General features: G+C 45.8%; 2 protein-coding genes across 6 annotated transcripts in view; one reads left to right on the top strand and one right to left on the bottom strand.

Moving 5' to 3' along the window:
• Positions 1–13,060: 13,060 nt before the first annotated feature.
• Positions 13,061–44,583, bottom strand: Plekhb2 (pleckstrin homology domain containing B2). Its single transcript, XM_040729137.1, has 8 exons — positions 44,451–44,583; positions 32,670–32,714; positions 30,908–31,060; positions 30,264–30,366; positions 25,535–25,574; positions 24,159–24,248; positions 19,450–19,555; positions 13,061–15,784 (listed from the first exon to the last, which is right to left on the bottom strand). Exons 2-8 carry the CDS (start codon positions 32,704–32,706, stop codon positions 15,648–15,650), a joined length of 666 nt encoding a protein of 221 aa, XP_040585071.1. The 5' UTR covers positions 32,707–32,714; positions 44,451–44,583; the 3' UTR covers positions 13,061–15,647.
• Positions 44,584–50,391: 5,808 nt separating this feature from the next.
• Fam168b (family with sequence similarity 168 member B) overlaps positions 50,392–71,720 on the top strand; it is a 31,399-nt gene continuing 10,070 nt past the window's right edge. Inside the window, exons 1-4 of one of the 5 annotated variants that reach the window (XM_040729360.1) lie at positions 50,392–50,592; positions 56,007–56,087; positions 64,951–65,031; positions 70,731–70,766. In XM_040729360.1, the coding sequence (XP_040585294.1) occupies positions 56,018–56,087; positions 64,951–65,031; positions 70,731–70,766 (187 nt within the window). In that variant the 5' untranslated portion in view covers positions 50,392–50,592; positions 56,007–56,017. Of the gene's footprint in view, positions 50,593–50,765; positions 50,870–56,006; positions 56,088–64,950; positions 65,032–70,730; positions 70,767–71,720 lie in introns of those variants that run through there. The other 4 variants (XM_040729362.1, XM_040729361.1, XM_040729363.1 and 1 more) reach the window with 4 other exon arrangements.

The raw sequence follows: 71,720 nt of genomic DNA, 5'->3' as shown, positions 1-71,720 counted from the left end.
AGTGAGCCACAGTTCCTCCTCAGCCCAGCTATCACCCTAGGGGACAACCTGAAAATGACTGTAGGCTGTGTGGCTGAGCTGCAGTGCCCACTGGGTTCCTGAGATGAATTCCTGCTTTCAGTGAGTTCGCCAATAGGGGTGGAGCAGGTAATAGGATGGAACCCCATTGTAAATAGGATTGCACTGTATAGTTCATTACAGCTCAGTACAATACAATGCAGTAGAGGGTGGGGTGAAGTACTTACCTTGCAAGCAAGAGACCCTGAATTCAATCACAAAAATCTACACTTAGTCAAGCATGGATTGGGGAGATGGCTCCGTGGTTAAGAGCATCTACTGTTCTTCCAGGTCCTCTTCCTCTGGAAGAACAGTAGATGCTCCAGAGTGACCACATTGTATGTCTCACAACGGCCTATAGTTCAAGCTCTGGGGAAAGCCAATGCCTCTGGTTTCTACAAGCACCTTCACTCACTCCTATGTGCACGCACACACACACACACACACACACACACCTGCATGCATGGACACCTACATATATAATTATACATACACACAAAAGAAAACCACAATATAACATACAACCATACAATGCAATACAGAACAGCAAAACACAGTATGATACAGTCCCTCACCATGCAATAGGACTTAACACCACACAGCACCACACGGCTCAGCCCAGCATGATACAGTGTTTGTTAGTATTCAGGTGGACAGGCTATGATTCAAATTCTGACTGCGAGGAAGCCCCTTAATATCTCCAGTCCTCGGTTTATTCATGTGGAAGATGAGAACAGCAGGAGGGACCACTTCCAGAGTTTATAGCAAATAGTGGGTGGAAGCCAGCATGCAGAACACCAACCCCCGCCTTGTGTTAGCCTGCTTCAGCGCCTTCTGTGCTTCTGGGAATGGAGCCTGTCACAGGATGACATGGGCTCTGCATCCGAACTCCTACATGCCTCTCACACTAGGTCACCTGTCCAGAGCTCACTTTCTTCCTTCCCTGCTTCCTCTCCGTGCCGCTGTACCTTGGAGATGCCTAGCCATCAACAGATAACCTTGGCCCCTTCCCAGTCTCTGAAGCACGTCTTTGGTCTTTTCCTGTTTCATTACTAGCCAAGTTTCTCTGGAGAAGCTGAATCAACAAAAGAAGCATAGATTATAAAGGGGACTTATTACATAATGTGTCCTGGTTATTCCAGCAACAGCCTTTGCATGCTGCTGAGGGTGAGATCTTGGAAGCTGCCCAGTCCATAAGCTGGGCTTGCAGGGCTGGAGGATTGGAGGATTCCTGTAGAGCCTCTGGTCCCCAACTTGACATCGGAAAGTCAGGTAAGCTGAGTTCTAGCATCAGGGAGGGAGGGCAGCTGCAGTGTTGGCAGCAGTGTAGATGCACTTGGCAGCAGTGTAGATGCACTCATCAGCAAGCATGGGAGGGCAGGCAAGTGTAACACTGCTTTTCCCTGAGGCCTCTATGTCTGGGCTGTGCCACAGGAAGGTGCTGCCCAGTCAGGGGGAAGTCTTCCCCCTCAGCTAATCCTCCCATCAAATGGCCTCACAGACCCACAGCGGTGTCTCCTCGTTGATTCTAGATCCAGTCAAGATGACAACCAATGTCAATCTTCACGCCTGTCATGCCGAGAGCTGTACAGTCTGAACCTCTTCAACACCAGCTCCAGAAGCTTCCCTGTCCCATAGCTGAAGTGAATTCACTCCTCAAACTAAGCACCAAATCTCCCATGCCTGCACCAAGCTCCACTCATCACTCTGCACATGTTAGAATGGGACCATTTGCCCTAGCTGGAACGACTTTTCAGAGGGAGGCCTCCATCCTTCAACAGTATTTATGAGGTTGTCACCCAGTGATGCACAAATATTCACAAAGATAAAAGGGCCTGTCTCCTGACACCTCAGCTTTACAGTGAGCTACGGATGCAGACAGCTTGAGCTACACAGAGAAATCCTTCTGACGTGATGATCAAACCAAAACTTTTCCACACTTACCCACAGTGGCATCTGAAAAGCCATCCAGTAAGAGTTTCTTTACGACATCACCAGCTCCAGGAGAGACTCCCCTAGTCACTGGGCTTCCAGCACTGCACTGCAGGCCAAAATGATGAACCTGGGCACAGCGCCCCATGCCCAGGATCACAAACCTGCGGTCACGCCTGGTATGGAGGTTCCCAGAGTGCTCAGGACTGCGCAGACGTTTCCACCACACCTGGTCTTTGAACCAGAGTAGAGGACCAAGTCTCTGCCCTCTACTTCCATACCTGGATCACCAGCCCCTCCAACTCCTCCTGTCCCAGATGAGCTCATGTTAAAAACTGAGTTGCAGCCATTAGTAGGGTTGACAGTGTTCCTGTACCCTAAACATCAGCCCCCCAGTGGATTCCTATTTCAAGAGAAGTCTTCAAAGAAAGCTTACATACACAGGTAAGAGTGGTAGCTCAGAATGGGGACCCCTGGTGCTCTACAGTGAATACCCTCTTCCCACTTCCGCGTCCACGATGCTGTCAGCATATAGCTGCAGAGCTGGAGTGTGCTGTCTAGGGCACCATGAATATCACAGCGTGGTAATTCTCATCTGAGAACACAGGCAAGTCCCTTATAGGATGTGCTTGTGGAGACGCCCATGGAGCTTACAAGTGAATGGCTCAGATTCATTCTTTTAACTCTAGACAATATCCAGACTGTCCTTCCACAGACCTACATCTATGGCCAGAGTCCTGGCACAGCCTTCCCATCCTCCCGTCTTCAACAACCTCCACCAAGCAGTTCACAAGTCCACTAATCCTAGATGGATCTCTGAAGCTGACTAACTCCACTGAACGAACTAGGAATCCCCAACTTGCTCAAAGAGGTATTCTCTGAGTATGGATTACAGGGGCAGAGTGCAGCCACCAAGCTCAGCTCAACTTCTTTCTCTCTCCTTCTTATTATGACAACCTCACCTAGGACAAGCAGGGACAGGCAGCCCAGAACATGGAGACAGTGCTATCACAGAGCAGAGACATCTCAGCCCTGGGACTGCCGGTGACCCAGGCACCTCCCACCACAGGGATCATCCCCCCAGGCACCTCCCACCACAGGAATCATCATCCAATTTATGAGTTCCTTCTGCTCCCCATACCTGGGCTGGTCCACGTTATGACAGCAAGAGATCGGGGAGAAAGAGGACAGCGGGATAGCTTGGTGCTAAATCATCTGCCTTGCATGAATTCCTGAGTTCCATTCTCAGCACTGCTCCAAGAGAAGGAAGGAAGGCAGGAAGGGAGGAAGGAAGGAAAGAAGGAAGGAAGGGAGGAAGGAAGAAAAGGAAAGGTAGGTACTCTAGCACCAAGTCACTCTTGCTAGCCTCCTCTCTCCTCCATCTTTGCAAGTTTTTGTCTGCCATAACTGAAACTGGACCGACAGAGGAGGGTGGGGGTGGGGGCGATGGGGACCATATGTGAGGTGAAGACTCTGATGGTAGGAAAGCCTAGGTCACAAGAAAGGGAGGAAAAGTAGAGGGAAAGGGGAGGGGAGGGGGAGAGAGAGAAGGAGGGATGGAGTGAGATAGGGCAGAAGCAGGAGTCAGCATACACACCAGGCCAGGGAGCGCTAACCACTGCTGTCTAGATCCTGTAGAGATCCCTGCTGAGGGCATTGGACACAGCCACCCTATAGACAGCCTCCTTGGTCCCCAGTGATTCCCACAACCCGTTTTTTCATGTTTAAACTCTGCCTCAAGTCCTGGGCTTGTGCTTTGTGTGTGGATAACTTCCCCCACACCCCTGTACACACCTGTTCTTTTTTTTTTTTTTTTTGGTTTTACGAGACAGGGTTTCTCTGTATTGTTTTGGAGGCTGTCGGTCCAGCCTGGCCTCAAACTCACAGAGATCCGCCTGCCTCTGCCTCCCGAGTGCTGGGATTAAGGGCGTGCGCCACCACCGCCCGGCTACACCTGTTCTTGTTCTCGTTTTGACAATGTGTTTTGTCTGTATGAGACCGAGTGCCTCCCGCCTTTGTCTTCTGAGTGCTGGGAATCAAAGGTGCTCATCACCATACCTGGCTTATTTTATTCTTGATAATGTCAGAGTAACTGTTATTTTTCTCTACAAACATATTCAATATCATGATTTTACACCTACTCATTTCCTAATAATGTTATTTTTTTAAGTAAGGAAGAATGGAGTGAGGACATTGATTTTAATTTCCTATCCCCTTCAGTTTAGTGTGAATGGTCCCCTAATTAACTTGAATGTATTCTACCAGTACACTAGTGTGACAGTGCCTGTATGAATGAGTCTGTCTGTGTATGTGTGCATATCTCCGTATATAAGTATAACTGTGTGTCCATGTATGTCTGTGTGTATCTTTGTGTTGGTATATTTGTGTGTGTGTTCCTATCTGGGTATGCATGATTCTGTATATTATATATCTATGTGTGGATCTGCATGTCTCTCTGTGTGTGCGTAGCTCTGTTTGAGGGATGTATCTGCTTGTGTTTCTATAGTATGCATATCATCAAAACAGACTAAAGTGGAGGATAGCCCCCACCATGTCTTTTTCTTGCTATAATTCCCCTTACATAAGGAACTTCATTCTGGATGGACAGCTGTCTTCCCTTCAGTAAAGGTCACATTGCAGATGCCACTGTTTACAAACCTGTCCCTCATGTACTTTCAGCAACTGCAATACATTCTTTAGTCTTCAGCCATCTTTGAGATGTCTCCTACCCCTGAGGTAGATCCTGTTCACCAGGGAGACATTCCACCTCACAGCATACACAGGAAGACAACTGCCACCCCAGGTGTTTCCATTAGGGACACTCCCCTCTGAAATGTCTCTACCTTTGTTGTAGGTCTTATCAGCCACTGCAGAGGCCAAATCATGGCTACTATAGCAAGAGGCCATGGCTTTCCATATCACATGGAAAAAGATGGCGGTTATGCTTCAAATAGGAAATGTTCTCCATAGACTCCTGTGTTTCAGCACTTAGAACCTAGGGGGCGGTATTGTTTAGGAAGGCTGTGGTGCCTTCAGAGGGTAGAGGCTCACTGAAGGAAGTAGATCCCTGGGAGTAGGCTGTGTAACCCAGCTCTATGCTCACGCTCTGCTTCCTGGCTGTGGGTGCAATATGACCAGTGGCTCACATTCCTGCTGCCACGCCTTCCCCACAGTGATGGACTGTGCCCTGGAGCTGTGAGCTCCTTTCTTACATTCCTACTACAGTTTCCCTTCCCTCCTCTCCTCCCCCAATTCACTCCTCTGTTTCTGTTCAGAAAGAGAGAGGCCTCTGGTGGGTGTTAAAAAAGCATATCAAGTTGAAGTAGGGTTAATCACCTCTCTGTCGTGGCCTGTCTATATTAGGCCCTTGTTGCGGGGACCATATGCCAAAGACTGATGTTTCAGGGCTGCAGTTGGGACCAGCTGAACAGCCCTGGGATCCATTCCTGAGTCGGGGAGTGTGGATGAGGGAAGACTAGCTATAGACATTAAAGGGAAGATGGAGACATAGGATAATATCAAGAGGGCAGAATCAGTTAATACTGAATGTGCCCAGTTTATTCATGCATCAATCTTAAGTAACCAACCAAAGGTAGGGACAATGGCAGAAGACTTCTATTATCATGTATAAAGGGTAGATAGCAATTACTTCCCTTAATACTAAAGACACTCTGTAGCTGCACGTACAACTCAGCCATCAGGTGCTCCATAGCTGCGTGTATCATCTAGCCTTCAGGATGAGTGTAAACTTGCCTGGGCCCAAGTCTATTGCTATTTAGATAGGAGTCATTCACCACCCAGACCAGGACATCCTGAAGCTGCTAAGCTAATATCTTAAAGACAATAGGAGTGACTTGGGCTCTCTGAACTCAGTCCTTGGCAGGATGGAATAGATTTCCAATATACGGGTCTCAACACCTCCCCTTGTATTAAGGATGGGCAAGGCAGCCCAGTAGGAAGAGTAAGTTCCTGGAAGCCAGCCAAAGCACTGGGGACAGGTCCTGCTCCCACCGCGAGGAGTCCCACAAGTAGATCAAGCTACACAACTGTCACATGTATGTCCCTTCTACTATGTTTTGTTTACTCAGGTGCTATGATCTTCACGGTCTTTATTTCTACTAGTTCTAAAGTGGTTCTTGAAGCCATGACCAACTCCCTTCCCATTACTAGAGATCTTCCAACTGTTCCAATAGGAGTGATGAGTGTCTTTGTGTATGAGACTTTTCCTCTTTGGAATTAGTTTTCAAGATAGCTCCTAGAAACAGATGGTCAGAGATGGGGATGTAGCTTAGTTGGTAGGGCACTCATCTCGCAGGCACAAAGCCCTGTGTTCAATCCCTAGGAAGCCGGACACAGGGCTCACACCTGCAATCCTGGCACTTGGAAGGTAGAAGCAGGAGGATAGGAACTCATATGCTTCCTTAGCTACATGGCAGGTTTGAAGCTAGCCTGGGCTCTATAAGACCCTGTCTCAAGAAGAAGAAGAAAGAAGAAAAACGAAGAAGGTGGGGATAGGGAAGGGGAGCTAAGAAGTATGCAATTTAATGATTCCAATATTTGAGTTTCTCTCCATGTGCTATAGAGTCACTGAACCTCAAGCAAGGAATTAATTATCTCCATCATATTTCCCTGTGGACATGTCTCTGAGGTGTTTTCTTGATTAATGTTTGATGAGGAAAGGCTCAATCAGTTGTGGCAGTGCCACCCTTTGGTAGGTGATCTTGGGTCGTATAAGAAAGCAAGCTGATGGCTAATCCTGACTGTCAACTTGACTACATTTACAAGCAGCTTGGGAACTATATGGGATTTTTCTTGATCAGGGCACTTGAGATGGGAAGATATGCTCTGAATTTGGATCATTTAAGGTGGAAAGACCCACACTAGATCTGGGCCACACCTGGTGGCAGCCAATATAAAGGACATGGAAGAAGGAAGCGTTTGCTTTTACCTGCTTGCCCTCACTCTCTCTGGCAAGTTCATCCATCTTCCTGCTGAGGCGCTCCTTCACCTGCATTAGAACCTACTTCTTTGGGATCCCAACACAGACTGAAGACCAGATGAGACATCAGCCTTGTGAACTAAACAACTACGGGATTCTTGTATTTTTGAACTTCCCATCTTGAGACAGCCATTGTTGGACTAGCCAGACAACAGCCTGTAGGCCACTCTAATATATCCCATATGTAACCCATTATTAATATATTGCACCTGTTCTGTTTGTTCCTCCTAAGAAACCTAATACAATAGCTCTGTGCATTTCTACAAGCAGTGTGAGAGGATGCTTACTACCCCACAACCTCAAAATAACGTCCAATGGGATCTCTGTATCTGCGGGCCCTGAGCAGAGCAGGACTAGCCTGCCTGGTGCGAAGCTGTGGAAGGCCATTCAGGTGTGAACTCCAAGCTGTATTGATTGGAAGGAGCACTGGCAAGAGCCTGCCCCTGGGACCTCTGGTCCTGCAGTGGGCGCCAGGAAGCAGAGCCCCCTGAGCAAGCACAAGCAAGGACATGCTGTGGCTGGCCCGTTGGAGAGCAGACTTAACAGCAGAGAACGTGAATTAAGCATCAACGCTCATCTCTGCCTGCTTCCTGAGGGCAGACACAGCAGGAGCAGCTGCTTCAAGCTCCTGGCGCCATGCCTTCCTAGTTGTGAGGGGGGTACCCTTGAAGAGTGAGTCAAGCGTTAAGTCCTCCCTTGCTGAAGCTGCTCCTAGCAGGTACTTTGATCAGTGGTCTTACACTCTGGACTGTCAACTCCTCTGAGTGGCCGCCTGTGTGTTAGCCTCCACCTTGTTGTCCCCCGAGGCCAGATGCTGTGGTCATCCACTTCACAAAGGATGCTGCTGGGACTGGGAGAGGATGTGTGAGCGGGGAACAGAGTCAGCCAGGCCCTTGCTTCTCAAAAACTCTCATTTCTGCACCCCATTGAACAAGATGCTGCCTCCTTGGGCTAGTAACCATCATTTCTTACAGACCCTCTATTGTCCTACATGGCACATGGGCAGCAAAAAAACGACCATTCACATAGCTGACACAGGCTAAACCTCACACTGACAGTGGCATGATCATCAGACAGAGGTAGCCACCTGCCTGCACATAGGAGGAAACTCATTGCCCACCACCAGTGGCTACAGTATAAACATCTATCACTCGTTCAGACCAGGGTCTGCCACTGTGCAGAAACACCATTGTGGCAGAAAGAACAGGGAAGAGAAGTCCCGACTACTAGGGCTTAGCAAGCCCTTTCTTTTCTGAGCACCTTATCCATCAGCCATCCCTTTGCACCTACAATGCCAGCAACAGACAGGCTGCCTTCCCAGGACCGGGAGACATACACCGTTCAAGTCAGGAACAGGAGTGCAGAGGAGCACACTTCCTCTTCTTGAGTGCTAAGCCTCCAAGGAAATCCTAGGGATAGGTGTTGCTGTGACAGGAAAATACTTTTCCTGTGGCCACTCTGACACCCAGTGGCAGCTCCCAGGAGTGGCAGCTTCCTGGAGGAGGAACTGAGAGTGTGTGCAGGAAGGTCTACGCAGGGGAGAAGCCCACATTAACTGGTTTCTCCAACTTAACTTGCAGGGGAGCCATGCTGAGGGCTGGTTTGGATTCAGGTCTGATGGGTTCTCAGAGACTCTGGAGCTATGGGACTGGGATCCCTGGGAGCCACAGGCCAAGGAAAGCAATGGAGAGGCCCGAGAAGAGAATCCTTTTACCAACTGCTTGCCTGGGAGGTGGGACCATTACGCAGAGGGGGAGACTGATTTGAGAGGCCATGCTCATCCCAGTCTAGAAGGGCAATGGAGAACTGAGTTCAATACCCCCTAAAGTACACTTGCCCCGATGCAGTCTTTCCTGTAGATTCCACTCAGTAGATTTCATCCTCCACTAGGCAAATGGAGGCAGCTTCTGAAAAGGGACCGAGCAGCCCCCGAGGTAGCCTGATCTTCATATCTCCCCATGGGTATTCAAGGCTCAGCCACCCCCTGCCCTGGAAACATATAAGGTGTCCACGTAGTGTTCAGGGCTGCTTAAGAACACCCCTGTCTCGTGACCTACTAGTGATGCCTCTGCTGTGCTGGGCCTCACTAAGCTGCCTACTTTCTTGGGGGTCAAGGTGAGTGGCCTCAGTTTGATTCTCACTGGACAGGTGTCTTTTTCTAGGTGGCCAGAAAGATAGGGTGGAGAGTGGGGATTCAAGAAGCATCAAAATTAATGTATGAAAGAAATCAAGTGCAGGAGATAACCATAGCCACCCCACCTCTGCACACATACCAGAACCACCACCACCATCACCATCACCATTATTCCACGTGACGTGTAACAAAAAGCTGCATGCACAGAACGAGTGCATGATACGTGACAAAGTGCGTGCTTTACATGCACAAAACCCTCAGTTTAATCCCCTAGTAATGAAAAAACATGTATATGACCCATGAATGGTCACAGAACACACACACTCTCTGTCTCTGTCTCTGTCTCTGTCTCTCTCTCTCTGTCTCTCTCTCTCTCTCTGTCTCTCTCTGTCTCTCTCTGTCTCTCTCTCTCTTTCTCTCTCTCTCTCCCTCCCTCCCTCCCTCCCTCCCTCTTTGGAACCTGCATCTGGCACCAGCTCAGATCAATTCCAAGATCAATTCCAAGTTCAGAAATGTTTCTCCCTTTTAACAACTATTTCCTCTTCCGTTACTAAGCGTGCATCTCTGTTCAAATAATTGTTCAGAGACATGAGAACCTGCAAACTGAATTTGGATCTCCACCTGTAACAGCCAGAGCCATGGAAATCCAGTGCTTGGCGCCCACTTCTCTCGCACTGGTTGAGTCCCTAGGAGAGGACGGAAGCCGTGGTTGGCAGGCCTGGGCCACTGTACCCATCTAATGTCAGTCCTTCGCAGAGCTGAAGCAAGGTGAGAAAGAGCCGTGAAGACCATTGTCCTTTTAAAAAAGTATTCTGTGCATTCAGATGCATGTGTGTACTGGGTATACATGCACTCATGTATGTGTTTGGGTGGGAGTGTACAAGCCAGAAGGCAAGGTAACCTGTAACGTTGTCATCAGGAACACTGGCCATCCCCTTCAAGTCAAGGTCTCTCACTAGGCTGAACTGTTGGCCAGAGAGTCCTCGGGATCTGCCTGTCTCTTCCTCTTTGCTCTGGAATTATAGTACACACCAAACAGCCAGTTTGTTTGCTTGCGTGTTGTTATTTGTTGCCTTATATTTTATCACATTCTTTCCCTTTTCCTCCCAATTCATCTCACCTCCCTCCCTAACCTCCCCTCTCTCTCTCTCCTCTTCTCTTGTCTCTCTCTCTCCCTCTCTCGCTCTCCCTCTCTCTCCCCCCCTCTCTCTCTCGATCAAAATGTCAATAAATGAACAAATAAAAAATCCTAAAATATCTTTAAAATATCAAAATAAAACAAACAAAAACATTTGCATTGACCAAGTACTCATGGGTATGTGGCCTGCCCTGGAGTGGGATTGACAGACCCAATGTCACTCCGTTAGAGAAAAATGACTCTCCTTCTCCTAACAGAGAATAATCTCCAACTGCAAATAATTTCTTGGCTAGCAGTGGGGCTTTGTGCTTGATTTCCTTCTCCGCACTGGGGTTTGGTCTGACTTGAACTTGTGAGGCCCTGTGTGTGTTGTCACAGTCCGAGTTCACATGTGTGTCAGACCCATTATGTCAGGAAGAAACTGTTTCTTTGGAGTCATCCGTCACCTCTGACTCTTCCAATCTTTCTGTCTTCTTTTCCTCGTAGGTCCTGAACCTTGAACAGACGGCTTTGATAAGGACATCCCATTTTGGGCTGAGTGCTCCAAAGTCTTTCACTCTGCATTGTCCCGTTGTGAGTTTCTGTGTTAACACCTACTTCAGGAAGTGGCTTTTCTGAAGGACCAAACAATGCACTAATCTATACCCATCTTTTTTATATGGGTAGTAGGGATCAGACTCAGGTCATACAAGCCAGTCTCCCCAGGTCCTTGTTTTATTTTTTTAACAAATATTTGAAGAGTCCTCTAATTTCTAAATAGCCCATTTCCTGTTCATCTTTCATGCCGTCCAAAGTGACTGAGGGCTGGTTCCCATATGAAAACTAAGCACAGCCGCTTATACCTATGACCTCAAGGCTGAGGAGGTGGAGAGAGATCAACCCTAGAAACTCTATAGCCAGCCAGTCTAGCCCAATCAGAGAGCTCTAGGTTCAGTGAGACCCTGTCCCAAAACCTAAGGTGTAAAGTCATTTAGCAAGCCACCCAACACTGACCTCCGGCTCCCACATGCACACGCACACATGAGCAGACACAGGCACATATAAAGGAGAAAGAAAAAAATAACAAATTATTGTAAAGTTCATTCTACTGGTAAACTATCTTTGCTTACTACTGTTTGAGCCGAGAAGCTGGCTCTGAAAGTGGGACTGCACTATACTCCCTTTTCTTTCTTTTTCTTTTTTTTTTTTTTTTAACGAGACAGGGTTTCTCTGTATTGTTTTGGAGGCTATCGGTCCAGCCTGGCCTCGAACTCACAGAGATCCGCCTGCCTCTGCCTCCCGAGTGCTGGGATTAAAGGCATGCGCCACCACCGCCCGGCTATACTCCCTTTTCAGACCCTCATGTTTGTCTAAAGCATCCTTTGTGGCCGCATATCTATAACATAACAGCACATGCAACAGGCAAGAGTAAGATCAGTTAAAAATAAACACTTTGCAGCAGACGTGACCAGCATCCGGTCCATTTGAAGACAGAAAAGTGACTCTAGCAGCAAAGAGCCAGAAGAGATGCTCGGCTGTGGGACCAGTCAGAGAAAGCGCAATGGGGAACTCCAGCCGACTGCTTTAACTTCCAGCGTGTCTGAGGGTGCTGTGAACACCAGACTTAAAATGCCACCCCACCCCCTCCCAAGAGTAGCGAGCCTCTGAGTCTCGGCCTCAACATCTGTGACCTGAACGAAACTTCCCTTACAGATACTCTTAAGCATTAGTGAGTTGGCTGGATAGCGGTGGCGTACACCTGTAATCCCAACACTCGGGAGGCAGAGACAGGCAGAGCTCTTTGAGTTTGACGCCAGCCTGGTCTACAAACCAAGTTCTAGGACAGCTACACAGAGAAACCCTGTCTCAAAAAAAAAGAAAGAAAGAAAGAAAGAAAGAAAGAAAGAAAGAAAGAAAGAAAGAAAGAAAGAAAGAAAGAAAGAGCGAGTTAGGAGCTGGCGATGAAGAGATGGTTCAGAGGCTGAGAGCTTGTACGGCTCTTGCAAGAAGGACCTGAGGGTAACTCCTGGATGGGTATCAGGTGGCTCACAACTGCCTGTAACTCCAGCTCCAGGGGATCCATCCCTCTGTCACCTCTTATTCAAGCATACACAAGCACACGTAACTGAAACAATAATACTCCAGGCATGGTGGCACACATCTTTAATTGTAGCACTCAGGCAGGTGGATGTTTGTGAGTTCAAGACGAGCCTGACCTACCTAGCAAGTTCCAGGCCAGTCAGGGCTACGTAGTAAGACCTTATCTCAGAACTAAGATGAAATAAAAGTAAGTCTTAAAAGGAAAAGAATTGGTGAGTTTCTTCTTCTGAAGTGACAGTGTATCTCTAACACCTAAATTACCAAGTAAGTGGGATTCTTACTGCAGGTAACAGGAAAAGCTGACAATGTGTTACCATTTTTTTTCTTCCTATGTAGTCCCAAACTGGCTTCAAATTTATAATATTCTTGCTTCCACTTCCTTAGGGCTGGATTTAAAGGCATGTGCCACCATGACCAGTAATTTATGTGCATGTGTTTGTGTGAAGACCAGCAGTTCACGTCAGGTGTCGTCATCTATCATTCTCCATGTCATCTTCAGAGACAGGGTCTCTCAATAAATCCAGAGCTCACTGATTGGCTAGAAGGCTAGCCAGTAAACTCTGGGAGCTGTCCTTTCTCCAAGGTCCCAGTTCTATGAATACAAATGTCTATAGCCAGGCTCAGCTTTCCCATGGATGCCAAGGATCTGATCTCAGATTTCCATGCTTGCAGTCACCCTCAAATAATTTAAAAACACAACAGAAGTCACAACGAAACATAGTTTAAGGTTAATGATCATTTAATATTTTAACAAGTTCACTTATAAACATACATACCATTTGTGCACACAGGGAGAACATAGGCTCTGTAGACATAACAGAATAACAGAAGCACAAAAGCAATCACAAAGAAAATTGCCTGTGTCCTCTGCTTTCATCTACATGAACTAGAAGGCAAAATGAAAGGATACATAGGAGCAACAACACAGGTAGAAAAGAAGTCTGGATCATCCTGTCTCAACCACAGGAACTTCCCACACTTCAGAAGGCTCCTGTGGGAACTGAGGATCTAAAATACGCAAAGCTTGGGCCTCCTTGACAAGTGCTGATCTGAGATATGAACCTCAGGCTTCCCTCTTTCATACGGAAAGTTGTTAACTCAAAGAACTAAGAGAGCGATAAAATCAGCCACACAGTGTCAGCAGCCGATGTCTTCCAGCCTTGGGTCATTATTTAAAAGTATCCACGGAAGGGAAATGCTCCTCAGTCCTGAACAAGCAGTTCCCTCCAACTCATGAATCTCATGACTGACCTGAGGCACAAAATGACTCGGCTGAAGCAATAAAAGGACAGCATCTACAAGGACAGGGGCCAAGGAAATGAAATGCCTGAGTCCATCTTCACACCCAGAGTGCATTTCATTCCAGAATCAAGCAACTGGTGGCAAGATATGATCAGGCTCAACTATGGCTGCCTGTTAAAGCTAGTCCCACTGGGGTCAAGGTCTAGGCACGGCACACCCGTGGGATTACAGGAGATAATTCAGTAGCACTTCAGGGGCATGACTTAATACTTTCTGGTTCTAGGAATCCCAGTAATTAATATCCTTGTGCATCACTGAAAACTGATTTTAATGTTTTGTAAGTAAAGCATGGAGCTTTAAGAATGATAACATTGTAAAAAGTCATTTTTACAACACAGGACATAAAATCAACATTACCTTTATTAAGGTGACACTACAAACCATCAGAACCATGTTGTCACATAGCCATCTTACCAGAGATGACAAAGCAAATTTCAGCCAGAAATCAGCAGCGCTGTGTCAACAAGTCCCCAAGGAGTAGCTAGAAAAACACCTCGGGCACCATCACATCTACTTGGCAACCGTCTCACATGGAGATATGTTCAAGACTTGAACTGACGAAGAAAAAGCGGCCAAGCAGTGTAGCAAGGCAGCACGCACGCGCTGGGCTGGGCACATTCCCAGTGTGCTTACTGGGGGCGCTCTGGAGAAACGGGACTAAGAGCAGGGAGCAGCGCCTTCACCGCGCTGCCCACCGCTGTGAAAGGGCACTGTTTCAAACATGCCAGCCACAAAGCTGGCAACGGGAGCTTTAAACATGAATGAACAGAAGGTTGGCATACATGGAACATGTGCTTTCTAATGCTAGAAATACAGTTGGTTTTTTCTCAGAAAACAGGACTATGGGTTTCCCAGAGCATCACACATCTGGGGACCAGAAATAGTTTAGGCTTTTCTATCATGAGCGGGTCATGAATAAAAACGAGGCTGGATTCCCCACTAATACGAGGGATTAAAACAAACTCCCCAAGACTCTACCCTATCTCGCTTCTCACTCAGGACTTAAATCGTCTCCACCCAGCTCTGGTTTATCCCCACACTCTGGACAGCCACGGGGCCCGACCAGGGCTAAAGACAAGCCTCCCCAGGAGTTAAAGAGTGCCCTTGTACAGCTTGGGCCCCAGAAGGCCCGAGACAGGGACATTATGCTAAAGCTCTCCCCCATCCCCCTCACCGCACTTCCTTTACAAGTAGAAAAATAGGCTACAGACAGACTGAGCTGGCAACCGACAGACCCAAAGCCAGCTCGGAAACACATCCCTGGGCAGACTCCAGCCTGCCTCCACCCATTTGCCACTCACTAGTCTTCACTGGGCAAGGTTTAAAGGTGAAGCCTCAAGTTCTGAGGCTCAAATCAATCCCTAACTTGAGACTATTTCCACTTATTCCCGGGAAAAGCAAACAGAAGGATAACAAGAGACTAAAGCTGGGCGGATTCCTGCAGAATAATTTCTAAAGGGAAGGAGTGTCCGTTCTCATCCTGAGCAGTCAATCTTGTAGGTAGGTACCCGGGAGCTACTGAGGGCGGATACCAGGGTTCTCACACCACTGCCCTGCCTGCTGGAGCCACCAGCCACAGCTCTAGGTCTACAGTGAGATTTCACAGTTAAAGTAAAAGAAGTTGAATTCTTCTTACCACACTCAGTCACATCCTCCTCTATCAGATTAGTATTGGCATAGCAGGGAAAGTCATCCCTTAACTAAGTACTGTACCTAACTCAACAGGAAATGCCCTTTTAAACGGGAGTGTTTACACAAGGTGGTCCAAGAGCTCCCCAGGGAAGACCTGCTGCAAACCAGTACCCCAGGAGCTCGGCTCTCATTCACAGCATACCTCCAGGCCTTCTCTGTGGTGCCATGCAGGTCAGTCACAATCACCAGATTACCATCTTCAAAAGAACTATTTAAATTATTATGAAAGACACGTGTCACAAACAGAAATGTCCTGAAGATCGACTATTGCACACAGGACTAACAGAAGCGATGCACAGAACACCCTGAAGGCTCTAGAAGACCCAGAACAGAGACCCCAGAGCCATGCCTGTGGCTGCCCCAGCAAGCATGCCCAGGGCCAGGTCACTGTCATTGTCTCGGTACCGCTCACGGATGATGACTTGATTGGCAGGCTGCTGTCCATAAACTCCTATTAAAAAAAAGAAAAAAGAAAAAGAGATCTTTAAGATGTAAACTGGAAATCTGACAATCATTGAAAAGACAATGCTGTTTCAGGATATCTGATCACACTCTGTGAAGATGCATCTGTTCTTCCTCACCTGCCTATGGCACCTTCTGATTGGTTTAATAAAGAGGTGAATGGCCAACAGCTAGGCAGGAGAGGACAGGCGGGACTTACAGGGAAAGAGAGGAACTGGGGTGGGGGTCTGAGAGGCAGGGATTTGTGAGTGAGATGCAAAGTCTGATGTTCCGTACTGTACTAAGGATGGGCAACGAGCCACACCAGGATGTAGTTTAATACAAATGGGTTAATTCAAGTTTTAAGAGCTAGTTAGGAACAAGCCTAAGCTAAGGAACTTTCATAATTAATAATAAGTCTCCATGTCACTATCTGGGAGCTGGCGGTCCAATGAAAGTCTGGCTATGTGATGCCCTTCACACGAACACTGTACCCAGTCTCCATGTAACCTGCTTGTGCACTAGTTGGCCCTTGAGGACCTATGGAAAGGTGTTAACAGGTGGCTCCAATGAGTTCAACCCAAACCTTTCTAAGACCCATCACACGTATGCTGAGGAAGACACTGTTGCACTTCATACAATATGAGACGTGAGGGTCTGGAGACGTGGCTTGCTTAGTGATTAAGTCTTGCACTTACAGAGGACCTGGCATCCACATGGTACAGCTAAGCATCCACAACTGGCTTCAGGGGATCCAGTGCCCTCACCCTCTTCTGATTTCTGCAAGCATCAGGCATGTACTTGACACACACACACACACACACACACACACACACACACTAAATAAATAAATAAATAAATAAATAAATAAATAAATCTAAAAAATTTATTTTAAAAGATGATCCATGAGACCTGGATGGTGGTATACACCTTTAATCCCAGCACATGGAAGGCAGGGAGAGGAAGATATCTGTGAATGCGAAGTCAGCCTGGTCTACAAGGTAAGATTCAGGCCAGCTTGGTCTACACAGTGAGACCCTATCTAAAAGTCAGAAGGATGGTACATGCCTGTAGAGAGCAAGCTAAACATCCTTCAGGAGAATTTCATTAGATCAGTGTGGTGCTTGCAATGAGAATGGCTCCCATAGGTTCTCATGTTCAAATACTCCATCCCCCAGTTGGTTCCCCAGTTGAACTGTTTGGGAAGAATTAGAAGGTGTGACCTTGTTGGATGGAGTAGATGTGTCACCAGGGCAGGGATTTGAGATATCAAAAGTCCACACCATTCCCAATTAGCTCTGTCTCTCTGGCTCCTGCTTATGGATAAGAGTGTAAACTCTCAGCTTCTGCTCCGCGCCTGCCTCTATCCTTCCATGATAGTCATGGACTGACCTTCTGAAACCACAGGATCAATAAACTCTTCTATATAGGTTGCCTTGGTCATGGTGCTTCAACACAGCAACAGAAAAGTAACTAAGACAAATATAGCAACATGACCACTGGGGAGAATGCCTTCAGGGAGTTTCTTACTCATAGGTTTCCACGGGGCTGGGGGAATCCATACAATGTGACCGAGCCACGAAGGTGCTAATACCGAAGAGCAAAAACTGAAAGCTGCCTTGGATTTGGAGGGAGGCAAGCTTTCAGCTGCCAGCAGGAGGAAAGCACTCAACTGTCTGGAAGAATTACAAGGTCACAACTCAGGCTTCGTATCAATACTGCAGAGAGAGCTGCAGGGGTGTGGCCTCTGAGCAGACTGAGGCGGGCAGCTAGAGGACCTGAAACCTTATACACACCACTCTCTAAGAACTCACTGACAGATAGGGTCCTCTGCTTGCCAGGGCCAAATCCCTTAACAGTGCAAAGATCAGAGCACTGATAAACAGAGCCAAATCCTACATAATAAAGCTACGGAGGTCTGCCTCTGGTTTCCATGGCAGCCCTCCCCACCATGCCTGCTGGGATGACAGACAAATGGGAAGAACGTGGGAGAAACAGGGCAAAGCCTGAAGAGAGATGAATCAGCAGCCAAGCATGGTGGCTCGTACCTGTAACCCAGCCCTTGGTGGTTTACGACAGCTGCACCAGTTACGCACCATGTAATGTCAAGACAGGTCTCTCCTAGGGATTAATTTTTTTTTTTTGAAGAGTCGCTGCCCTGACTTTGCTACAGACTTTTGACTATAGTCATGCCTAACCTAAAATATTAAAAAAGAGGATTCTCATTCACAGTGTGAGGTACATACACCTTCCTTTCAATACCCCAAGCCCCAAAGCACAGCCACTTCTTCAACAGATATACACTAAAGGAGAAACCCACTGAGGAGATCTCAGAACTTCAAAGGTCCCAACATCAAAGATATCATCAAAGAGTGCAAAGAATGCAGTGTGTATACACTTGGTGCCAGAACTAAGTAGCCCAGAAGCACTGAAAGATACCATCTTCATGTCCTTAATCTACAATCAAGAATGTCATACTCTTATGATTTTGCATAATGAATTATGCAAGCTCCAAGAAGCCCAGAAGAGCATCTGGGGAAAATCGTCTCATCCAAATTGCTAAACTGCGTCACATGAAGCTGCAAATGTGCCTGCCTGTGCTGTGCCTGGAGAATTCTGAGCTATACTTCCTCCCACAGCACCGTGGCCATCCATGCATCCTGTGCCGCCTCCTCCACTCCCCTTCCCACTGCCTCCCCTCTGCCCCCTCACCCCATTTCCTTCTCTGCTTCTACTTCCTCCTCCACCTCCTCCTCCACCAGTCCTACCGGCCATACTGCTCCAACAATATAGTCCCATCAAAGCACAGCAGGCTGGACCATTCACAAAACACCAAATAGCAAATCCCAATCCCACAGTTCAGACTTAGATGGCTCTGCCCCTCCAGCTTTGCTGCCTGTAAGATCTCTCTCTCCTCTCTCTGTCTCTCTGTGTCTGTCTGTCTGTCTCTGTCTCTGTCTCTCCCCCCCCAGTCTGATTCCACTCTCTGTCTGTGTGCAGCTCTCCTCAGCAGATGTGTCGGCAGATGTCTTTGGCATCTCCAACATCCTAGGGTCTCCAACTTAGGCTTCACTTCCACAGCTTCTCACAATGGCCTCTCAGGGTCTCCAAGCAATGACTTCCTTCCCATATGCTTGGCTTTAGTGGCTCTCTGTAACCATGGGAGAAGATTCGATGGCCTCTTTACTCTAAAGCCAGCACCATGAGGATGCGTCTGCGTTGGGCTGTCAACTAGAGAAGGAATCTAGCCTCCTAGAGTGACATTTTCAGTAGCTTTTGTTTGCTCCTTACCAGCTGGTGGAGTCTTGCCCTAAGGCACCCTTCCCTTTATTCCAGTGTGGATCTGGCTGGCCACTCTAGTCTTCTTATCTCTTTCAGCACAAGCCTTGGTTGCAACATTAAGTTTCCTGGTGCTCCTTTTCTTTTGAAACTGTATTCTGTATTTCTTTCTGCTCTTCCTGCCCTTTTCCACTGTAGACCTGTGTAAGAGTGATCACTAACAACCGTGTGATGCAGTCCATATTGAGCTGTCTTGAAATCTTTTCTGACAAAATGATTTGGGGGGTCTCCAATAGAAAATGCAGCTCACTTAACTTCAAACTAAAAAACAAGGAGCCCTCCTTGCCCCCCCCCCACTGCAGGCAGAGAGCAGGAGCAGCAGCCAGCATGAGTTACCTGCATATGGGTACTGGTATGGCACTGCATAGGCCTGCCCATTGGCAGCATAGACAACTTGAGTTCCTGCTGGGTATGCGCCACTGTATGGACCATAGCCATAGACCTGAAAAACAGAGAAAGTCCTGTGAGAAATACAATTCTGAGGGGCTGGTGATACGGCTCCGTGGGTAAAGGCGCTTGCCACCAAGTCCAATGACATGTATTCCATCCTGAAACTCACTCTAGAAGGAACGAATAAGTCCTAAAACTCGTTCTCTGACCAGGAGCAGAGGTGTTTGGGGATGGAGTGGGGTGGCATACATGGGAGGTATTGGGGAGAGAAAGGGAGGGAGAAAAATGATGTGATTATATTTTAATTTACATACATTCACATACACACATATATACATACATACATACATACAAACATCGTGTCTGCTGACCTCTACAGACATGCTATAGCGTGTCCTAGATTGGATAATGGAGATGCTAGTAACTCATAAATCCCGATGAGTACAAATGAAAAAGAAAAAAAAAAAAAAAAAAAGAAAACCCCAGGATGGAGCTGAAGAGTAAGAGTATTGGCTGCTCTTCCAGAGGACCTGAGTTCAGTTCCCAACACCCACAAGGCAGCTCACAACTGGGGGATCTGATGCCAATGCACATAAAATAAAAATTAAATAATGTTTTTTTTAAAGGCCTCAGGAAAAGTCTGCTTTCTCTACCCAAAGAACCAAAGAAAGGACAGCCTAGCAAGAGGGAGTGTTTTCAGACAATAACTCCTCCATCCAAGCAGACACATAAGAACCACCTTTAAGAACAACCTATTCCTATCACCAAAGGCCAGAGCCTGCCCTGTTCCCTTAAAGTACAGCCAGAAAAGGATGGGCAAGGAGCAGGCGACTTCATCTCTGTCAGATGACAAGACACCTGCCTGCCAGGCAGCAGACCACGGAGTGAGCCACAAAGTCCTCCATGGCCGAGTAGAAGCAATCTGCCCCTCTCATCCCCCTGGAATCAACAAAAGTCTGGTGGGGAGTGAGTTCACTCACCGGAAGCCAGGCCTCTGTCTGTGGAGATGCCGGAGCAGTAACAGGGAGTCCTCTCCTTGAAGCAAGGTGCTCTATCTAAGAGAACCTAAACTCCTGAGCTGGAACCCAGACCTGGCTGTGGGCTGAGAAACTGGACTTCTACTCCCACCTGGCAGGAGATCCACCCAAACACATGATTAAAATAAAGCTCAGAGTCTCACAGTGTTTCAAATGTCAAGGTTCTGATCAAAACAAGTCATTCTTCACACAAATAGCCAAGATCTCCAACAGAGTGACGACAGAAAGCACCCATGCTGAGGTGGCAGAGATGTCCGTGTGAGGGCTGGGGTGCAGCTCAGTGGACAGAGTTTGCTAGGTGTGGGAGAAAAGCCAGATTCCATTCCAGCACCTCAGGGGAAAGATGCTAGAATTATCCAGAAAGGATTTGTATGTTGGGTTCTGGTATATGGATGTCTATGTACAATGTATGGGTGTCAATGCCAACATACATGTGTGGAAGGTATACGTGCCTGTGCATGCATTCAGAGGCAAGAAGAGGACGATGGAAGCTCTGCTCCATCTCTCCCCACACCTTATTCTCTTGAGACAGAGTCTCTCCTGAACAAGATCTTTTTGTTGTTGTTGTTTTGCAAGTCTACTTGTTGGCCTAGAAATCTTTATGCTGGCCTCAAACTCACAGAGATCCATGTGGTTCTGCCTTCTGAGTACTGAGAGTAAAGGTGTGTACTACCACACTCGGCTCTGGAGTTGTTGTTTTTTTTGTTTTTTTTTAAGTTTTATTTATTATGTATACATATACAGTGTTCTGCCTGCATGTATGCCTGCGGGCCAGAAGAGGGCACCAGATCTCATTATAGATGGCCGTGAACCACCATGCGATTGCTGGGAATAGAACTCAGGACCTCTGGAAGAGCAGCCAGTGCTCTTCACAACTGAGTCATCTCTCCAGCTCCATAGAAAGAGTTTTAAAGTAACTATTATAAAAATGTTTTAGTTAGTAATTATGAAATGAATATAGGTTATGCAAAAAATGCCACCCAAAATTAAAAATTATTAAAAAATCGGTATAAGATATATTCATATTTTTGTATATTAAAACATAAAGAATTCAAATTTTAGCCAAGTGGTGGTGGCATATGCCTTCAGCACTAGGGAGGAAGAGGCAGGTGGCTCTTTGTGAGTTTGAGGCCAGCCTGATCTACAAAGCTAGTTCCAGGACAGCCAGAGCTGTTACACAGAGAAACTCTGTCTGGAAATCCCACCCCATCCCATAAGAAAACATAAAGAATACAAATTTTAAAACAGGACATGATGCTACCTACACACCTGTAATCCCGGAACTTGGGAAGTTCAGGGAAAATGACCAAGAGTTTACAGAATATAACCACTTGAAAATAATGAAACACTTAGAAATCTAACAAACATGTATAAAACTACTATGCTGAAAACTGTAAACCACTGACAAAAAAAACCAAGAATAAAGGCAAAGAGGAGACAGACAGAGAGGCGCACAAAGCTCAGGGAAGGAAACTTTACTTCTCTCTGATCTCTCTGATCTCTCTGATCTCTCTGATCTCTCTGATCTCTCTGATCTCTCTGATCTCTCTGATCTCTCTGATCTCTCTGATCTCTCTGATCTCTCTGATCTCTCTGATCTCTCTGATCTCTCTGATCTCTCTGATCTCTCTGATCTCTCTGATCTCTCTGATCTCTGTGATCTCTCTGATCTCTGTGATCTCTCTGATCTCTCTGATCTCTCTGATCTCTCTGATCTCTCTGATCTCTCTGATCTCTCTGATCTCTCTGATCTCTCTGATCTCTCTGATCTCTCTGATCTCTCTGATCTCTCTGATCTCTCTGATCTCTCTGATCTCTCTGATCTCTCTGATCTCTCTGATCTCTCTGATCTCTCTGATCTCTGTGATCTCTCTGATCTCTGTGATCTCTCTGATCTCTGATCTCTCTGATCTCTCTGATCTCTGTGATCTCTGATCTCTGATCTCTGTGATCTCTCTGATCTCTCTGATCTCTCTGATCTCTCTGATCTCTCTGATCTCTCTGATCTCTGTGATCTCTCTGATCTCTCTGATCTCTCTGATCTCTGATCTCTCTGATCTCTCTGATCTCTCTGATCTCTCTGATCTCTGTGATCTCTCGATCTCTCTGATCTCTCTGATCTCTCTGATCTCTCTGATCTCTCTGATCTCTCTGATCTCTCTGATCTCTCTGATCTCTGATCTCTGATCTCTCTGATCTCTCTGATCTCTCTGATCTCTCTGATCTCTCTGATCTCTCTGATCTCTCTGATCTCTCTGATCTCTGATCTCTGATCTCTCTGATCTCTCTGATCTCTCTGATCTCTCTGATCTCTCTGATCTCTCTGATCTCTCTGATCTCTCTGATCTCTCTGATCTCTCTGATCTCTCTGATCTCTCTGATCTCTCTGATCTCTCTGATCTCTCTGATCTCTCTGATCTCTCTGATCTCTCTGATCTCTCTGATCTCTCTGATCTCTCTGATCTCTGTGATCTCTCTGATCTCTCTGATCTCTCTGATCTCTCTGATCTCTCTGATCTCTCTGATCTCTCTGATCTCTCTGATCTCTCTGATCTCTCTGATCTCTCTGATCTCTCTGATCTCTCTGATCTCTCTGATCTCTCTGATCTCTCTGATCTCTCTGATCTCTGATCTCTCTGATCTCTCTGATCTCTCTGATCTCTCTGATCTCTCTGATCTCTCTGATCTCTCTGATCTCTCTGATCTCTCTGATCTCTCTGATCTCTCTGATCTCTCTGATCTCTCTGATCTCTCTGATCTCTCTGATCTCTCTGATCTCTCTGATCTCTCTGATCTCTCTGATCTCTCTGATCTCTCTGATCTCTCTGATCCATTGGCTTACAGGAGCTTTTGTCAAAAACCTTGCAGGATTTTGCAGTAAACACAGATGAACGGCTTCAGGCCAGGCCAGATGCCTCAGCAGATAAAGGTGTTTGTCTCTAAGCCCAATGACCTGAGTCTAATCTGTAGGACTCACACAGTGGAAGGAGAGAACCAACTTCTACAGTTGTCCTCTGACCTCTGCGTGTGAACTGTGGCATGCAGGTACTACTCACACTCACACACCCTCTCACACATACTCACACACTAATATTCATATACACAAATAAGCGTGTTTATTAATAAATAAATCTATAAACAGTGGGTGGGATATCTCAGTGGAAAAGAACTTGCCTAGCAGGTGTGAAGCTTTGAGTCCGATCTCCATCACTTTACAGACAAAATATCTGAACATGAAAACACACACACACACACACACACACACACACACAGGGATTTTTGTTTACTGAGAAGCAGAGTTTCTAGCTTAAGCCGGCCTCCTATGTAGCCAACAACGATCTTGATCTCCTGACTGTCCTGTCTCCACCTCCTAAGCGCCGAGAGCCCAGGTACGTGTTGCTACCCCCAGCTTATGTAGTGCTGGGGACTGAACCAGGGTCTCCAGCTTTCGGCCATCTCTAATAGTTGCTTTATTTCATCTAACAAAGAACAATTTAGAGTGTAGTTCTAATTTCCCTGATACTGACTCAGGATTAAGAATGAAACCGCAACCCAAGACAAAAATGGCAAAGCAGCAGACCACCCGGCTTCCCCACGAGCACGTTCTCTGCTCCCTACCTCAGGGGTCGGTGCAGCGTAGGCAGCATAGGGGGGAGGCGAGGCAGCCACGGCAGTCTCTTCAGACAGTATCGCTGAGCCAACGTAAGCCTGTGTGAGAAGGAGGGTGAGGATCAACAGCACATTTACGCAGCACACCAAAGATCATCAGGCTTCATCTCTCTGAGAAGGAAGGGCCTCGCCTGCTGGTTTGGGGCAGCTTCCAGCCTCACAGAAACACCCTCAGAGTGCAGCAGCAAGGTGGCTAGTCCTGGCTTAGCCTCCCACCATGGCGGAGCAAGCGCCCCTGGCCTAGGACGATGCCAGGGGCTTCAGTGCTGTCCAATGCCATTTAGACCAAGAGTCCCCTCTCTTATCAGTCCATTGGGCCATAGTCAGAAGGGCACCATGAGCATGCTCTTCCTGAAGTTCAAAAGTTACACTCCAGTGAAAAGGAAAAAAATAATAGCTCTTTTTAAAAACTCCACACAAAGAACTGCACTGGGATTTTGCTGACTATATGGACCAGCAACATCGTTTCATGGGTGTGGGTGCGGGTGGCTGTTCACAACAGACAGACAACTGGAGTCTGCAGTGAGCTTACAGGAACGGATTCTCAGGCTGAAGGAGCAGAGGACTGAGGTTCGTGACTTCATTTGCATCTGCACCAATTGTTCTGTAAGCCTTATCTACTTTCTTTTCTTCCTTCAAAGATATTGCAAAAGAACAAAATAGAGAGCCCCATCTAAGAATGAAAATGTTGGCCACAAAGGTCTTGGGCACAAGGGGACTCTGCCAGGGTTACCACAGGGTTTATGGTTTCTGTATCTCCTGAGGTCAGAAATAGAATTAGGGACAAGGACAAGAAGGTTTGGGTTTCATAAGAGGCTGAGATCTTATGGATAAAGTGGGCACCAGGGTTCTCTTTGAACCTTTACTTCAAAATACAGCAAAATCCAAGGTGATGCAAAGACGGAAAAAGGTGACCAACAGCAGGAACTGCCACAGCAGGAGGGAGGTGTCTCGGCTACTTTCTCACTACTCTGATGAAATAACCAAATGAGAACAACTCAGAGGAGAAAGAATGTGTCCTGGCTTCCGGTTCTACAGGGAAACAGTCCATCACGGCGGAGGAAGGCGTGGGAGCCAGTGTAACAAGGAGGCAACGGACACATGGCATCCTGCATCAGGACTGAATAGGAAGTGAAGACAGACTCCCACCAAAATCTAGCATGATCACTGTCAGCGAGGGGCATCCTGCCCTGAGCAGTTCACGGAGTCGTGCACGGACAGGAGATCCCGCCCCTCCCAGTCCCTTCTTCCCACCTCCTGTTCTCCACTTTGCTACACAGACCCAGGATACACAAACAGGACTTGAAGCACCATGGGCAACTTACCGTGTTTGTTCTGGAATCCTGCAGTGTAAACTTCCATGCCCTAGAGAAAATAAAAACAGGGTACTCTGAGGTTATCCAACATTCTAACGAGTCTGAAATCCTGGCTGGCATCAGCATTCCTGACAAGGCTTGTTTATAGAGAGACATCTAGCCTGTCATCCCAGTACTCAGGAGACTTAACCAGGGGGACCACTACCATGAGCTGAGGCAAACATGTGTTGCAGACTAAGACCCTATCTCCTACCACCCCACCAACGCCACAATAAATAAAATGAAGCAAAACTTCAGGCCTTACCCCAAGACCCACAAATCAACTCCTGCTCAAGACACGAAGGAAGAAAACATGTATACTTAAAGAAAGGATACATAAAGCAAGCATCATGATTGCTGGGTGGTACTATGCCACTCTGCATCCCCACTGGCAGTGAACTGGGTGTCAGTGCCATCTCTTCACTGGCTTTTGTTGCCGTCCATGTCCTGGATTCTGACAGGCTTGCCTTGGCATTTTATTGTTTTCATCTGACATTCCCTAGTGATGCATGGAGCACCTTTTCCTATGATTATTTACCAGATATATGTCTTGAAATATCATCTTTTGGGTCTTTTTCTCATTTTAAAAGTTTGGGTTCTTAATTTTTCTTACCATCTAATTTTAATGTTGCTCATTTTTTATGACAATCCCTTATCAGATATGAATTTTGCAAACACTTTGGCCAGTCTGGATTTTAGCAGAAAATACATACTAATTATATTAAAGTAACATCTGAAGGCTGGATGCTATTCTGTAAAGACATCTAATAAATATTCCACTGAGTTAAAAGAAAGAAAGAATTTATATTCTATACCACTGAAAGCATAATGGACAGCTTTTAATATTTTCTTCTCATTAACACATGTGAAATATGCTGTAAGCTGTTTTATCAGCAGCCAGCACGGCTGGAAACCTACTGTGTAATCCATGCTGACCCCAAATTCAAGATCCTCCCATCTCAGCCTACAGAGTATGGGAATTCAGGTGTATGCCAACACACTTAGTCTCTATTTCATTTTTCATGGCTATTCTATGTTCTATGATTCGAAGAGATTTCAACTTTCTTAGTTAGGGTTACTATCGCTGTGATGAAACTCCATGACCAAAAGACACTTGGGGGAGGAAAGGGTTTATTTCCATATAACAGTTTAGCATCAAAAGCAGGTAGGACAAAACTCAAGCGGGGCAGGAACCTGGAGCAGGAGCTGATGCAGAGACCATGGAGGATGGTAGCTTTTCTCAAGTGAGGCTCCCTCCCACTCGGTGTCGAGCAATAAAACCAGCCAGCACACTGGTGGTGGAAGTCATGCTGTCACCCTTGGGAACAGCACATAGGTGTGTTGCAAATGGAGGGCAAGGTTCTTTGGAGAATCCCATCCATTTGGCTAGAACCTATGGATACAATACTGCAAACTCCTGCATTGACCTTAGGGAGCCCATGGGCTTCAGGCTTCTCTAGCTTTTTGCTATGCCTGAGCTTACTGGGAACAAAAGCCTCTACAGAAAAACTAAATTTCTCTGATCTGTTACAGAAACCAGTTTCTCCAGTCATCCCTGGCTGCCTTTGTAGTCATCCTGAGGAAGCAGGAAGAACTCACTAAGGTTAATGATTATTGCTTATTCAATTCCAAAAAGAGATAAATATATTCCAAAGAACTTAGGAACAAAGAAAACGGTTTCTTAAAAGATGACATTTAAAACCCTATAGGAACACAGAAGGAAAAAGAGATAGGACACAAAAGGTCAGTCATTTCTCTGGCACTAGGACATGAACATTCAATATTTTTCCAGTATCAAATTATCAATAAAGGAGTCTAAAACTCCTAGTTCCTCTTAAAGAAATACATTTAGAAATTGCCAGGAAGCATAAAGAAACTTAGTCTCAATAGTTAAACAGTTAGGTATTAATCATTAGTGTTTTGAGAACTTATAAAGAATAGGATTATAACTGCAATCCACAAAATAAAGGTGATATGCAGATTACTCAGAAACTGGTATACACCTGAAAATGATACTCTGGGCATCACAATATATTCACCTGATCCCGTGTTGTTCAGAATTAATCATGGGACTTAAATCTCTTACTTTGTAACTGCATGTTTGCTGCCGGCTAGGGCACGGTATGAGTAAGATGTACCTAGCTAGATATAAACATTTGGCTTGCTATATAATGATATGGAGTAAAGGTCAATGACGTCAAGGGAGTGGGAAAGAAGAGAAACTAAAATGAATAAGTGTTAATGGTTCCTGGAAAGTGATTAGAGAGAAATTATTTGAAACTGCTCATGCTTGAATGTATTGGAACTTGTATACATAAAGATGGCCTGAGCTAGCCAAGGCCATCAGTTTGAAAGACAACCAACCTTTTTCGCAGATTTCACACATAACTTCCTGTGGCATAAGAACCCCTCTTGGGCCGGGCGGTGGTGGCGCACGCCTTTAATCCCAGCACTCGGGAGGCAGAGGCAGGCGGATCTCTGTGAGTTCGAGGCCAGCCTGGTCTACAAAGTGAGTTCCAGGACAGCATCCAAAGCCACAGAGAAACCCTGCCTCGAAAAACCAAAAAAAAAAAAAAAAAAAAAAAAAGAACCCCTCTTGGAACTGGACTCCAGCACACTGGCAACATTTTTACCATCCGTAAGAATGCTCCCTGCTACCTCTGTGCCCCTTTTTTGTTTTTGAACTCCTGGGCCTCCCACTCCTACCTCCCAAGTGTTGAGATGACCCCAGCATAGCTTGCTTCCCTAGTAGCTTCTGTAAGTATTTCTAGAGGATGATTCCTAATGATGTGTTTAGCCATAGAATGCATCCACTGGATGGATGGATGGATGGATGGATGGATGGATGGATGGATGGATGGATGGATGGATGGATGGATGGATGGATGGACAGAGAGATAAATAGATGCTTGCACTTCACTTGAGAGTTGGAGAAGACAATCCGTATTTATTTCCCCATCTTTCCTCAGAAGTCTCTGTACTGGACTGAATTACGGGCCTTCAAAAGGTGTGCTTGAAGTTATGGTTCCCAGCACCGTTGAGTGTGATTCACCAGGACATAGGGTTTTTACACATGAAATCAAATGAAAATGGGGTCAAACTTTAAGGTCCTCAGTCCAACACGACTGATGTGGGCACAGATCCAACAGGAGAAGGCTATGTGACAACAGAGGCACACATACATACACATTTTAATTTTAATAAAACTTTAAAAATAAATCCTATGAAGGTTTATCCAGGCATTGTGACACATACCTTTAATACCAACAATAGGGAGGCAGAGGTAAATGGTTCTCAGTTGTGTTTGAGGTACACAGAGAATTGTAAGCCAGCCAGGGCTACATAGTATCTCTCTCTCTGTCTTTCTCTCTGTCTTTCTCTCTGTCTGTCTCTCTGTCTCTCTGTCTCTGTCTCTCTGTCTCTGTCTCTGTCTCTGTCTCTGTCTCTCTCTCTCTCTCTCTCTCTCTCTCTCTCTCTCTCTCTCTCTCTCTCTCTCTCTCCCTCACCCCTCTCTTGTACACATACATACACACATGCACAAGACCAGTAGGAGTCAATCAGTGAAAAGCACAAAGTGGCTGCTAATGGATTTTGCCATTCATTCTGGGATCCTGCCTGTCTTAGTCACTGTTCTACTGTTGTGAAAAGACACCATGACCGAGACAACTCTTAGTTTTAAAAAAAGTATGTAATTGGGGGCTTGCTTGTAGTTTAAGAGGTTTAGTCCATGATCATCATGGCAGGGAGCACGGCAGTGTGCAAACAGCGCTGGGGAGTAGCTGAGATCTCTATCCTGATCCATTGGCAGAGACAATCTGGGCCTGACATGGGCTTTTGAAACCTCAAAGCTCAAGCCGGGTGGTGGTGGTGGTGGCGGCGGCGCACGCCTTTAATCCCAGCACTCGGGAGGCAGAGGCAGGCCGATCTCTGTGAGTTCAAGGCCGGGCTGGACTGACAGCCTCCAAAACAATACAGAGAAACCCTGTCTCATAAAACCAAAAAACAAACAAAAGAAAGAAACCTCAAAGCTCACCCCCAGTGACACAGTTCCTCCAACAAGGCCACACCTAATCTTTTTCAAATAGTGTCACTCTCTAATGACTAAGCATTCAAATAGTACCACTCCCAGATGACTAAGCATTCAAACATATGAGCTTTGGAGAGCGGCATTCTTATTCAACACGACACTGCTTGAACAAGAGGGACAGAAACAGAATAAAGGGGGCTAGGGTGATGACTCAACAAGTAAAAGTATTGGCCATGAAGTTTGAATCCCCAGAGCTCATGTAAAAAATTCAGATGTGTAGCACTAAGATACATAATCCAGCACTCCTATGGAGAAATGAGAAATGGAGACAGGAGATCCTCTGGGAGCTCATGGGAAAATACAATGAAGAACAGACAAGACTCTGTCTCAAAACCAAGGTGAAAAGTGAGGACCAATACCAATGTCTTCTGACCTCCACCCTTGCCATGGCACACATGTATCTACACACACACACACACACACAGAGGTATTACACCCACAAGAAAGAAATTAGGTCCAAGAAAAGCCCCTGTTGTATTTCTGTCTTACAGTTCCAGCCTAGGGGGAAACTCTACTCCCATTCTTTTCCCTTCCTGACAAGTGGAAACTAAAGCAGAAAATACGTTGTCAACTAATGAATCAAGACGAAATCATAATGAAATCAAAACTCACAGACAATCGTCTGTGCTCTCTGCACAGAGACTGATGGTTTTCCCGTCTCGGCAGACGATCTGCAGCAGACAGTCTCTGGGCTTCCCATCTGGAGGCTGGATATCTAGGAGAAACAAGCAGAATGAAGAACCACGCAGTAGCTTGCCTTTTCGGTTTTGGTTTTTTTGTTTTGCGTTGTTTTGCTTGCCTACACATGTGTAGGAATAACGACCCACACAAGTGCAGAACAAGACAGAGCACACTACATGGGAAATAACCCGGGGCCTAACTAGATCATCAGGGAAACAACCAAGCTGGCTGGCAAGGAAGATGCCATATGTTCCCTGTAAAGTAAGCATGAAGAAAGGGTGACTGATTCCAGCATCCAACATACTTCATCATGGTTTCAAGAAACGGACCAGACGATCCCACATATCCCATGTCTAAATCAGAAAATGGGCATGGCCTAAGAGAGGTTCTGCCTTCCTTGGGGTTGCGAGCAGTCCAAAGACGAGGGGATGCAATGGGAAACAAGACACCCATCTATCGTGATGCTCATGGTGTGAGTGCCCGATCCCCACTATGGCTGCCTGGACAGAGCCCCGCTTGATACCGGAAGTGGACTCATTAACGGGGGAGGCATGGCAGTTCTGGGCGCCACTTACCCCGACACTCGTGCCCCACGCGGATATTGATGCAGTCCACTGGCATGTGGACCTTATCCTCTATACTCTGCCGGGTCTGATCATCATAGTAGATCAGGTGGCCATCGGACCACAGGTCAAACCAATTCTTCTTCCAGCGCTTCAAAATAGTACCTGCAGGGAAACAGGGAGAGCTGCCTTTGGTTTAAAACAATACAGGCTGTCCCCAGGGCACAGCAGGCACAGAGGAAACCAGCCACCCCCACAGGACTGGTGGAAACAGACATGGCCTGGCCACTCCCACTTTAACAGTACAAGCCCAGGAAGGCAGCCAAGCAAAGCACAAGTCGTGAAATAAACAAGAAAACGCAGACTGACAATTAAGACTGCACCCCTCCAAGGCAGCATCAAGGAAGAGGGGACGGGACATATGTAAAAGCCAAAGGACGGAGAAGGGTTCTGTGGAGCACTGCCATTTGGATACTGCCCAGAGGCCACTGAGACTATACAGCAGGTGACAACTAGTACTCGACAGGCTGACCCACCAGATAGAAAAGTCTAGCCTAAAGATAGAGAAGAAATATTTCCTAAGTTCCTCGCTGCTCTGAGAAGGCATTCTTCTCGCTACCCTGGGTGCAACCCTGGGAGCTGGCTTCCTGGGTTACAACAGGATACAACATGGCCACTGTACTCATGAACAAAGCAGCTATGAACACCTGCACAAGGCCCACCCAAGATCGGCCCTTTCAGCATTCCGACATGGATGGGAAAAACATACGCAAAAATGTTAATAACTTTGAGAAAATAAGGGCTCACCTTCCAAGAGCATGGCAATGCCTAAGGAGAAAACCAGAGGCCAGCCAAAGGACTAGCAAAGGACTTGTCTGAGCAAGGCCCTCCATGGGCCGTAGGAATTTGGGGGCACAAAGCTCAAGAAAAGGCAGCCCTTTGGGACTAAGGCTACCCTCTGAAATACCAGGTAAAGCCGGCATTGCTCACTCTGTCTAGGCTAAGGCTACCCACAGACCTGGGGAGCACAGCACAGCTCCAGGTTTGGAAAGGGGTAACTTGTAGGGAGAGATCCCATACCTGCAGTTGACCACGCCCCGAGTGGGCGTGGCCACGAGTAAGTGGGAGAATCAGGGATAAAAGAAGGAGCAGGTGGGCACTCTCGCTCTCCTGGATTCTGGCCTGGGTTCAGAGACCACAGAACGCTGACCCAGCTTTTCGTGTAAGTGATCGCTCTCTCTAAATAAATATCTAGACCCCTTTCCCCAATATTAGTCACGTGGATCAGTTCAATCTTCATTGGGGCGTGGTCAACTGCAGGAATGTGATCTCTCCTACAGTAACTGGCTCTCCCTGCTTTAGAGCACATCAGAGTGACAACCTAGGAGATGAACAGCTGGTATACGAAGGACACACCCACAGCTTCCAGGTCTAGAGCCTGGACCTCAAGCCCAAAGAACTGAGGTTCCTCTGGAAACCAAAGGCCAGTGTGCCCATCAAGGCAAGTCCCTGCTGATCCTTCTCAGACCCTACACAGGGCAGGTATTTCCCACACACAGAGGCCAGGCGTGGTCAGGCTCAGCAGCCTCAAGTCAATCCTGAATAATAGGACACACCGCTGAGGAACGGGAAGGAACAGGGACCTCCATGCTTCCTGGTTCCTGATAGGTGTTTTCACAGACAGTTCACACAGCTCTAAAACTTCCCAGAGGAAATGCAAGGTGACTGTTTGCAAATGGGATCTGTTTTAGCAGACTCAAGTGTCTCTACTCACTCTGCCGGAGCAACCATCCACTCTTGACAAATGCCATCTCTTCAGCTGCAAGAGAAAGAGCAGACAGGTTCAGAGCTAAAGAGTCAGGAAAAGGACAGCTCATCTGGCTCAAGTTTCCTCCCCCTCTCCTCTAGAGTGAGCCGAGGAACAGCTCATAGACATATGACCTCACACAACTCAACATTTATCAAGTGCCTCGTCCACAGGGCCACACCACCCACGTTTCCTCCCACCTCGCTGAGTCCCAACAGGCAGCCCCAGGAACACTGACACTCAGCTCTGAAAAGGACTTGAAACTTCTCACAATACACCCAGTGTCCTGGAGACGGAGTCCGGCTGCCTCCACAGGCTAACATGTCTGGTCATGCCTCACTGGTGTTAGCTGACTGAGTGAGTGGCTAGATCAAGGCAGAAAACCTTGGGTCTTCAAGAAAAAGACATATATTTAATGTCATAAAACTAAGGATCCTGGGGACTAGAGAGATGGCTCAGCAATTGTTGTCCTCCCAGAGGACTGAAGTTTCATTTCCAGAGCCCACCTGGCAGCTCACGATCACATGTAACTCCAGTTCCAGAGGATCTGAATGTGATCCCAGCCTCATCCTAGACACTGAAGACTAAGCTCAATGTGTTTGTTTCACTTCCTTTCTAGGCATGTGCTCATGCTACAGAACCACTCGTCAAGTTAAAAAAAAAAACTATTCTAAGCAAGAAGAGAAACCAGAGATCTGGGAAACTGATTCCAGGCCAGCAGAATCCAGATTCAAAAGGAGCAAGACAGGCATTCACACATTTAAAGACACATGCTTCAAAAGCGTCCCTGGCTAGAGAGAGGATTTGCCATGCAAGCATGAAGATCAGGGTTTGGATTCCTAGCAACCATATAAATGCCATTTGGGCATGGTGGCCCACCGTAATCCCAATACAGAGGTGGAAATGGGATCCCTAGAGTAAGCTGACTAGACACACCAGACAAACTGGCAAGCTCTGGTTCAATAAGGGACCCTGCCTTGCTGTCTCTGACTCTTTTACTGGCTTTTGGGACCCTACTCCTCATACTGGGTCGCGCTGCTCAGCCTTACTTAATAAAGGGGGAGGTGCCTAGTCTTACTGCGACTTGATATGATATATTTTGTTGATATCCATGGGAGACCTGCCCTTCCCTACACAGAAATGGAGGAGTGGAATGGGGGGTGGGAACAGAAGGGGAGAGGGGAAGGGCCTGGGAGGAGAGGAGGGAGGCGAAACTGCGATAGGGATGTAAAATAAATAAATAAATTTATTAAGAAAATAAATATGAGACCCTGCTTCAATGTATAAGGCAAAGAAACATCAATAAGATACCCCATCTCCCACACATGCATCTGCAGAAACTTGTGCCCTCACACATATATACATACACATACAATTATACCACACACACACACACACACACACACACACACACACGTAAAACTCAAAAATAGATAGGAAAAAAAAGGCATTAGCTGTAGAACCTTCCTAAACAGTAGCTTCTGATCGAGGGACACCCTGTCAACCTTCAACTGAATGCAGAAAATTCTCACTTATTCCCAGTGCCCAGGTGTATGTTTAATGCCAGTGTCCTCTAAAAGGACCCAATGTTTCTTGTGAGTGAGTTCGTTATAGTTCAGGGCAGGACACGTAAGAAGCTTACTGTTAAAATGCAGAGATGGTGCCAGCCAGATGGCTTAGTGGTTAAAGACACTAGCCATCAAGCCTGCTGACCTGAGTGCGCCCAGCACCTACAGGATGGAAGAGGAGCACCGACTCTCACAAACTGTCCATACACACGCTGTGGCAACACGGGTGTGCACACACATGCCCTCACTGGAATGGGCTGGAGAGATGGCTCAGCAGTTAAGAGTACGGGCTGCTCTTGGCAGAACACCAGAGTAGTAGCACAGAATTATAACCCCCGTAGAGGCTGAAGCAGGAGGACTGAAAGTCAACCTAGTCAAGGCTAAATGATGATCAAGTGAAATACTTTAAAGTGGGTCTCTGCTAGAAAACACTTGTCTTGGTTTGCCTTCTAGTGCTGTGATGCAGCACTAACCAAAAGCAACTTGGTGAGGAAACGTTTTATTCGCCTTACATACTCATGGTCATAGTCCATTGAGGGAAGCCAGAGCGGGGACCTGGAAGCTAGGACTGAAGCAGAAGCCGTGTGGGAACCGCCTACTGGCTCCCTTCACATGCTTACGTGGCCTGCTTTCTTACATAACCAAGGCCCCACACAGAGAGCAGGGCCATCCCACACTAACCATTACCCAAGACAACTCCTCACAGACGTGCCTATGGGCCACTCTGAGGGAGGCAGTTCCTCCAGTGAGATTCCCTCTTCCCTTACAGGTCTAGGTTCGTGTCTGGCTGACAAAAATCAACCAACACAATGTATTACAGGGGGAAAAAAACCACACATTTCACTATGAGCTTGATTCCATAAAACTGGGGGGATAGGAAATGGAATAAAAGAAAACAAAACAAAACAAAACAACAACAAAAACTATCTAGCTCTATCTTTAATTCTATATCATACCATCCTTCCACTAGGTAATGAAAGCTATGTGTTGAGAGGGATGATGTGTCGCATTTACTATCGAAGATGTTAAGACAGGCATGTTAAGACCACACCACACACTGGGTGGAGGGCTTGGGTCTACTGAAACTGGTAACCAAGGAAAGCTAGGAGCAGGCCTGAAGGCAACCTGAATTTGGCTGCTAAGAAAATGGCCCTGGAGAAAACAGCCCTTGGGTTCACAAGCTGAGGAATGTACTGAGGCTTGTTAGACAGGCTCTTACACAGAAGAAGCCATGTCAATGGGAGCACCCTGTGGCACAGGTGGCTCTTCACCCAGGTCAGAGAGGGCGTATTCTGGAGACACTGAAGCTGGGGGGCGATGCCATGTGATTCAGCACAGAATAAGGAAGCACGGGCCGTTCTGTCTTCTGGTCTCCTGGGCAGTACTCCTGGTACCACTACCTGTAAGCACTATTTACCAGCATCTACTATCAGCAGCAGCCTATCCTGGCTGGCCTCTGGCTGCAGGCCAAAAGCAACATGTGGCGCCTGCCAGGCCTTCCTCACCAGTGAAAGTAAGTTAAGATACACAGAGAGCAGTCCTTAGTAAACATTGCAGAAGGCCACTATATCCTGACCTCGACCCCTGGCCACGAAGTTTTAAAAACAATGGTCTCTGGAGAACTGGAATTTTCTCAGGCATCTCATGCTGGAAGGGAAAGGCCAATTCCACTAGAGGGGAGGCGAGTCTCCCCGAAACAGAATCCTCTCAGTTCTGACTTGTCAGACCACCTTGCAGCAGTCCAGTGCTCAACCAATGAGTCGATGATGCAGAACTTGACCAGAACTGCTTAGCTATGCATACTTCCTAACCTATTTCAACCTAACCTGGGGGGGGGGGGCACAGATGGCTCAGTAGTTAAGAGCAGGGCCTAGGTTCAATTCTCAGCACCCACACGGGGGCTCACAACACTTCCAGTCATATGGCATCCAACACCTTCTGGCTTCTGAAGGTACTATATGCATGTAGTATACCAATGCACACAAACACCCTTATATGCAAAACAAAGGTAAATAAATATAAAAATGAATAAATATAAACCTCATACCAGGCCCTAAAGGCAGATATGGTGGAAGGGGGTGTGTGGCTTTTTTACTACCATCTGTTTGTCTAACTGGAGTATTGAGGAACAGTGTCTGTTTGGCTTGTTAGTGCTGCCAAGGCCCAGGCTCCTGCCATAAAAACACCAGCATCATCACTGTCAAAGAAATAACACATACTGTATCCCAAAAAATCAAAACCAGAATGTTCTAAAATTAAGACCATTCAGAGCTCTGGGTTTAAATAACCACAATCAAACATGCAATAGGCCTGGGATGTATCTCAGTCAGTTACATAGTACTTGCCTGGAACCTGTGCACCCTGGGTTCCACTCCCCAGCACCAGGAAAAAGGGGACAGAGGGAAGGAGGACCAAATAGGGTGGGAGGAAGAGAGAGAGGGAAGGAGGGAGAAAGAGGAAGAGGAGGCGGCGGTACTGACAGTATCTTTTTCTCAGAAAAAGGAAGGGCTCCAGAGATGGTTAAGCAACAATGCAGTCAAGCTTGATGACCCGAGTTCAGTCCCCATTCCCAGACTCTAAAATGGTGAATGGAGAGAATTAACTCCCTCCAGTTGTAATCTGATTTATATATGTAACATGTATGTGCCTGTGGAGTGTTGGGAATAATGGTGTGTACCACCACTGCCCAGCTTAAATAAAAAAAAAAATTTTTTTTTTTGGTTTTTACGAGACAGGGTTTCTCTGTATTGTTTCGGAGGCTATCGGTCCAGCCCGGCCTCGAACTCACAGAGATCTGCCTGCCTCTGCCTCCCGAGTGCTGGGATTAAAGGCGTGCGCCACCACCGCCCGGCCTTAAATAAAAATTTTAAAGGGAAAAAAAAATCTGCTAGGAACTAAAGCTATAGCCCAGTCATAGCATAGCATGGCATAGAGAAGAGCTCTGGACTCAACCTTCAGCATCAATAAATAATAAATGACTAAAAATAGCCTGTGTATATGATTTCAGAAACAAACCACAGAGAAGGAGCAAAGAAATAGTATGAGATAGGTGTTTTCCAGAACAACACAGCGCTAGGTTCCTCAGAACTTTTAAAAGGTCCTTGGAGCTCTGGAGGGAGGCACAGCAGACAAGAGCATACACGGGTCTTGCAGAGTTCGGTTCCCAGCAGTCATGACAGCCAGTTCACAACCATGTACAACTTCAGTTCCAGGGGATCTTATGCCCTCTCCTGGATCCATGAACACCGTGTGCGCGCACATATGCGCACACACACACACACACACACTCACACACACACACGCACACACACGCACACATACACACACACTCACACACACACTCACACACACGCACGCACACACACACTCACACACACTCACACACACACTCACACACACAAACGCACACACACTCACACACACACGCACGCACGCACACACACACGCACACACACACAAACACACACACGCGCACACACACACAAACACACACACGCACACACACATACACACACGCACACACACACATACACACACGCACACACACATACACACACGCACACACACGCACACACACATGCACACGCGCACACACACGCACGCACACACACACGCACGCACACACTCACACACACGCACACACACGCACACGCACGCACACGCACACACACACATACACACACGCACACGCACACACACGCACGCACACACACACACCACACACGCACGCACACACACACGCACGCACACACGCACGCACACTCACGCACACGCACACACACATGCACACACACACACACGCACACACACACACACGCACACGAGCATGCTTTGTTGTTGCCTAAGCTCCTGAAACTAGTTGAGCATGTGCCTTTAATCCTAGGGTTCTACTGCCTAGAGACAAGTGGACCTCTGCAAATTTGAGGACTTCTTTATGTTCATGGTGAATTCCAGACCAGGCAGAGCTAAGGAGTGAGACATTGTCACAAAAATAAGTAAGTAAATAAACAAATCCTTAGTAAAATAGGCGAATGAAACTTTGGAATACTGGGGAAAAGAAACAGAAAGTCCCACCAAGGAGTAGCAATCTGCAAAACACAGTACATCTTCATCAACAATGCTAGAAACCGGGGCTGAAGAGACGGCTGAGAAGCTAAGAACACTGGCTGCTCTTCCAGAGGACCCAGGTTCAGTTCCCAGCACCCACACGGTAGCTGTGTGCCTGTAACTCCAGTCCCAGAGATTCTGACACCTCCTTCTGGCCTCTGCAGGTGCTTCATGCTTGTGGTGCACAGACACCCTTGCAGGCTAAGCACAAGGCTCACATGGTGAGACTTCAAAAGATCACTGGGGATTACAACTCAAAATCAGAGCTCTTCCCACATCCTGGGGTCAGTCCCCAACACACACAAACACAAACTCAATGACAAAACCACACATCGACATCAACAGACATTTTATCATATATATAAAAATAGAAGTAGAGCGACATCAAAAGGGCAGCTTAAAAAGGTGAAATGGTTGTCCTTAGTGGTGTTGCTACTGTAAGGCCTAATGTAATGTTAGGCTTTTCAGTGTATGTACACATTGCCTCAATACGTACAAACACGTAATTGTGAACTGCAGAACCCAGGAAGAAAACAACAACACAGATTTACCTTAAAGATTCTACAAGGCTGGTGCACTAATTAAGGCTCTCCTACTGTGGAGAGTTGGAATGTTACAGATCCAGAGACAAATCATCTTGGGTCCCATTCACCTCCCACTGACTTAATCTCCTTTCACCAGGCGCAACGCCTCTACACTGTTGACTGAGCAGACCACTAGGTCTCTAGTTTTCCTCATGTGCTGTAGGCTGCCTAACTGATGTTCCACCAATGTGCCTGAACTTGAGGCTTTGTTTGTTCTGTTTGTTCAGCTGGAACTTGTTACCCAGGGAAAAATGAATCCACGTTCTGGGGCCACGGTAGTTACTCATATGTATCTAATAGCAAACCACCATATTCCCTTTGAGGCAAGAAGTAGGTTTTACACCAACACATCAAAATTACCTCCAAATACACTGTCTCAGGGTTTCTATTGTTGCAATAAAGCACCATGACCAGAACAACTTGGAGAGGAAAGGGTTATTTTGCTTCCAGTTCCACATCATAGTCCATCATCAAAGGGAGGGAGAAGTTCTTCAGGGACTCTGACCTTGCCACATGATGCTTCATTTTCTCTCCATGATCCCTTCCATCGGTGAGCATCTACTGCAACTGAGACTACACCTGCATATGGCCTTCCCTGACTTCTTACAACCAGAACAGGAACTCAAGGCAAAAACCAGAGCAGAAGACAATGGAGGAACGCTGCTTATCATCTTGTTCCTTGGTGGCTTGCTGGGTCTGCTTTCTTACACAACCCAAGACCGCCTGTCCAGGGGTGGCACCATCCGTATCAATCATTAAACAAGAAAATTTCCTTCAAATTATTTACAGTTGATCTAATGGCATTTTATCAAGAGTGTTTCCTCTTCTCAGGTAACTATAACTTGTGACAAGTTTACAGAAACCAACCAAAACAACTACCCCTTGTCAACTTGACACACGAATATAATACTATGAAACAATAACCTTCCCTTTTTTGTTTGTCCCCAAAGTTTCGTATTTAATGATAACAGCACAATGTAAAACATTTTAATTTTTAAAAGTCCTACCTCACTAAAAATTCAACAATAACAATTAAAAGTACTAAATTTCCTTTTCTGGTTTTTCCAGACAAGTTTCTCTGTGTAACTTTAGACCCTGTCCTGGAACTTACTCTGTAGACCAGACTGGCCTTGAACTCACAGAAATCCACCTGCCTCTAACTCTGGAGTGTTGGGATTAAAGGCATGTGCCACCACCACGAGGCTTTTGGGGAGGAACAAGTTTCTTAAAATATGTAAAGTCTCTCTAAAAATCAATTCTCTCTAATGTTCCAGAGTCTCTTAACTATGGTGAATCTCAACTTACATATGGATCCTGTAATAGGATATACAGTGACATACATAATAAATAGTTGTGACACGAAGGGATAAGCTATAGAGCATATGGAACTCAGCATGCCAAGCAAAGAAACTGAAATATTTCTGTTCTTTCAGAGACTGATTCGGTCATGTATCCTGGGGGTAGGTATATTAATTATTTTTCTCATTGCTGTAACAAAATAACTGACAAAAGCAATTTAAGGAGGAAAGGGTTTATTTCAGATTGAGGCTGAGGGGATATACAGCACCTGGTCACATTACATCTGTTGGTTGGAAGCAGAGAGAGATGCTGATGCTGAGCTCAGTTTCTTTTGACTGCCCACTGGGTGGTACCATCCACATTTAGAGTGGATTTTCCATCGCAGTTAACCCAATCTAGACACTCCCTCACAGGCCAGCTCAGAGCTCTGACTCCTAGGTGATGCCAGATCTTGTCAAGATGACAGTCAGTATTAATAATCAGTGTGTATGTTTGAAATTGACTCTCACAGTACTTTTAACTTGCTGTAGAAATAGCTACCTTGGGTTGAGTTTTTCTGTCAGGTACCTTGTCAAAAACTTGTACATTATTTCAGCCATATTTTCTATAATCTTGTCGAGTAGATGGCATATTTTCACTTTACAGATGAAAAAGCAAGGCTCAGAAAGCCAAGTAAGCTGCCCAATGTGATGAGTTGAGACAGGATTTGAATACAGGTCTTCTGGGTCCAAAGTCTATACTTAGAAACATTAATCTTCATGAATTTTAAAAACATGTGATCATAATCTTGCTTCCTGACTTTCAGTTGCTATAATACAGTAACTAAAGTTCCTCTCTCCAGTTTGAAGGCAATGAGAATTATTAGAAAATAAACTACAAGTAGGTAGATTTCATCTAGGTTGATTTTGTTGTTGTTGTTTTGGTGTATGTGCTGTTTTGGTTTTGCCAACTTGACACAGACTGGAGTTACCTGGGAAGGGGAGTCTCAATTGAGAAAAACCCTCCATCAGATTGCCTACAGGCAAGTCAGTAGGGCATTTTTTAAAAATTAATAATTGATGTGGGAGGGCCCAAACCACTGTGGATGTGGCTACCCCTGAGCAGACGGTCCTGGGTTGTACAAGAAATATCAACTAGTTACATCTTTCCTGTCTCAGTTCATACTAAGTTTTGGGTAGTTATTGACACTAATCAAGTAATTTTTTCATTTGTCTGTCATCCACTATTACAGAAGAAAGGCCGGAAAAAAGAAAGAAGTCACATATAAAACACCAGTTAAAAGCACAGTCAAGTTTTCAGGAGTCAAGGAGAACCTACTTCCCATTCGCCCACTCACCCCACCTCTAGCAAGCAGGAGCAAACTTCTGAGCTGCCACTCTGACAGGAGAAAAGATGCAACAAATAGCAAAGGAATGTGCTGTTTTTATAGGGTGTGCTTAAAACAACAACAACACAACCAAAAAACTGTTCAGATTTCACAAAAGGTTAAGACAGTTCATAACACTATCTCTCAGATAAAAACAAACCCCTAAGAGAGTTCACTCAGCTCTGACCCAGTCTTCTTGCTTCCTGGTTCCTGAGCCCTGCAGGCCTCAGGGAAACTTCGCTGGTTTTTCTTTACCAATCTCATCGGCCTGACTTCTTACGGTTGCAAATGGTATGTTTATGCTAGGAAGTTTATGATAGGAAGTTCCTTACAGGGACAAATCTAAACGCTGGGTTGCGAATGGTATGTTCACGCTAGGAAGTTCCTTATAGGAACTAATATAAATGCAGGGCAGCAGGATGCCTCCATCCACATGATACAGTCAGTACTCACAGATACCACTTATTACTAACAATAGGGAATGACGAGGGACAGGAATGGCAGATAGAGCACTTTTATCCTCTATAGTTTAAGGACAAATTGGTAACATGTATTGTAGAAAGGAATCTGTACACATCCCTGTTCATGGTCTGCTGTTCTGAGTTAACCCCTGGCCCAGGAGGCACCAGGAGGAACACAGGACTTGGTATTTTAAGAATGTCCAAACCCAGTTAAACAGAGACTGTAATGGAGAAAGGCAGACAATAAGGAGGAATGCACAGACATCATCTGGTCGGGTCAAGGCTGACCTCCCAACCAGAAGGCCAAGACTGAGTCTAGAATGGCGGACTGTGGAATGGCGGACTGCCTCTGTTTCCCCCTTGCTCTATCACCTGCCAACTGCAGCTGACTTATTGGAGGGTGTTCAAAGGTGTGAACACCACCTCCCTCTCAGATCACTGGCTCTCTGCAAACCTACAACTTAAAGGTTTCGTTTCCAGAGATAGATAAGAGATAGGGGCAGTAGACGAACACAGTGAGAGGACCCACTGATTTCGTAAATTCAGTCTTTATTGTCAGGGAATTTACTTACAAAGTTGTGCTATAACCCTTAATTTTACTGAACACCTACTGTGTGTCTAACAGGAAAACACCTTTGATTCCTGCCCTGAGGAAGAACACTAGGAAACCTCTCAGACACAGAATAAATATTACAGACACTAGAGAAACCTGGCTGGCTGGAGGGTCTCTTCTCAGGCCATCTGTCCTAACCATATCCTATGGACCACCCAGAGTCAGGCCCAGGAAACACTCCAAACACCCTAAAAAAAGGAGCCAGCAGCAACAGTACTCCCAGCTACATGCCCTTCTCTACTCAGGAGGGCAAACCCACAGCACAGGCTGGCAGACACACAGCCATGTTTGGTCAATGATTCCTTCAGCAAACATACATCACCCTAAGGCAGCAGGCAGTAAATCCCAGCTGCCACCTTACTGTTTCCTGTAAAGTGGGACAAGTCACTTCCTGCACTGGTTGCCTCGAAGACCACAAGAGACCAGTCTTCCTATTCTAGTACACACACACACACACACACACACACACACAGAAAGAGAGAGAGAGAGAGAGAGAGAGAGAGAGAGAGAGAGAGAGAGAGAGAGAGAGAGCGCTTCTTAGGAGGAATTAATCAGTGTGTTCTGAATTAGTCATGCAGTCTCTAAAATCTGTAACCTTTCCACCCCTCGAAAACACTGGGAATTACTCCACTTCTTCATGAGGTCTCTCTGTAAAAACCACTCTGCATCTGAAAGTTAAGATACGACAAACAATTTCTGCTTACCCCAAATAAAATCCCTGACCTCCCAAGGTCTCAATCTAGCTGCATAACAATTAAATGTAGCAAAAAGGAGTTAACGCTTGCACAATCAAACGTCTAGAATTAAAGACGGTGTAAGACCACAGGCCATGAAGTGCAGTAGAACAGGAGGGCCCACCAGAGCCAGGCAATGGCAGGGTCTCAGTGAGGCAGTAGGGGTTCCTTGTGGGGGGCCGAGAGGTCCCATTCTCAGCAGAGCGCCCCAACACCACGTCATCCGCCATAGGTGGAGAAGGGGGGGGTCAGGACTAAGAGGCTCTACGGAAGATACCATTGGGATAGGGGACACGGGGAAGGATGGTCTGGGTTGGGGAGGATACAACCAGGATGTGGGCCTTTGGGGAGCCCGGAAAGGACCTCGGAGAAGGGGAGGGCACGAGACTGGACCAGACGCAGGGCAGGGCAGTTAAAGATCATGGTGGGGAACACTGGGGAAGCCCGCAGGGACCCAGGGAAAGGGGAAGGGGCGCTAAGCTGGACAAAACAGAAAGAAAGACTGCAAGGAAGACAGATCAGGATGCAGACAGTGAACAGGGAACGGGGAAGAGACGGGGACCTCGAAGGGGAATATAGCCAGGAGGAGGGACACTGGGCACAGGGAAGGGGAGACAGGAGATGGAGGGATGCAATCAGGATAGGGGCTCTGGAGAGGCAGGAGCTGGTGGGGGGCGGGATACAATCAGGAAGGACGACATTAGAGAAGAGGGAGGGGCGTGGGTCAGAACGGAGACATTCGAGAAAGGGAAGAGAGCAAGAACGGGGGGGGGGGGTGGACTTTGGGGACGGGAGAAGGAACAGGGGCTGAGAGGGGTCACCGAAGAGAGGACGTGAGGCTGAGGAAGTGGGCGCGGCCAGCAAGGTTGGAGTTCCCGAGAGCCGGGCTTGGAGTGTTGGCGAAGGGGACTAACCCCCCGGGGGGCGTGGAGCAGGGCCGGATGGGGTACTCCGACAGGGGAGGTCCCGGGAAGGGGTCGCACGCGGGCTTAGTGGGGCGCCGCGGGCACCGTCACCTGCGAATGTTCGGTCCGCTAGGCAGGAATCAGGCAGAGAGCGCAAGGTCGCCGGCTTCTTCTGCTCTTTGCTGAACGCGCAAGTCCAGGTCCTGCGTCACCGCCTGGCGCGCATGCGCGGGAGGCAGGTGCCCGCCAGGGTGCAGGGCCGGAGCGGCGTCTGAGGAGTTGCTGCTAACTGGGGCTTAGTAATCAGCTCAAAAGGCAGTTCTAAGTATCCTGAACTTGGCCTCTAAACACAGCTTCCCGGAGAAGTGTATGACTGCGTAACTGGGGTAAACCAAGGGCGAGCCGAGCCTGGAACATCCCGGAGCCAGAAATGAGAGCAGGCGTGCTCAAAAACTAGAAAATGGGGATGTCAAAACTGAAACAGCAACTAAGGAACAAAGCTGGAATCCTTCGCAATAAGTCACATAGAATTGTTATAAATTAGAATGTAAAATATAACGATTAAAGAAATGAATGAGGAAGGATCCTGGGTGTGTTAGCACAGGACCCAGAACTGTGGAGGCTGAGTCAAGAGGATCACGAGTTTGAGGCCAGTCTGGGCTACGTAGCCATTGTCACAAAAAAAAAAAAAAAAAAAAAAAAAGACACTCATAAAGAGGGCTTGGTGGTACACAGCTGTAATTGCAACACTTGGGAAACGAGGAAACGAGGTAGGAAGACACGAAGCCCACAGTCATCCTTGGCTACATAGGCCAGGATGGGAATCCATGAGATCCTGTTTCAAAAAAAAATTACTACCATACTTTTTGAATGATAGTGCCTTGTGTATTGGACAAGGCACAGAAGTGTTGTAAGTGTCCATTTATTTAAAAAGAAAATGTGTAGCATATACTCCCCAGAATGGGAACAGGCTTGAGCAAGCATAAGACTCAGGACCACCAGCAGCCTCCACCCCATATCCTTTTGGAGCATTCTTTTTATGAGCTTGGGTAGAGAGAGGAGCAGATTCCCCTGATGGATAGAATTAGATAGCCCCCCCCCACGGTGACTGGCAGATGGGCTTAGTTTTAAATAGCTTTGGACCATCTTTGTTGGTGGGTCGTATATCCTATAGCTTTAAGCATATGCTTATACATGAGACAGTAAACAGGAGTTTTCCTGTAATTGTCCAGCTCAAAGAAAAACTTGCCCTCACAGCTCACACCCAAAGCTGGTTTAAGATGGACTTGTTTATCTGCTCTACTACTAAGAAATGCCTGACCCCAAATTACCTACAGGAGAGGAGATGCTGTGTGCTGCCCCCACGAGGAAGGAGACCAGGGGAAGGTGCTTGCAGGTCGCAGGGCAGCCTATGCTCACCTACACCAATAGAACTACAGATGCTGCGCTGGTCAGTTTTCATCACCTTGACACACACTAGGATCCTCTGGGAAGAGGGAACTTCAACTGAGGAAAAAAGACTCTCCATCACATTGACCCATAGATAACTCCACAGCAAGCATGGCAAATACAGGAAGCTATCAGAGCTCCTATCTTATTGGGGGTAGTGCAGATATCCTGAAAGCACCAACACCTTGAAGAGCAGTTTTGCACTTCATTGTGAGTGTGGGGAGGGGAGGGTGCACGTATACTACAGCACACTTGTGGAGGTCAGAGGACAGCATTCAGACATTACTTCTCTTCTCCCCCTGTAGGTTCCAAGGACTGAACTAAAGTCACCAGGCTTGTACAGAGAATACTTTCACCAGCTATAATTTTAAATAATGGCTGTGCTTGAAAAATGGTAGAAATTTGTCCTCAAGCTCTTACAACCATAAGCTCAATTACCTGTCTCCTAGTGACCGGCCAATTTTTATGAGCATTTCTGTACAAATCTTTGCATGACTGTATGGTTCCATTTCTTTGCAGCACTTTGGGAACAGAGACAAGCTGATCTCTGTCAGCCCGAGACCAGCCTAGTGTACACAGGGAGTTCCAGGATAGACATAGTAAAACTCTGCCCCAAAACAGCTGAGCAAACAAATTCTATCAAAAGCAATTAAGAAAGAAAGGGTCAGCATGCCCACGGTTCCAGGGTACATAGTCCATCATGGCAGGGGAGTCCTGGTGCAGGAACTTGAAGAAGTTGGTCACATTATACCCACAGTTAGGAATCAAAGATGGGAGAATGCACATCGACGTTCAGCCCACTTTCTCCATTTTATACAGTCCAGGGTTCCTAACATTAGGAATGGTCACATCCACACTTAAGATGGGTCATCACCCATCCATCAACCCAACACAATCTCCTCCAGAGGCATACGATTTCCCTGGTGACTCTAGATTCCCTCAGATCTGACAATTCACAATAACCATCACAGGCTCATATCTAGATGACTAGAGGGGCAGCTCATCGGTTAAGGAATAATTTTTGTTTGCTTGCTTTTGATTTTCAAGACAGTAAGGAATACATTTTACAGCATGGGTTATTTTTATCTTGTGATTGGCTTTGTAAAGACATCATGAGTTACTAGGGGTCAAATGGATGGAGGTCTGAGCCTGTTGGATAAAGTGTAGATTCTTCTACAGTAGTGTCACAATGCCCTAAGACAGATTAGAACTTGTTAAGGGAAACTCTCTCAGACCATACTTGGAATAAACAGCAGCCTTGCTCAGATTGTATCTTGTCCTGGGGCAGAAACAGCCCCATCCTTAGGCTATAAAAGTTCAGCACAACTATTTGTCCCAGATACCAGAATAGCAGCCAGAGCTTCCTGTACTTTACTGTTGTAAAGGATGCTCTCCGAATGAGCATGGACTTGTCTTGTTTTATAAGTGCTCGATGGCTATTCTTGGTTATCGACTTCACTGCATCTGGAGTTAAAATGGAGGGCACACCTGTGATGGATTTTTGCTTAATTTGAAATAGGAAGATGAGCCTTGAGTCTTAAGGTGGGAAACACACCTATAACCTGGGCCGTGCCTTCTCCTGGAAGCCTATATAAGGATATGGAGGAAGGAAGCTTTTGCTCTTTACCTGCTTGTTATCACCTTGCTAGCACGTCCATTCCTTCACTAGCGTTGGAGTCTACTTCTTTGGGATTCCAGCACACCCTGATAACCAGCTGAGACATACAGCCTCTCAGACTGAACAACTATTGGATTCTTGGACTTTTCATCCACAACCAGCCATTGTTGGATTAGCTGGAGCACAGCCTGTAAGTCATTCTAATAAATTCCCCATGTATATGCATATGTACATTCTATAAGCTCTATTACTCTAGAGAATTCTATACAGATAAGCTTTCGGAAGTGGGTTTGTTGGGCTAAAAGCTTAGTGTGCACTGATCTTGATACACATCTCAGATGGTGCCCTCTTCAATACAGCAATCTGATGCCCATTTCCTGTGACCTCACCAGTAGAAGATATTTTTTTATGCTTCCCAGTCCTTGGTGAAAAATGATGACTTATTATTTATTTCCTTGAAGTTTTGTTTTGTTGTTATAGTTTTCCTTATTGAAATGAGATCTTGTTGGTCTAGATCTTAAAACTCACCACAGGGCTCAAGAGATGGCTCAGCAGTTTGCACTGACTGGTCTTCCAGAGGTCCTGAGTTCAATTCCCAGCAACCACATGGTGGCTCACAACCATCTGTAATGAGAGCTGTGCCCTCTTCTAGCCTGCAGGCATCATACTTGCAGGCAGAACACTGTATACACAAATAAATAAATAAATAAATCTTAAAAAAAAAAAAACTCACCACATAGACCAGACTGCTTTAAGCTTGAGGCAGTCCTTGTTATCTCTGCCTCCAAAGTCCTGTGTCTCAAAGTTTTAGCTTGAATTTTTCTCTGTAGGGGTGTGGTTGACTTTTTCGTATCATCAAAACCTATTTGTATGTCCTTTGCTGTAACCTCCACTAATTTCTCTATTGAGTAGTAGAACTGGTTCTTACTCTGGAAGGTCTTAGAATACTGAAGAGATTAACCCTTTGTGGTTTATGTTTCACTGTTAATCATAGGCCTTTTGATTTTGCTTAGGGTGATTTCTCCAGCCAATACTAAAACAATCAATTTAGTGTGTGTGTGTGTGTGTGTGTGTGTGTGTGTGTGTAGTTGCATGTGCATGCATTTGCTCCATGGGACCTGTGTGGAGGTCAGAGAACCACTTTTGGGAGTCTGTTCTCTTTCACCCATGGGCTTTGGGGATCCCCAGGCCTGAATGCCCAGCTGTTTTACTGTTAATCAATTCACTTGCCCCTCTAACCAATGTTTTTCATAGGCATTGATTCTGGCTTTTGAAAGAAAAATTCTTTATTCTGCATTTAAAAAGGAATTTCCCCATGTTCTCTTCTTTTTTACATTTCCACATTTAAAAATTATATGCTTTTTTAGAATTTGGAATTTATCCTGGTACGGGAGGATAGATACAATCTATACTGTTTCTGATAGTTACATTGTGGTCCTAGTCCCACTTATTTAAGAATCCTTTACACTAGTCATCTTTGCTTGCTGTGGCAAAATTGGTGAGAAGAGCTAGGCATGGTGGCACATGTCCTTCATCCCAGGACTTGAGAGGCAGAGCAGGCAAATCACTGAGTCTGTGTGGCCTACATAGTGCCAGCTGTCAGGCGGGCAGCCAAGACATTAATATGGAGATTTACACAAGCGTTTAAGATCCAAAGTATTACACCCTGGGATTTGAAATACTTTATCAAATGTCAACTCCAAATTGTTTGAGTATACTTCTGGTTTTTCCTATTACATTTCACTGGTTTATTTATCTTTGCACTGGTGAGCTTATTGGCTGCAGTCTTTAAATACGTTTTCATTTCTGGTAGGCAGTTAAATAACTCTTCTCAACCTCACCCCCCTTTTTTGTTTGTTTTCTTTTTGGTTTTTTTTTTTTGAGACAGGGCTCCTGTTTCATCGTGTAATAGTCCTGGCTGTCCTGGACCTTGCTTTGTAGACCAGGCTGCCTCACTCACAGAAATATGCCTGCTTCTGGCTCCCAGATACTGGGATTAAAGGCATTCACTACCGAGCCTGGCAAGTAGCCCCCCCCCCCCCCCTTACAACTCTTTGTTCTCAAACATTTCCTGGCATGTGTTCCTTCTGTTTGCTTTTCTGCTGTGTAAAGACAGTGTGGTTTGGGAGTCTCTTTAAGTGCTTGGTGTTTCCTAGTTCTTGTGACAGACACAAGCTTAGCAGGGTAAAAATCTTGGGGTGGTAGTGGAATGGACATGGGAGATCAAAAAGAAAAGGGCGTGGAGGGTGGAGAGACACCGCAGTGGTTAAGAACACTTGCTGCTTGCTCTTGCAGAGGACCTGGGTTCGAGTCCCAGCCCCCACACGGTGGTTCACAATTCCCTCTTCTATTAAGCAGGCTCACAGCTGTGCACACACGCAGGCGTACAAAACACTCTCACACACATAAAGATAAAATGAATCAACCTTTTAAGAAGGGTGGTGGGGAGTCCAGAGATGGCTCAGAGCACTTCCCAGCACTCACGTTGAGTGACTCAAAACTCCAGCTGGAGATCACAAGCCTTTTTTCTGTCCCAGCTCTTCCCCAGCACTCATGCGAGCAAATCCACACACAGCTCTACCCACGTGTACGCACAGCTAAAAATAAAAATGCAATCTTAGTACTGTGCATGGTGGCTGTCGCTTTAATGCCAGAACTCTAGAGGCAGAGGCAGGCAGATCTGTAATTTCAAGGCCATCGTGGTTCAAAATAAAACAAGAGAAAAGCATTTAAAAAAAGAACAATAATAAAAAAACATAAAAAAGGAATTATGTAAATATAATGCGAAACGTCATATATTTTCTCCCGAAGTTACTGCGGGTCATAACCATTTTCTACAAGGTCGTTTCCAACTGGCTTTCAGCTCGAGCCTGAGCTGAAGCCCGGAGCCTAGACGCGCGTCCCAGCATCCGGGCACCTCGCGCACGACTACCGGGAGCGCGCGCGCGCAGCTGCGTCACGTGCCCGGCGCGCCCCCCGGCCGGCGCGCGGCGGGCGGAAGTGAGGTCGTGGGCTGCGGTGTCTGCGCAGCGTCGTCGGTAGCGCGGGCCGCGGCAAGGCGAGCGGGAGGCAGCGCAGGCCTAGCGGTCGGCCGCTTCGGAGCGCTGTCTGGGCACTGCCCGTCGCCGAGCCACACGCCGTGCCGGCTCGGGCCGGCGCGCGCCGGTCCCGGAGGCGCAGGCCGCTGTAAGTCCGGGAAGCACGGGGGCGGCGGCTCGGGGCGGGCGCGGGCCGGAAGTGCGGTGCTTTGTGCAGCGCCTGGTCGGGCCGCGCGGGGAGCCGGGGCGCCGCTTTGTCCGAGGCGGGCCGGGGGGGCGGGGGGGCCTGTGCAGGGCCTGGGCGAGAAGGTCGCGGGTCACTCGGGATGCCGGCCGCCGCAGACCCAGCATCCCCTCTCTTGCAAGAAAAGGCAGACTTTGGAGGGTATCTTAGCAAGGAAAGGACGTTCCGGGGCACGGTCCAGGTTAATCTGAAAAGAAAAAAAAATAAAAAGAAAAGAAAAGGATATCTTGCTAGCGCGCCCACAGGAGGGTGTTCTCTCCTCCAGTGTCTCTTGTATTGTGTTAACTGGTGTTTAATCCGTCCCATACATTTCTTGGAGTGGTTTGCATGCAGGAAGGTTTGCTAGTGAAAAGGTTCGCACGTGCGCATACACACATGAAATTTTATTGTTTTAAAGAAAGGGGTTGTGTAGTTCCTAGACCGTAAACTCTCCGCTTCGCCTTGTTTAAGATGAGATTGCTTTCTGAAGTATGCCTAGATTTTAAATTAAAAGAGGTACTAGTTCGTGCAATCTATTAGAAACGCAGCCTTTAAAACTTTGGTAGGTTCAGAGTTAAAGGGTGGTTTTGCTTTGACAGCCAAGATTTGAGAAATGAGGCTACTTTTCCTAATGCAGAAGCTACCACGGTGGAAATCGTTCAAGATTTTGCTTCTTTAAGTCTTTGTGTACAGCAGGCATACTTCGGCAGTATCTGTAGTTTACTCGTGCAGCATTTTGGAATGTTTTGACATGCATGAAAACCTTTAAGGGTATTTAAATTAATTACGACCAGAACTGAACGAAAGTTAAGATCTCGCAGACGGGTGCTCTAGGTTTTGAGTTGCTTGCCTCTGTGTTCACCTAGGTCATGATTGAGAAGCAATTGCTAGAATTGCCTTCTTCCACCCTCCTAAGAGTGCAAGTGACCCTCTGTATAAGGCAAGTGCCTGGAACCCCAGGGGGAGGAGGAAGCTGCCACAGATTGAGTGGAACTAGCTCTACACCTGCCTTTTAGACCATCTTAATCAGACAGAATGGTAACATAACCGATTGTGTTAATGTGATTTTTTAAACCCTGGGGGGAAAATAGCACAGCACTGCAGAGATAAGTGATTGGAGTTGGGAAAAATAAGACAAGTGCATTTAAAAAATAATTTTTTGTAGGTCCAGTGGTTTAAGGAAGTTATCTCCCTAACTTGTCTTATATCGACAGTTAACTTTTCTGGACTGGTTGCAAACAATTTCAAAGCATGTGTGTGTCCATGTAACAGTTGTGATATAACTGCTTCTGTCTGTGTTCTGTATGCTTTTCGAGATCAGAGTGTCCTCCACAAAAATACATGAGTTCTGTCCTGGGAGTTTGCAAACAGCAGTGAAAGCTGAGTTTGGAGAAGTGGAGAGTTTTCTTGTAAGATGTACTTCCCTCGCTATCAGAGGTCACTTACTGATTTTTTTTTCTAATGAGTTTGTAGCTTATTTATTGGTGCCTCTGGGTAGAAATGATTAAAGCATGCAGAAATGAATGTTGCTGCTATGAAACACTGTCGGGCCTTGACAATTTTGCAATTAACACATTAGCCGAAAACTAATGTTTAGGTCACTGTATGTTTTAAAACTCAAAGTAGGGGCTGGAGAGATGGCTCAGCAGTTAAGAGTGCAGAGGGCTTATTTCCCCAGTGCCTGTCTCAGGCTGCTCACGCTGCCTGTAACCCCAGCTCCAAAGCGTTTGGCACCCTCTTTGACCCCCATGGGTACTCCCACACACAGGCGGCATTCACTCACAAGGCACAAACATAAATACAGATAATAAAAAAATCTGTCTTGATTGCCTTAATTGGGAGAGTCTTATTTTGTAATTTTGTCTTTTCCCACCCTGGAGCTGAGGACCTTAGGTGCTTAGGACCTGGGCGTTCTAGCCACTGAGCTAAATCCCTAACCCCATAAAAACAAATTCTAGAAAACTCAAAGTCTTTCATTTTAATGACGTGCTTGTAATTGCTGAATTTATAGTTGAGGAATCCTTGCAGTCTTTTGACGGGTAAGTATGTGGTTACTTTGTTCTGACACAGGCATCAAACCACTCACAGTGTTCCCATAATTGAGTAATTGCAAAGGGAAGACTTAAGAATTCTACTCCTGCATTCAGTTGAGGCTGGGTACCTGGTCTGCACCAGCTCAGAATAGGGATTGGTGGTTGCTATGTGACCACTGGCACCAGAAGCACAGCTAGATAGGAACCCTGGGTCTTTCTTTGTTTTTTTCATGATACAAAGAGACACTGTATGCAGCCATATTCCCCACATACTGAAGTAAAGTTTAGTAGCATTTTGCAGTATTTGCCCTTTTTAAAGAAATTAAATTACAGGTATCATTCATATTGCTATATTTTGTCTTTCTAAAAATTTTCATATTGCCATATAAACACAAAAGCATTACCACAAATAACAAACTCCACTGTTGGGTGCTCAGCCTGTGTTCACTTTCAAGCCTACTAAAATACGTTTTTTACGTATCTTTCCATATAAATCAGAATCTAAACACGCTCTACCTATTGTCTTTAGTATAAGTCTAGTTTTATATCAGACATCCTCTCTCACCTGTGTTCATACCATTGAAGAACAAACATTTGTCCTTGACACTCCTTTTGGCTTTGTGTGGTTTGCTTCATAATCCTATTCCATGTAGTCCTCAAACTCCTTGACATTCCTGTAAACTGGACATTACTGTGACACTTGGAGCAGAGCACCTTGGGTGTAGAGAGTAACAGACGCTTGTCATGTGAGGGTGCATATAATGTGAGTAGTTAGGTTGATTTGATAGGTTTACATTTGACATCTGCTAATCAGGTGTGCTTTGATAATTCCGAGTTAGACTTTAAATGCCGTAAGTTAAATTTCATTAATAGGAGTCTCATGTGCTATCTGTGCTGGCTAGGTATTAGTGAGCCCCCTCTATGCAGGGAAACTGAGCCACACAAGGTATTTTTTACTGCTTTTGGGCTCACAGTCTTTGAGGGCACTCTCACCATTGAATACATAATTTAAGGAGGGCTTTTTCATTTGGTCACGGAACTGTTACTGCTTTTCTTTCAGCACACTAAGACATTTTGCCAATTGAAAGGGGAACTGCAATGCTTTCTTTTATCTGTCTCTTTCGGTGCTGGGATAGAACCTAGGACTTCAAACATGCTGGGCAGATAGGTGCACTGCCTCTTAAGTTTTTATCATTAGTCTCTGGAGTAATCTGACTTCCCTGAAATGCCTCTTGTCCTTGGCTCTGACCATGCTACCCCAATTCTCATTGCTGCTGCTCCTTTTGGAGGAGTTCCACCAGATTTTGTTTTCAGCACTCAATCCTCAAAGGATTCTGATCTCTTTTGCTCTTACCATGGTTTATCCCAGATCATTAATCATGGTTTTTCTCACTTCTTGAAATAGCTATAATCTACATGCTAGTGAAACAAAGATGCATGTTTTCCATCTCTAAGTAAGTAGTGGATGGTGCTTTTTCTAGACTGTCAACTTAGAAGGGAACTGTGACTTGCTCTTGTTTTCTCAGTAGCCTTTACATAGCACTGTGCTTATCTTGACCTTAATTAAGAAAGTGAAGTGCAGCCGCTGCTCAGAGTAGAAAATTAATTTGGAAAGAATTTACTTCTTCAGAGATGACAATTGAAACAGAAGCACCATAAAGGTTGGGGACTGAGGATTGCCAGGGGCAGTTTGTCTTTTCTTTTTAAACATGTATTCATTTGTTATGTATATAATGTTCTGGCATGTAGAGGGTTGTGAGCCACCCTGTGGTTGCTGGGAATTGAACTCAGGACCTCTGGAAGAGCAGCCAGTGCTCTTAACCTCTGAGCCATCTCTCCAGCCCCAGTTTGTGTTTTCTTAAAGTGTGAGAAAACACACAACTGAGTTTGCTTCTGTTATGCCTTTGGCCCTTGTTTCTCCATCCACAGGTCTGTATTGTCCAGTGCTGAGAACTCATGATGTGACCCTCTAGCCTCTCCAGTTGTAGGCCACTAGGCCCAGACTTTTTTTATCTTTACTTTTTTAAAAGAGCAATTTGGGAGGGCTGGAGAGAAGTCTCATTAGTTATTAACACTTCTGCTCTTGAAGAGGACCCAAGTTTGGTTCCCAGCAGCTACAACAGGTGCTTCACAAGCCCCTGTAACTCCAGCTTCAGGGGATCCAACACCCTCTTTGACACCCACTGACACCTGCATGCACGTGTGTGTGTGTGTGTGTGTGTGTGTGTGTGTGTGTGTGTGTGTGCGCGCGCGCGCGCGCGCTCCCTCCCTCCCTCCCTCTCCCTCTTTCTCTCTCTCTCTCTCTCTCTCTCTCTCTCTCTCTCACACACACACAATTAAAAACTTTAAAAGAGCAACTTTATCTCCCGTTTTAAATTAAAGATCACCTTAATTCTTCCCACCTCAGATAGTAAGTGGTGCACCAGATGAAGAATAGTGCGAACTCGATGTGATCTCGTTGGGTGATAGAAGTAAGAGGCACTTGGAGATAACTAATGAAAATGTTACTTCTTTTGGAGATGAGGTTGAATGAACTTTGCAGGAGAAAAGATTAGTATCTGTCAAAACATTGAGCTGGTTAACAGAGTGTCTGGACAGTAATCTTTTAGGAAAAATACATTTAGTCAAGACAGAAGTGGAAAAGAAATACCAAACCAAACCCCCCCCATGCCCCGAGGTGATCACTGTTCTGGTTTGTGTGTTTCTTTCAAGAGTGACGTTTTTTATTCTGGGGTGCATCTATTATTATAAATTTTATTTATTGAGACAGGCTCTCACACAAGCTTAGAATGGTGTTGAACTTGTGGTGTTCCTCCTGCCTCAAATGTCTGTGTGCTGGGATTGCAGAGAAGAGCTATCATGCTAGGCTCATATAGCTTTTTTCCCCCCAGTGGGCAATTGAATCCAGTGCCTTGCACATTCTAGACAAAGACTCAGACCCTTTAAATACTTGTAAAGCAACTGCATAATAATTTATGGTCTGGATATATTTTGATTTAACTGTTACAAGGGCATTGAGGTTAATTGTATTTTCTCATCTTAAGTAGGGCTGTAGTGGATATCTTTTCCCTTAGTTCTGATGGATTGAAGGGAGTTATGAAGAAAAGGATACTGGAACCTGATTGAGCACCTCTAGTTTTTGGAGCACCCAGTGTTTATTTTCTGGTCCCTGTTGTTTGGGAGCAGCCAAAAATCTATTGTTTTATAGTGGGCAAGAATAACATTTGCTGCTTGCTCTTTGGGGCTAATGGAGAAAATTCTGGATACAAGAAGTTGGCTAAATCGCCTTTTTTTCTCCCCCTTTAGTTCTTGACATCATGAATCCTGTTTATAGCCCTGGGTCTTCTGGGGTTCCCTATGCAAATGCCAAAGGAATTGGATATCCAGGTAAGCAAGTTGAATTTTGTTTTCCTTATTGACCTTTAAACATTTTATGTCCACATAGCATAAACATTTACAGTGGCTGTGCTGACTAATTTTATGTCAGCTAGATGCAAGCTAAAGTCATTTGGGAAGAGGGACCCTCAATTGCAAAAATGACCCACCAGATTGCCCTGTCCCAGATTGTATAAGAAAGCAAGCTGAGCAAGCCATGGGAAGCAAACCAGTAAGCAGTGTTACACCATGACTTTTGCTTCCCTTCCCTCCCTGACTTCCCTTCATGCCGGACTGTCAGCTGTAAGATTAAATGAACCCTTTCTCCTTCAAGTTGCTCTCAGACATGGTGTTTTATCACAGGAATAGGAACTATAAGACGGGTAAACCTAAGGGAGGGAGGGAGGGAGGGAGGGAGGGAGGGAGGGAGGGAGGGAGGGAGGGAGGGGAGAAAAGTCAAGAGATGTCTGGGTCTGGCCTTACACAGAGCTGTGGGTGGGGCCAAGACCTTCTTTCTCTACCTCCCAGTTCGTCCCATTTTCTCAGTATTTATGGGGTTCAGCCCTTTTGAGTAGGAGTCTCATGGTCTCTGCCATATAGGAAAGCCCAGTGTGGTTTCACAGTCCCTGTTCACACCTTTCTTGGGGCTTGTCCTGGTTGAACATGACTTCCATCTCCCTAGATAGAGGGGAGGTCCTATTGAATAACTTAAGGAATGTACCCCATCCTCACTTTAGTGAGTGGAGTCTGTCAGAGCTGAACTGGGGGAGGCCATAAAGCAAAACACTGGGGAACCGGGACTTTGGTCAAAAATTGCAGACAGTTGTCCTAATTGGTGACTAAACAAGAAGTAGTTATTTGTATGTTACAGTTTCATAGTGGGTCCTTCCCCTTTGAGTACTGAGGATGGAACCCAGAGCCTTGTGTATGCTCTGTAGCTGCTGCTGCTCACTGTATTTTTACCCCTTTTGTATTTTTGAGAAAGGGATTTGCTAAGTTATTTAGGCTGTCCTTGAATTCCCTTGGCTTGGCAATCTCTGTGCCTCAGCCTCTGAAGTGGCTGGTGTTGCAGGATTGTCATGCCTCGCCTTCATTCTGGGGCTTCAGATACGTTGGGGACAACCATCTTGGGACAAAACTCTAAGGAAATGGAGCAAAACTGAACTTGTAAGACGGGAGAGAAGTGTTCAGCCAGATTTGAAAGTGACGCAAGCCCATTTCGCTCGGTCAGAGAGTTGTAGATACTGTCTGCCCTGAGTATTTGCTGCTGTTTGTGGTATTCTAGCTGCCCAAATGGGGACAGAACAGGGTGCTTAGAATCTCCTGTGTGCTGGGAGTACAGTCACTAGGCTCCTCAGGCAATCTCTCTTGGGAGTGGTCCTCTCACCAAAGGGGTGGAGAGGGTGTGTTTGCTGGCTCCACAGGAAAGCTTGTGAGTCTATAAGGGCTCTGAGAAGAGCAGTGCTTGTAGACATTCTGGGGCACTGAGGCTCTAGTTCGTGTTACTTATACTTCCTAGTGGGGACATCCAGAAGTTGACGCCATCCAACATACTCTCTCTGCTGCCTTATCCCTGGAGTACCTGACAGCAGCAGATGCAGAATTACTGTGAAGTTTTTGTCTGAAATATGAGTTGTTTGGCCTTCCCGCAGAAAGTACTACCTGCTCATGTGCAAAATTATTACAAAACACGGGTGCTATTGGGAAAAGCCACTGGTCAGAATAATTACTGCATTGGAACCAGCAGGTAGAAGCCATGTCACAAGAAAGTTTAGAATGCTTGCACAACAGCCAAATTTCTAAGTGGAGAACAAGTTGAAGACGGATTAACTAAAAGAAATGGGGTTCAGGATAGTTAGTCCAGTGAGATCTAGAGTAATTTGAAGACAGAACACTGTTGAGAGTGAACCAAAGTGTAAAAGACTTGAGGAACTAGACTGACCAATTAAGAACTTTGAAGACTGGAGAGATGGCTCAGTGTGGACCTGAGTCGGGCCCCTATCAGACAGCTCAGTTGCTCTTTCTCCAGCTGCAGGAGAGGTGATGCCCTCTTCTGACCCCTTAGTTACCTACTTAAACCTGTGCACATTCTAATGCATACACAAACACGTGGGTTTTTGTTTTGGGGTAAAGTAAGAGAGGAAATAGACTGGTTAAGAACTGTGAGCATCACATCAGAAGAATTTAGAGAAATTAGAAGGAGAAAGGGACAACTTTTCAGTTGATGAAAAGCAGTTTGGTGATAAGACCTACTGTTTTTAAAGTGTTAACACTGGTTTAAATGGAATAGCTGAAGAGGATCCTGAATAAATATGGAGCCGGAGCAATAACCAAACACCCATGATATTAGTTTACCTGATAAGTCTTCTTCTGGGACTTGGATTCTCTGCTCATCAGGCTGGCGAGGCTGTGGTACTGAGAGGTGCTGACTTTGTCCCTGCCTCTTGTGCAGGCAGGCAGGGGTTGGCACACCCTGTGTGAGACCCAGGTTAAGGCTCTGTGGATGTGCTTCAGCACCAGGCAGCTCTGACAAAGCCTTGGTGTATCTGCTGGCCCTTTGGCTGTCTCTTACTGACCAGTCCTCCGTGAGAGGACTTTTAGAGTAAACCGTTACTTTAGGTGTCTTGTTTTTGTTTATTTTGTTTTTATTTATTTTTTTATTGAGAGAGGGAACTCTGAAACAACCTTCAGTGTCATTTATGTAGTGTTTTATACTTTAGTTACCTTCTGTGTATTTTTGGTTTGACTATTTTAAAGTCTCCCTGAGGATACTGGGTCCTAGTATCTAGGGCACCAGATATGTGGAATATGTGCTCATCGAATCTTAGGCCAGCATAACTTCAGCACAAAGGTTGATGGGACATGGAGGGAAGTCTTTCTCCGAATGCTGTCTTGTGTAATGATTATTGGTATTAATTATTGTTTGTTACTGTTTCCTCATTTGTTTGGTTTTAATATCCCCCCCCCCGAGATAGAATTTTTCTGTGTAGCTTTGGAGTCTGTCCTGGAACTCTCTCTGTAGACCAGGCTGGCCTTGAACTCACAGAGATCCATCTGTCTGCCTCTGCCCTCTGAGTGCAGGGATTAAAGGTGTGCGCTACCACCTGGTTTTTAATTTTACTTAATGTGTTTAATACAGGTAATAGAAGTGGAATATAATGTCAGGTTCTCTGGCTTTGAGCCACCATGTGAGTGCTGGGAATTGGACTAGGGTTCTCTGTAAGAGCGATATCTCCAGCTCATTTCCTCATTTATAACACCTGGTTTTCTTCATTTCCGTTTATTCCTTGCCGTGTTTTTAAAGGGATTTATTACATTTAATTATCGTGTGTCGTATACATGTGCCGTGTTGTGCCTGGGGAAGTCAGAGAACAACTTAAGGGAGTCAGTTCTCCTTCCACGATGTGGATCCCAGCAATCCAACACAGGTTGTTAGGCTTGGCAACAAGTTCTTTAACCTACTGAACTTTCTTGCTTGCCTTGCCATGGCTTTTTTCTTTGTGTGTGTGTGTGTGTGTGTGTGTGTGTGTGTGTGTGTGTGTGTGTGAGAGAGAGAGAGAGAGAGAGAGACAGAGAGAGAGAGAGAGACAGAGAGAGAGACAGAGAGAGAGAGAGACAGAGAGAGAGAGAGACAGAAAGAGGGACAGAGGGGGGGGGGGGGGACTGATTCTCACGTGTTCTTGGTATCTTTTGGACTAAGGAAACTTTTATTAATCTTCTATTAGCTTTTATACTTTGTTGGAACAGTGTTTGATGATATAGCTCAGGCTGGCCTCTAACACTCAGCCCTCTTTTGTTCAGTAATTACGGGTGTGAAACATTGTGTCCAGTTAAGAAAATACCGTCACATTTTGTACTGTGTCTTTATATGCTATTGCTCACCTTAAGGTGCACGGGTTTGTTGTTGCTTGTTATGGGACAGTGTCTCTGTGTAGCCCTGGCTGTCCTAGAACTTGCTTAGCAGACCAGGGTGACCTCAAACTCAGACAACAGCCTGTCTCTGCCTCCTGAGTGCTAGGATGAAAGGCATGCGCCAACATATTTCTGAAATAAGCCATTTAAAATAAAAAAAAAGTCTTCCCTGCAGCTTGTCGCTGAATTTGTGTGTGGTATGTGTGGTGATGGGGTGTGGATGGGTGGATGGTGTGTGTAGTTGAGAAATGCGGTATGGATGTGGGGGGGGTTGACGTCTGTTTTGCTTATATTTTAGTGATGTAATTTTGTTTTCTATAATGTCTGTTAATTATCACAAACTTTGTATATTAAAACAATAGAAATTTATGTCTTCATGTTCTCAGAATCCAGAAGTCTGAGATTAAGGCACTAGCAGAGCTATTTTTCCTCTGGGCTCTCTGACGAGAGTCCACTTGAGCTTGTCCCCTTCTGACTGTCCTTCCATTTTTTGCCTCTGCTCACACGCTCTCTTCCTTTCCTGTGTGTTTTAGTAAGAATGTTTACCATTGAGTTCAGGGCACAGTCATATCTCTGGCCTTTTTCCATATAAGGTCATAGTCATAAGATTCCAGGGATCTGATGATCTTTTGGGGGGATTCTCCCTCCCTTTTAAATCTCCAACATTGAATATGTTGACAGTTACTCTCTATGCCAAGGAGGTAGAGCTGATATTGAAGGAGACAGGCCTTGGTAACAACACCTGGAGGACCTTTTCAGGAAGAGCGTTAGGATTGCAAGGAGACAGAATTGCCAAACCTTGCTGCTTGAAGCCTGCAGACTAGAGGTTAAGAGTGAGAGTCTGGTCTGCTGTCATTTTGCAGCTGGCTGAGGCAGTGTGCAGGGAGGGCCTTGCAGAGCTGCTGCCCTGGGCTTTGTGCTGCCTGGGAGGTGGGCTGTGTTCAGTTTAGGTTGGGGTGAAGAGTAGAATGACTCCCAGGTGGCTGAAGGGATGGAGCAGGGCGGGTATAGAAGCAGCATGGCTCCTCAGGAGATGGAGAGAGGGTGTTGATGCCCACAGACCAGGTGTGTCATGACACCGTCCATTAAACTAAGTGCCATTAGTGTGTTTTTTGTTTAATTTCAGAGTGTATTAACACACTGTTAGAAGGTTGGGATGGACTCTCTGGAGAGTCCTGAAGGGTTATGAGGGAGATATGAGGGAATTTTGATTTTTGTGGCAGTTATTAAAGAGGACTGTGGGATATGACCTAGTTAGTGGCATTTCTGACTTTTCAAAAATAAATCATTAAGTTTTTTCCCCTAACTGATTCTCTGGTTCCTGAGCATTGTCTTGGTGAGTGGATCCTGCTTGACCTGGCTTGCTTTGGGTCTATGGTGGCTGTCAGGGTTGGTCCACAGAACATTTGTGGAAGTCACTGCCATTGGTGTCCAAAATAAGTAAAGCTGATACAACATCTGTGTACTGCACACTGTTTTACTGACTGGAGAAGGCGAGTGGAAAAGAAGGAAACCAGAAGAGAAGCTGACCAGTCCTGCTAAGGTAGAGGAGAATCTGAAGATCGAGGGAAGCCCCTGGAGGCTGAGGCTTCAGCAGAAGAGAACTGAGTCCTTGCAGGGATTGCTGTGCACAGTTGGAGTGGTGGCCCCATTCCAGCACAGACCTTCAGGGTTGTTCAGGAAGGCTTTGGGGAGGTGGGATGGTGAAGCAGGACTTCATGTGAGGACACTCTGGCCGTAACAGCTTGTCGCCCTGTGGGTCACTAGGGTTGGTATGGCTGATTTGACTGGCTAAGCGGGTGCCCCCTCCTCCCTTACCACTGCCTGTGAGCTCTTCCCTAAACTGTACACTCAGGTGACTTTCCCTGACAGAGGAACACTATTTTCAGCTGAGGCAGCAGTTCTCAACCTGTGGGTCATGACCCCTTTAGGGGGAGTCAAATAACCCTTTCACAGGGATTACCCTAAAACCATCAGAAAACACAGATTCATAACAGTAGCAAAATTATAGTTATAAAGTAGCAACAAATAATTTTATGGTTGGGGGTCACCAGAGCAAGAAGAACTGTATTATTACAGCATTATGAAGGTTGAGAACCACTCGGCTAAGGCTTTATGAATGGCTGCTTTGCCGTAGTAGATCTGCACATAAGGGGCCCCAGCCAAAGGAAGAAGGTGCTTGTTTCTAAGCACAGCAACCTGACTTCGATCCTTGTAGCAGGCTTTCTTTTTGGCCACCAATCGGCTCCCAAATCGTGACATGGCCTTAGCTTTGGTTATCCCATTAGCTCTTACAACTTAACCTCTTTCTCTTCATCTACGCTTCGCCTCAGGGCTTTTTACCTTCCTTCCTTCCTTCCTTCCTTCCTTCCTTCCTTCCTTCCTTCCTTCCTTCCTTCCTTCTTTCTGTATATCTTATTGTGACTGCTTCTCATGTCTGGCTGGCTGACAGCTGCCTGGCTTCTGGCCCCAGACTTGTTCCTCTCTTATCTCCTTCATTCTCTTATTCTCTAGATTTCTCCTCCTACTTACTCTCTCTGCCTGCCAGCCCTGCCTATCCCTCTCCCGTCTAGCTGTTAGCTGCTCAGCTTTTTATTAAACCAGTCAAGTGTCTAGGCAGGCAGAGTGAATCAAATGTAACACATCTTTACATAATTAAACAAAAGGCAGGCAAGGTGAAACAAAGCAACGCATCTTTACATAATTAAACAAATGCAGCAGAAACAAATGTAACACACCTTCATATAGTTAAAGTAATATTCCACAGCATAAACAAGTATAATACATCTTTGCCTAGTTAAAATAATATTCCGAAACAGATCCTGGAGACCCACTTGGTAGCAGGAGAGGAGGAACTTCTGTAAGTTCATGGCACACTGGAGCTCATACCCATTTACACACAAAATAGTAAATGTAATAAGAATTTAAGACAACAGCAGCAACAATGAAAATATCTGAAAAAGTCACCTCCAAAGAATATCTCAAGAAAAGGAACTTTAGTCAAAACCTTCAAAGAACCCTTTCCTCGCCCATGCAGATGCATGCACACAGACACAGATGCATGCATTTTTTGCCTCTAGTTTTTGCCGAGTTCTGAGTGTCTTCACTCTGGGAGCTTCCCTAAGGGGTTATGATACCACCTGCCTTTAGTCCCAGCAGTTGGGAGGTATAGGCAAGGATCACAACTTCAGGGTCATTCTCAGTTAACATAGTGAGTTTGAGGATAGCCTGGACTACATGAGTCTATGTCTCACAAAACAAACAGCAACAAAGCCCTCCATCTTGAGTGCCCTTGGTGACACCTTTGGACGACCTCAGCACAGTCTTGGTAGGAAAGCAGCACAGCTCCTCACAAGCAATAGTGGTAGTTAGTAGTCAAGGCTTGGGGTGCTGGGCCCTTTGCCCAGAGGCTGTGAAGACTTCTTGCTGTCCTGCTGTCCTGCTGCCAGGAGTGCTAGGTGAGCGTCTGAGGCTCCCTTGCCTGGTGGACACCACAAGGACAGGGCTCTGTTAAATATCTTACTTGATATATCTGTGTGATTGTGTCTGTGGCTGTGGGTTAGTGTGACTAAAGACTTGGTTGTATCATGAAAAGTCACCTTGGGTGCTGGAGACATGGCTCATGTGAAAAGCACTTGCTGCTGCTCTGGGAGAGAACCAAGTTCTCTGTTACTAGCACTCAAGTAGTAGCTTACAACTGTTTGTCTGCTAGCTCCAGGAGTTTGACACCAACTTCTCACCTCCAATGGCACCTGTACCCATGTGGGCACATACAGACAATCAAGCACAGATGTATGCGTGAAAATTTAAAAATTAAAAGGTAATCTTCAGCAGGGTATGTCAGTACATGCCTATAAGTACGTCCTCCATAGGCAGTGGCAGGAGGCTCCTGTCTCTAAGAAAGAAACAGATGATCTTGCTTCTGTGTGGATTCTGATTGAGTTTTCCTATTCTGGGCATCTTTGAGGTTAATTAGAGCCCCCTTAGGTAGACGACTGGAGTATAATGATATTGACAACTTAGGCTCCTAACTGGCCACCTTGAACTAAGGGAGCTGGAGATTAGAATTTCAGAAATGTGAAGACCTCTGAAATGAATTTGAACAAGAACAGACATTACTAGCTTTTAAATACAATACTGTAACTCTGTCTTTGCAGTCACTGAGAATGTGTGACCTTAAAACACCTACCTCTGTATCAGCAAAAAGTAGGCTCTAGGGTGGGTCCAAGCTCACTTTGAATCTTGGTTCTTTGTGCAGTGAAGCCAGGTGAGGATAATGACTTAGTGCGTGATGCTGAGTGTTCTTGCTGACTTAACATTTTTGGTTATGAGCCTAGCCTTTAACGGCTGAGCCATTTCTCCAGCCCTCTTGCTGACTTACAAATGATGCGATTCTGTGGTGAAACTGCCAGGGATGTTGGGATTTTTAGACTCCATCTTGGATTCTTCTCCCTTCTTCCCTTTTTCCTTATGCTAAAAATTATGACTTAGCTGTTCATCTATTCTTTTTTAATCTAGACAGGTTCATGCTGTGTGTAGTCCTCATTGGTCTGGAACTCAGCTACTTAGCTGCCTCCCAAGTGCTAGGATTAAAGATGTGTACCACCATACCTAGCTTTACTTGTCTGTTCTTATAGAGTAGTTTTGGCCCTGGGATTGAACCTAGGGTCTTGCACATGCTAAGGGTATACTCTATACTAAGTTGCACACCTGCCCTTTGATTCAGCTATTCTGGACAGTGGACTGCTAACTCAATTTCCACCTAGTTGTAGAATGCGAGCATTTAATTATAGGTCTAACAGACTAGGTTACATTTTGTGACTCGTCAAAATTCTGAGAAAATTCTAGAGACAATTTTGTTCGAGCACAGTGTGTGGAGTTCTACAATCAGCGATAAGGAGGCTTGGTGTTCAGGTGGCTGCATTTCATTGATAATGCTATTGTGCTGTGTGTTTTCCTGCAGCTGGTTTTCCTGTGGGCTACGCAGCAGCTCCTGCCTATTCTCCTAACATGTACCCCGGAGCAAATCCTACCTTCCAAACAGGTATGTACTGCATGACAGGTATCTTGTGGATAGCTGGGGGAGGAGGTGTGGAATTAGGATTTGTGGTTGGGTGGCTTTCTACGTTGATAAATGAACCTGTCGATGAGTTTAATCAAAACTTAGTTCTGAGTGCATATAAGCTCTGCTTTACTGAGTTTCTCAGGGCCTCGCACTGCAGTCTCTGGGCTATATGGATAATTCTTTGTGCCAGATATCTGTTCTTAGCATAGGACTTAATGCTCGGAACTGAAGACCATTTTGTCATTGAGTTCTGTCCATAGCGCTGTGGTTATATCTTAAAAAGCAAACTTGTGTTTGAGAACATTTTCAGATTTGAGAAATTGCTGGTTAAAATTGAAAATGAGTTTGTTTGACTCTGAATTTCATTAAGATTGTTTAGTGAGATTTTTTTCCTACATCTCCGGTGTGGGCTGTCAACTTCTCTTGAGCTTTACTTACTCAGGACAGTGTGATTCCTTTGAGAGTGTTGGCTCATGCTTTGACATAGAGCTGAGCTTGACCCATGGGAAGGCTGCTGGGAAGAAACCAGCAGTGCCCTTCCTGTGAATTCCTTGCTTGTGACTCATATAGTCTACCCTTCTATCCATCTCTTCTGTGCCTAGCCTGACTGCCTTTCTTAGCTCAGACCCAAAGAAAAATTTGGACATGGTGTTTCTGCTTCAGTGGTTTTTGTCCTAGGTTCATATTCCTGCTCACTTAAGTCATGTGAGTGTACATGACTGTATGCCCAGAAGAAGTTTAATGGGAGACAAGAGTCCCTGCTTGAACCTCCTAGCTCTTTCCCATAGTGGTTTCTCTCTCTCCATCTTGTGAGTTTTGTCTCGTTCCTTTTCACACACTTGGCCCCCTGTGCCTGCCATTAGATTGCTGTGAAACATCTTCAGCAGCTGGTCCACAGTGTTTCTCAGCAGGGGTGCCAACAGGTTCTGCCACCCTGTTCCTTTTGCTAAGATACTTTACATTCTGTAGCTTCCCTTCAAACAGTGCTCTTGTGTATATAACACAACAAACTGCACATACTTATAGCATATGTTTCATCATTTTTGCTGTGACGTGTACCTCTATCACAGTTGATAGTGAACATACCTGTTTGGGCAAATTTTGTTCTGCCCATTTCAACTTTACTGGGTGCCAAAGAATCACAGATGTGTTTTCTCTTGGAATAGGTGAGTTGTTTTCTAAATTTTTGTATAACTGGAATCACATAAAATGCACTTGGTCATTGTGGGACTGACATCTTTTACTGGATGTGTAAGTACTTGGACTTTCCTGTTGTGGTACCTGTTACTACTTCCTCTCTTCTTTTGCTAAATTGGGAAACATCACTTGCTTGTCTGTTGACTAGCTACTGGCATTTGTGCTCTTTGAGTTTGGGTGTTTGCATATAAAATTCATTTTGCAGATTTTCTGGATGTTTTTAGCATAAGTCTATGGATATGCTTTCTTTTTCTTTTCTGTTTTTTTCTTTTTTCTTTTTCTTCTTTTTTTTGAGTAAATGCAAAGGGATGAAGTAGCTGATTCTTAGGGCAAGTAAGAAACTGCCAAGAAAGTCTTCCAGAGTGACTGCTATTTATGTTCCCCTCTGTCATGTATTTATTAGTTCCAGGCCTCTGCCATTTGTAGCTCTGGTGTGATCAGTCTTTTCTGTCTTTGCTGTACTAGTGGGTATCTAATGATTTACAGTTATAGTTTTGTTTTGAACTGCCATGACAGTCACATTGATCTTTTCATGTGTTAATCTACCATTTGACTGACTTTGGTAAAGAGTTGTGTTTCTGGGCCTGGTCTACCAGATACTGTGGGGGCTGATGCAGAAGAATCCTAATTCAAGGCCTGTCTGTGCTACAGAGTGAGTTCAAGGCTAGCCTGCACAACTTAGAGAGACTCCAGTTTCCTATAAAAAGTGAATGAGGGACTGGAGACCGAGAGATGGTTCAGTGGTTGAGAGCAGTTGTTAACATTGCAAATTTCAGGTCCTAGTACCCCTGTGAGGCAACTCACAACTACCTATAACTGCAGCTCCAGGGGATCTGATGCTAATCTGCACACAGGTGCAGACACTAACATAATTAAAAACAAATACATCTTTAATTAAAAAAGTAGAATGAGAACTTTGGGTAAAATCAGTGATGGAGCAGTTGGCAGCTTGTGCGAGGACCTGGGTTCAGTCCCTACTAACACCCCTCCAAAAGGAAGAGAATATGCATATCTTTAACAGTATTAGTTACTACGTTTGTTTTTTAAGGCAGTTAGCAATGTATTTGTATAGATTTTGTTTGAAGATTTGTTTTTGTTTTCTGTATGAACATTTGTGTACATGTATGTATGCTCACCACATGCATGCCAAGTACCTGCAAAGGTCAGAAGAGACTGATGGTTCCCCTGAAACTGGAGTTACAGGTGGTGTGAGCCACCATGTGCATGCTGAAAACCAAACCTGGGTCCTCCACAAGAGTAGCAAGTGCTCTTAACTTCTTAGGCATCTTTCCGGCCCACTTTTTTAAGTGTGTGTGTTCTTGTGTGCGTTTCTTTGTAGCATGTGCAGGTGCCCCAGAAGCCAGAGAGAACATGAGATCCCCTGGATCAGGAGTTAGGGGCAGTTGTGAGCTACCTAATATGGGTGCTGGGAACTGAACTCAGGCCTTGTGCAAGAGCAGTATGCATTTTTAATCATTGAGCCATCTATGCAGTGCGTGTCTCTTCCCACTCTCCCCACTCAGAATGTCTTGAACGCCTGGGCCTTAGCCTCCTGAGTAGCTGAAGGTGAGCTGTACTACTCACCTGCTTAGAGACCAAGTTTGTTCTGTTGCTGAGTTGTTTTTTGTTTTGTTTTGTTTTTTTGGGGGGTTTTTTGTTTGTTTGTTTTTACGAGACAGGGTTTCTCTGTATTGTTTTGGAGGCTATCGGTCCAGTCCAGCCTCGAACTCACAGAGATCTACCTGCCTCTGCCTCCCGAGTGCTGGGATTAAAGGCGTGCGCCACCACCGCCTAGCTTGTTGCTGAGTTTTTAAGAATTAATTTTTTTTTAATCAGATTCATGATTACATGGGCTTTTCTCCTAGTTTTTTCCTCCTTCTATATGTCTTTCACAGAGCAGAAGTTTTAAAAATTTGATGAGGTTCTTTTGTGGACTACATTTCTGGTATCCTGAAAATCTGCCCCAAATGATGATTTTCTTCTTCTTTTTTTTCCCAGCAGTTTTAGCCGGTACATTTGGGGCTTTCATTCATTTGGAGCTAATTGTATGTAGCACTTGGTTAGATTGGAATGCATCTTTGTGGATTAGTGCTTCCTGCACTCATGCTGTAGCACACCATTTGTACTTACCTCCTTACTTAACACCAGCTTTCTTCCTAGAGTACAAGCCGATGTGAAAAGGGCTAAAGACTTTCTACCAATTTTCATAGTTTTCCTAAGAATGCCAAAAGCAAGGGTGTGGGGCGGGGACAGATGATAACCACCTTTCTCGGCTCTCCTGCTAGAGAGAAGAGTCCTTTCTCGTCCTCTTTTCAAGACCGCTCTCAGATGAATCCTTGAGTGCAGAAGCAGTAGGAGCAGCAGTGACCCACACTCCTGCCTTGGAAGTCTTTGTTGAAGAGTGCCAGACCCCTTGGCTGCCAGTCTCTTTAGTTGTGCTTTTGTTTTCAAGAGGCTTGGGATAAAGATGCTTATGTGAAATTGGTGAAGATAGGGGGAACTTTGAAGTCCTTACTGTCTCACCATGTAAATCAGAGCTGTGTGCTCCTGTTTTATGGGTTTTTGACATGTCATCTCCCTCTTCGGAGGACTAAGGCTAGCTCGTCACTGTAGACACAATAAGACGGGGAGTTTTTGTGAGTTTTGCTGCTTTCTTGATTGTTCTAGCACAGAGGTGCAGGTCTGCGGGGCTTCCTGGGCACCTTTGCGATGCTGTGGTCCTTCTTTTTCTTTCTTTAAAGATTTATTTTTGTTTGGTCTGTGTATGAATGTATGTCTGTGTACTGTGTGCATGCTTGGTCTGCAGAGGCCAGGGAAAGGCATCAGAGCCCCTGGAACTGGAGTTACAGGTGGTTGTGAGCTGCCATGTGGATGCTGGGGCTGAACGTGGATCCTGTGCAAGAGCAGTGAGTGCTCTTAACCCTGAGCCACCCTTTTTCCTTAGTCCACTTGTGTGTCATGCGAGTCTGAGAACCTTTGGGTTTGTGGTGGCTTCTGGTGATAAGTTCTATTACATGATCCATTTATTTTGAACAGACGAAGGCTGCAGACAGATACATCTGGGAGGGGCTTTCCATGCTTGTAATCTCCATAGGAACTGAGCTAGTGAAGCTTAACTCCTGGTGGTGGCACTCTGGGAACTGCAATTCATTCCTGGTGGAACTTGGGCTGTGTTGTGGGAGCATCATGATCAGACTTGGGCAGGTTAGGCACTTGGTCTCACTGAATGACTCAGGTGCATTAATGATCTGAAAGCCTCAGGGAAAAGTGCTTACTGTGTAGCACTCGATGACCGGGAAGTCACTGTGAAACAGGACAATCTGAAACTCACAGGGATCTTCCTGCCTCTGCCTCTGCCTCTGCCTCTGCCTCTGCCTCTGCCTCTGCCTCTGCCTCTGCCTCTGCCTCTGCCTCTGCCTCTGCCTCTGCCTCTGCCTCTGCCTCTGCCTCTGCCTCGCTTTTTTAAATTAAAGCAAGGGGCTGATGGTGTGGCTTAGTTGGTAGAGTGCTTACCTCGTTTGGACAGTCCCCAGATTACAGAAACTCAGAATGGTGGCTCATTGGAGCTAGAGGCAGGAGGATGGGAAATTTCGGATAGTCTTCTGCTATGGAGTGAATTCAAGTTCTTCCTGGGCTGTGTGACACTGTCTCGGGAGGGAGGGAGTTTGCTACCACCATGTTTAAACGCCTGTCTATCCTGACCCCATTGCACTCCCGCTGCCTTGATTTTGTTGTAGCTCCTCCTGTGTTCCCAGGGTATTGACTTGACTGTCAGGTTACTGTTTTGTTCTTAAGGACTTGGCTTTGGGGGACAAGGATTTACTTGTTCCTTTAAGAGCCTGCCCTGTCCTTACTGTGCCCTGCCATGTGTATGCGGTGGGTCTTCTTCTGTCTGTTTTCCCTTCCTGGTGCTTCTCAGGCTTAGTAGGACTCTCCTCTCTACGTGTCAGGACTCTTGAGTTTCTGGTCCATGGGCTATCCCGGTAATCTCCTTCCTGGGGCTCCTTTGGAAGCCCTCGCTCGCGCTGTAGCCTGAGTCCTAGTCTGGGTCACTCTTCCGCAGAAGCCTGAGGCTTTTGCCTTGCTTCCCTTCGGTCCTCGCTCTCTTTTGTAGTTCCTACTTTGCTTTTATGTAGTTCCTTCAGTAGCTTCCAAAGAGATTGTGAGGGGGGTATGTTTTAAGCAACCCCTCCCCCCCAAAAAAGCATTTTCTGCACCTATACCCCACCTCCCAGTAGTTCTCTGCAGAGTGGCTTATGGGCTAACAGCCATTGCTCCTAGGATTGTGAAGGCATCACACTGAGAAATGGCCAATAGTTCTGTATATTTGGAATGAGGTTCTACTTAATGCTACATATTGAATCTGTTTATGAAGTTGAATTTACATCTTTTGCCTCCTTTAAATCTGTAACAGCTTGCCTAACCTTAAAAATACTTTGTCTTTTTTTAAAAAATGATTTTTTGTTTGTTTTTGTTTGCAGTGCTGGAGATTGAACCCAGGGTCTTGCACATGTTAGGCAAGTGCTCTCTCTGAGCTATGTTCTTGGCCCTTTGTGTTTTGTTTGTTTTGTTTGTTTGCCTTTAAGATTTAAACACTCATGTGTATGAGTGTTTGCCTGCATGTATGTGTGTGCACCATATGTGTGCCCAGTGCCAGAAAAGGCCAGAAGAGTGTGTCAGATCCCCTGGAACTGGAGTTACAGATATTTGTGAGCTGCCGTGTGAGTGTTGGGAACTGAACCCAGGTCCTGTAAGAGTAACCAGTGCTCTTAACTTGAGCACTCTCTCCAGCCTATACACTATGTGTTGAATTGGAGTTGAAATGTGCAGCCTAAGCTTACCTTGAATTCTCATCCTCTCGCCTCAGCTTACTGAGTGCTTAAGAGTCTAGGTTTCATTAGAAATGATTTCAGGTGCATACCCAAGCTTGAGAGTACAGGCCCTACTTTTGTAATCACTTGGCTTTGGTTGCTACCAGCTCAGAGTTGGTACTTCATCTATAGTGCCATTACTTTTCCTGTTACTTTGAAGCAACTCTCATACATCATGTTGATGGTTTTTAGAAATATCTCTCATAAAAGCATATATAATGCTGTCATCATACCTAAAGTATTCATTATTAGTGCTCCAGTTTCCAGATATGTTATCTTTATCATGAGTGCTTACTTTTGTTTCTTTTATTGTGCACTGTAGAAAATGGGCCTTGTTTTTTTAAAGCCATGTGAAAACTGACTAGCACTAAAAGTTCTGAATGTGGTTCCAGATAACACCTAGCATCTGTTCTTAAAGTGCAACACACTTGAGCATTTTAAGTGTGGTAGTAGTGATTCCTCAGAGGATTTCACTCTCCCTTTTGTATTTTTGGTTTTAAGCAATGCATCCATAATGGCCTCAGATCCATAGTCTCCTGCCTCCGCTTTCAGAGTGCAGGGATTGCAGACATGTAAGTCTGGCAAGATGGCTCACTTGAG

Source organism: Mesocricetus auratus, unplaced genomic scaffold, assembly GCF_017639785.1.
Source record: "Mesocricetus auratus isolate SY011 unplaced genomic scaffold, BCM_Maur_2.0 Super-Scaffold_100021, whole genome shotgun sequence".
NCBI lineage: Eukaryota > Metazoa > Chordata > Mammalia > Rodentia > Cricetidae > Mesocricetus > Mesocricetus auratus.
The sequence above is the reverse complement of the archived record's forward strand: the minus strand, read 5'-3'. Positions and strand labels throughout refer to the sequence as shown.

Coding starts and splice junctions, on each gene's coding strand:
- Plekhb2 (XM_040729137.1), bottom strand. CDS start 32,706: ATGGCATTTGTCAAGAGTGGATGGTTGCTCCGGCAGA. Junction 30,367..30,907: donor CGTGGGGCACGAGTGTCGGG/GTAAGTGGCGCC, acceptor TGTTTCTCCTAG/ATATCCAGCCTCCAGATGGG. Junction 25,575..30,263: donor GAGAGCACAGACGATTGTCT/GTGAGTTTTGAT, acceptor TATTTTCTCTAG/GGCATGGAAGTTTACACTGC.